Source organism: Hemibagrus wyckioides, linkage group LG09 (genome assembly GCF_019097595.1).
Source record: "Hemibagrus wyckioides isolate EC202008001 linkage group LG09, SWU_Hwy_1.0, whole genome shotgun sequence".
Classification (NCBI taxonomy): domain Eukaryota; kingdom Metazoa; phylum Chordata; class Actinopteri; order Siluriformes; family Bagridae; genus Hemibagrus; species Hemibagrus wyckioides.
In genome coordinates this window covers 24,732,385-24,804,473 of record NC_080718.1, presented here as the reverse complement: position 1 = coordinate 24,804,473, position 72,089 = coordinate 24,732,385, and the positions used below count along the sequence as shown (strand labels likewise).

The window sequence follows — 72,089 nt, the reverse complement described above, 5'->3', positions numbered from 1 at the left end:
AGCTGGGTATTAACCATATTATATATGGCATAATATTATATAAAAAAAAATTAAGGGAGATGACCTTAACAGAGAGATGACCATTCTTTCATGGAACGCAAAATGTCTGTTTGTGTCAGGAATAAAACATGACAGTGCATGCTGTTATAGTATTTCTATTATTCCGGATCGATCACACACTAACATTACTGGCTTTATGGATCTTGTGAATAGAATGTGTTCCTAAATAAATAAATAAATAAATAAATAAATAAATAAATAAATAAATAAATAAATAAATGGATACTAATACATTTATAAAGAGTTTTCATACAACCCAGAATTTGTTCTCTGCATGTTTTAGGTTCTTCCGATGTGTTATTTGGTATCATGAGTTGGTTCTATGCTGGTGTTACAGATTTCACTAATGGAGAGTATGTTATTTTCTTTACAGCTGTGGTTTAGAGCTGTGTGTTTTTCTATGCTGGAGCAGGTGCAAGGTGTAACCTGCATTTACAGGAAATCAAAATTGCAAGCAAGCATCTCAGAGGTTCATTGTCGCAGTGTGCAGGCTAACAACAACAGGTACTAGGACTAAAGGTTTTGTAACAAATTTTAGGCTTGAGATGAATTCTTGTTGTAATATAATAGGAGTTGTTAAGTGTAAAATGAAGCATGACATCATGCTGTAGGAAATCGCACACCATCACACACCATCATGTGTTTTATTCCTCTTACACAACATCACTTTGCAAATAATTGCAATCTTTATAACCATGAAACATCTTCTGGTTATCACTTCTGTTATCGCAGCTAAAATATCCAGTATCTCTATTTGTCACAGATAATTTCTCTGTCTTTTTTTGTTGTTGTTGTTGTTGTTATTAATACAGAAATGAGGACAGAGTGCATTAATATAAACCTGTGCATCAAATGACTGCCAGCACAATTCAATTCAATTCAATTTGGTTTTATGCGTGTAGTGATTTTAACAATAGGCATCGTCTCAAAGCAGCTTTACAGAAATATGAATAGGTAAAATAAAAATGGCAAAGTCTAAATTAATATTAATTCATATATACCCCTAATGAGCAAACCAGAGGCATTGTTGGCAAAGACAAAAAACTCCCTGAGACGATACAATACTGTCAGGGCTGCTGCTAGAGAAAATTCATTAACTCCAATAATATTTTAGAATTAAACATGAGCATGGTAGAGTTATATTTCAGTCTATGAATGTGTAAGTGCTGTTGCAATTACTTTAAACATAGTATACAAGCTATTTATGTATACTCTGTGTGTGTGTGTGTGTGTGTGTGTATACAATCAGCAGAACTGGAGCCTCATGTATAAAGCCTTTGCTTTAGTTCAACAATATAATGTAGTATACCCACACCAAGGTTGAGAAACAGGATGTAATTTCTGCCTCTCTTTTTACCAAAATGTACGCTGGGTGCAAAAGATAAAGCACATTTCACCAATCCATCAGCAGTCAGGTAGAAAAAGTTCACCTGGGCCTATTCTTTTCTTCTTAGCTGAGGGTTAGGGGTGGTTTAGGATGTTGCTTTTTCTTTTCTTTACAGCTGTGGTTTACAGTGTTTTTCCATGCTAGAGCATTACTACGTGTATCCTGTGCTTACAGGAAGTGAAAAGTGTATCTGTAAATGGCAAGTGAGAGTCATTAGAGGGAAACATGTCACGTGGAGGCTGACAACAACAAAATTCAAGATTCAAGAGGTTTATTGTCATATGCACAGTGAAAACACAACGGTTTAGAGCATACAATGAAATTCTTACTTTGCACATCTCCCAGCTATAGACAATAAAACATGGCAATTTTTTAATAATTTTTTATTTTAAATTATGAGAAACAGATGACAAATCATGTAAGGAAATGTATGTATATATTAACATCGTCCCATGGTCCAAGGTGTGATCCTGAGATCTTGGGTTCTGTGTGTTCTCACTGTGTCAGTGTGGATTTCCTCAAGGTTTTATTGGAACTGGATTTCCATCTTCCCCTCGATATTGCAGATAGTTTCCTGGTAGTAGATGGTGGTTGATAGATGAGTGAGTTTGGTGTGGAGGAACTTCACAAAGTCCTGACCTTAACCTGATAGAACACCTTTGGGATGAATTAGAGCGGAGACTGTGAGCCAGACCTTCTCGTCCAACATCAGTGACTGACCTCACGAATGTGCTTATAGGGGAATGGTCAAAAATTCCCATAAACACACTCCTAAACCTTGTGGAAAGCCTTCCCAGAAGAGTTGAAGCTGTTATAGCTGCAAAGGGCAGGACAACTCAGAAGTCCCAAAACTTTTGCCATTATAGTGTATATTGCACATCAGAGATTCCCAAAATAGGGCTTAAAAATCATGTGGAGTCACTTGATTTACAAAAGAAATGCACAATCGTCTCTTTCTGTTTTATTCATTTGTTTTATAGATTAATATTACAAATATCACTCTAACTATGTAGAGAGTTTTTGTTGGCTGGGATGGTTCTGGGAGTCACATTGAAACAAATCACATGTAAATGAAGACTCTTCATGCTATTTTGCTGTTTTTATAATTGTTTTATTGTTATTGTTGTTCTTACTAGCGTAGGAGTGATAGCGATAAAAATGGACAAATTTCTTTATCATATAAGTGACTCTGAGTCAGTGGAAAGAACTAAGAAGAAGAAATAAAACAGAAGAACAGATCAAGTAAACCAATCTTTACAGGTATAAATCTAAAATCTGGTAGTCAAAACCTGGGAATCCCAGAAAATTCATAATTCATTAATTTATTAACGTTTGGGGTCAAGTGCACAGAAAGTTTGAGAGCTCCGGGTGGACATCATCGACTTTTTCTTCTTCTTTAAGCACTTCTGATAACACAGAGTGAAAGATACAGTATAATACAAGAAAATTATTTTTTAAGAAAAGGGAAGAACAAAATTTTGTTTTTGAAAATTACATTTTCCATCACAAGTTGCAGTCTCGGCCGGATATTTATTTGGTTACATGAAGCAAAGTACATGCAGACTTTTGGTAGTGAAACAATACGAGAAAACCGTTTCATTTTCAGTTGTGTCATGTGATTTCAAGAAAGTTAGTTGTTTGTAGGAAAAGACAGCCCACGTCAAATACACTAGCAACGAGAGTATAGATATGGCTTTTTATGTACCTTAAAAGCTTATCAGGAAATTGTAAACCAGATCTTATAAACAAGACATTTAACCCAAGCCGATGTTCTTAGACATGACTACATTTGGAGCTGTTTCAGCTCAGATCTTGGAACTACTATATGAGTGTGATAGTAAATTAAACTATTACTCCCAACCTATTAAGTGTCAGTATGAACTACATGTAACACAAGTTATGATAATATCACTGTGGCCTCCTTTGGGTAAAGGATATATACTGTAGCATGTCCAAAGCTACTGTTTACTATACTTAAGGGTGTTTATTATGCTTCAGATGAACCAAATCCCCTGTTTCAAAGTTCTCTCATTTTTTATTTTGTAAGAAATTCAATATCACCCATTGTAATTGATTCTGTTAGCTCAGCGATCTACTTTAGTTGCTGGTATCCAGAATAAAATGGCTCACATTCCCAGTTTCTTCCTGTAAGTACGCACTATATTGAGGCCTCGAAAGAGCTGTTTCTGTTTCAAATATGAAATTGTAATCTATGTACAGTTGTGCTCAAAATTCTGCATACCCTGAAAGAATTGCCATTTATATGGAAAATATGACTGATAATGCAAAAGATTCTTTTTCTTATATAAGGATAGTTATCATGTGAAGACATTAATTATCACATAGTTGTTTGACTCCCTTTTAAAACCTAATGATAACTGAACTCACCCAAACAACCCTGATCAAAAGTTTACATTTCCTTGAATGTTTGGCCACGTTATAAACACACAGGTTGATACACAGAGGTTTCAATGGCTATTAAAGGGAAGTTTCCACACCTGTGACAATTGTAGTTAGTGACTTAGCTGGATACTGCACCATGGGGAAGACAAAAGAACTGCCAATGGACCCGTGTAATAAGTTTAACTTTATAAAGCAGGAAAAGGATACAAAAAGATATCTCAACACTTGATAATGCCAGTCAGTACTGTTCAAAATCGGATAAATAGGTGGAAAATAAGAGGTTCTGTTGATAGTAAGCCGTGGTCAGGTAGATCAAGAAAGATTTCACCCATTACTGCCAGAAGAATTGTTCGGGATGCAAAGAAAAACCCACAAACAACTTCGAGAGAAATGCAGGCTGCTCTGGAAAAAAGTGGTGTTGTTGCACAATAAGGAGGTACTTAAACACAAATGACCTGCATGGTCAAGTTGCCAGGAAAAAGCCATTACTGCACCCATGCGACAAAAAGGCCTGCTTCCAGTACACCAGACTGCAACTAGTCAAACCACAACCATAAGCTCTATGTCTGGAGAGCAGCCTACGGTGAAAAGTACACCATACTAGTCACACTGTAAAGCATGGTGGTGGATCTTTTATGTTTTGGGGCTGTGAGAGCTCCAGTGGCACAGGGAAGTTAGCCAAAATTGATGGCGAGATGAATACAGCACGTTAACAGAAAATACTAGCAGACAATTTGCATTCTACAGCATGAACGCTGCGCATGGGACGCTCTTAAATGATCCTAAAATGACAATGATCCACAGCACAAGGCCAAGTTGACCCTTCAATGGCTACAGCAAAAAAGAGGTGAAAGTTCTGGAGTGGATATCACAGCCTCCTGACCTCAATATCATTCACTCAATTCAAATAAACATGCAATTTGTGCAACTCAACCAAAAAATGTACAGGAACTGGAGGCAATTTGCCGAGAAGAATGGGCAGCTATACCACTTGAGAGAATCAAGGACCTCATGCACAATTATTACAGAAGACTGCATGCCATCATTGATGCTAAAAGGGGGCAATACATGATACTAAGAACTAAAGATAGGCAAATTGTTTGTTTGTTTGATGATTGTGCAATTCTGTTATGCCTTACATATGAACTTGAGTCATATAAGCAATAAAATAAATTTGTTTTGCCTTCTCACTCAGGTTTTCTTTAAAGAATGGTAATTCTCCCATGGTATGCAAACATTTGAGCACAAACATATGCGTGGAATATTATTAATCAATGGTCTATCAGTGATATAGGTCATCATATTTGTGTCAGCACACACAAGGAAGAGTATTTCTTTACCTTTCTTTCCGATTTCAAGATGAACAACCCATAGCAGTTATAACAGCACTCCTTTATTGTGTAGGTTTGCTTGAAATACAAAGGCGAATATGCGACAATACTGTACAGGAATGTCTTGTTTAACTAGAGAACTATTTGTCATGGTTGGATTGATTTTACAGTAGATGCTACCAAATCACTAGGTTTCTTATATTATCTTTACATCACTGTATGACATCTTATCTAGGTCTCTGGATATGAGGGTTACCAAACTTGTAACACATAGTATGTACGCTCAGTCTCGGAGAACCATCATCATTTATTAAACCAGCAGTAAACCATTTGAATTCATTTAGCACATGCAAAGTAACCTCCAGGTCTGATAACATGCAGTGCAGACATATTGGGATTTATTCAAGGGCTCAATCCTGGTACTTACAATTTCTACACTATGCAGAAAAAGGCAGATTTCTCAAGATCCCAGCAATGGAAATGAAAATCATCAGGTGCATTAAAATGTTTATGTTTGGTCTTAAACACTGTTGTTCATCATCACAGTATTTAATAAAGATACGTGGCCACAATTAAGTTCGTTTCAGTTAGTACAAACTGTTACAATTTGGTTGTATTCAATTAGTACTCGCTATTTATGTGGAATTGACGTGATATGCATCTAGGCTGTGAGATATGGGATTGTCTGCTCCAGCTCAGGAAAATACTGTTTCGGCTCTGTGTTTATGATAAAACAGACTAGTTTCATATCATTTTACACTAAAATCAGTTCTGGCTCTAACCTAAAAATGGAATATTCACAATTGCAAGCTCTTTCGGTGCTGCTCTACAGAGAAAAAAGGAAAAATTTAGCTTGCACCAATAACATTAATGGCTTTCAGGGCTGCAAACCAGTCCAATTTGGTCATTTTAACTCAGATCTATTACGCAGCTCTCAATTGTACTCCAATAATCTCCAATGTTTGGTAAGGGAGAAATGTGAAAAGCTGAACTTTAACCCACGCTCATGCATCATAAATACTTATAATTCATCCATCTATCGAAACCCTTCCTTGAAACTTTTGGAAGCCAAAGCACTGACAAAAATCAGTAAGATGATTTAGATTAGCAAACAGTAAAGGAAACTTCAAGGAATCAATTCAATCATATCTGTCTACTGTACTCATGGATCCTCGATAGTTTCAGTATAGTGCCCTGTATACTTGTCCTGAATCTTGTACTTGCTCTTCTTTCCCACGCCGAGGCAGCTGAGGCAGCCGATGCAGCGGTGGTAACAGCTGATGATCCGTGACTGACCCAGCTTGAAGGACATGCTCATGATGGCCATGCCGGTGATGATGAAGAGGAAGGTGAGCAGGAAGAACTTGGGGTGCTTGGGCACAATGTCACCAAAACCGATAGTTGTAAGCGTTATGAAGCAGAAGTAGAACGCATCAAACCAGTTTAAGTCCGTCTCCCAAAGTGGCAGGATCAGTGCCCAACTCAGTATATAAGCAAAGACAAGGAGCAGGATCAGCAAGAACGGCACATTCAAACTTTCCATCTCTTGACCTATGCTATTAAAATCCCACATCTTGAAGCCCAAAGGCACTGGTGGCATCTGATTGAGCTGGGGGCAAGAACGTGTGCGTGCCAGAGGTCCGTTCTGACCAAATTTCTCCCGTGCAATGATCCTCTCAAAGATTGCAACATTTTTGAGAAACTGGGTAGACTTTTGCTTAACACTTGACTGCCTGAACATCACTTCGCGAATGTCCATTGGTTTACTCATCACGGTGTCCTGACTGGGGGTGTAGATGCTGTTATGGATTGTGACACTTTCCTGGCCTCCGCAGAGGTTCCTCAGCTGAGAGAGAAGATGTATGCAGGAAGAGTGTAACCTCTGGTAAGAGTTGGTGACGAGCCTTGCCAGAATGTCACCAACATCTGAAATGACTAGAAGCATGAGTGGAATTCCCAGCATGGCATAGATGATACACGCTGCTCTTCCAGGACCAGTCACTGGGTAGATCTCTCCATAACCTGAGACAGATAGAGGATAGTAGTTATTTTATTAACATATATATTCAAAATAAAAATCCTACAATATGTTTATCCACAGATTTTACAAATACTCAAACGTCTTTTGAATGAAATGAAATGTTTCTGCGAAAATAAAATACTATAATGAGTAGTAAAGAGTAATAAACTAAACAAACTTTGATTTTTGAAACAATATTAGCAGTTTTAGGACATTTCAAGAAATTTGATCATACTGAACATCTGAGAGTTTTAATATTTCATGTAATATTTTATGTAATGTTTGGAAATCTAAAATATTTTTTGTACTGAATGAGTAGTGCAGAATTCATAACATAAACTATGACATCAACATTTGTACCAAAATTTGGGCAGCTAAGACTTATACGCAGTACTGTACATTACCTCAGGGGGTTTAGATCTGCCAATTTCTAAAAAAAACGGTTTAAATTGATTGATTGATTGATTGACTGATTGATTGATTGATTTTTAATTTTCCTGAGCTAGAAATGTTGGTAAATCAAGAAAAAGAAGCCATGGTTTTGCTACAGTTTTCCCATCCTTCCATCCAACCTGACTGTGTTCCGTTGTCATAAATTCAGATAGAGCTTATGTAAGACAAGGTACTTTGCAAAGGAAGTAGTCAAAGTGAAACTGTGACTTTATGAAATCTGGAACAGCTTTACAAAGAAAAGTTCATTTCCGAGAATTAAATAGTGCCAGTTATAGTCACATAAACATTACAGCACAGTGAAATTCTTTCTTTGCATATCCCAGGTTTGGAAGATGGGGTCAGAGTGCAGGGTCAGCCATGATACAGCATCTCTGGAGCAGAGAAGGTTTAGAGCCTTGCTCAGGGGCCCAGCAGTGGGTGCTGGGGTTTGAACCCTGATCTTCCAATCAACAACCCAGAACCTTAAAGCCACCAACAACACACACATTTATAATCAACTGTACGTCATTGCATTGCTGCTAACTATCTTTTGTATTTACATCCAGAGCATTTTACTATTGCACTTTATTCATTACAACACTGTGGCACTGCCCTGTCCCTTGTCCATTATTGTCTTGGATTGTCTAACACTTAATGTAGTACACATAGTTCTGTGTTGTCTCCAGTAGATCTGCCTTTTATGTAGCATCATGGTCCTGCACCATAAATATAGGGTTGAGATTTTTAACAGGACATGGTGATACTGTTAAAAAACCCATTACATTAAATCAAACTTAACACACTCTAACTGTACATCCGTTAAAGAAGGTTTTCTTCTCTATTGAATTTCGATAATAAGGAAACTGTTTGTGAGTTTGGTGTTAACCTCTGTGATTTTGTCGGTCCCAGACTGACCTAATGAATGCATAAAAGAAGGTTTCAGCGTATTAGCTGCACTCATCTCCTCCTTCTCCTTCTGCTGCTCGTAGGCGAAGCTGTTATGAACTCTTAGAGACAGCGTTCTTCAGCCATGGCTACAAGATCAGATAGCGGATTTGTAACAGACTGGGGGAAATGCGGTATGGTGTAATTCTCTCAGGACTGTGATGAGAGCATTCGCACTTCTAAAGTGTTTCCTTCAACAGCTAGAGCTTCAGGTAGACTCTGATTATCGTACAGTTTCACTGTTAGATGTTAAATGAGATGTTCAAGATGGTTGCTGGTTCATGGATTATGTATATGGAAGCATATAGTTCTTTTGAAATGTAATTTATGTAACAGGCTTTTAAGATTTTGAGACATACTGATACTGATATGCAGGCATTAATCAATTTACCGGAATTGTGTTCTTCTAGGGTTTACATTTACATTCACAGCATTTGTCAAACGCCTTTATACTGACAGCTACTAAGTCCCTGATCTATGTGGAGTCTATGTTCTCTGTGTACCCATTGGGTTTCCTCAATGTTCTCTGGTTTCCTCCTACCTCTCAAAACTTGCTGGCAGGTGAACCGGCTACACTAAGCCGTGTATGAGTGTGTGAAAGTGTGTGTGGTTTCCTTGCAACAGACTAGTGTGTGTTCTTAATTGCGACCGTGAACCAGAATACAAGATGAATAAATGGATGGATGAATGGATGGATGGATGATCTTTTAACTTACTCTTCTGTTACAAGATATTGTTTATATCTATTCGGCTGGCAGCTACCTGGAATCATGGAACATTTCCCAGAATCCTCCACTACAAGGCTGGTTTATTCAGGTGATGTCAGGAAATAGACCTACATCAACATCCAAACCTTTATCCATTCAGGACCAGATCAAACAGCAAGATAGGTGTGTATTACAGCATTACAGCATCAGTGATACCATCCAGGGTGTTTTCCTGCCTCACACACATTGCTCCTGGGATAGACTCCTGTGATTCCAGGACACTAAAACCGAGTGAGTGAGAGAATAATGGCTTTTCTGCTTCTCATCCTCCAATAATCACTTAAAGATTGTTATGATTGTTGACTAAACCTACCCTTAATGGACATCTGCAGCACATGGCTAATGGATGAGGACATAACATCCTGAGACTGAGCCAACTCAACCAGTACATTTACTCTGTCCTAAGATCCAAACCACAACAACTGCATTATGTGAGTTAGTCATATTGATGAAAAGTTTTAAAGAGAATTTCTTGTTTGATGCCATTAGTCTTGGATCATTTTCCTTAAAGTATCATAGAGTAAAATTGATTTAAACCATGGTGCCGCAAGTGTGTGTTACACTTGTTAGTGTGTGTGTTAAACCTCTCCTAATGTACAGTATATGCATCATGGAGAAGTGGCGGTCTATAAGGTCCACCTACTTCCTGTAATATTTAATAAATATCTGGTTATCGGCTGGAGCCCACCTGCGGCTTTAAACGGCTTGGTCAGTTCTATAGTGTAGTGTTTCTTTTCCACGGATGGATGTAGAAAAGTATCACATCTGCATCTAATGTTCAGATGGTGTTGATGATCTGGATCAGGTGTGTTAGATTATAAAGTGGAAATAGCACCATGGCTGAGTCTTTGTTGGCTGGAACCTTGAAGACATGCCTTTAAAATGATGCTCATCATGAGACACTGAAACAAACAGAGACCCAATGAGAGGCAAAGAAATGTAGACACACACACACACAGACACACACACACAGAGGAAAGCAGACAGAGTAAAAGCAGACAGATATGAATGATGATACTGCTGATGCCAGTGGAATGTACGAGGGTTTGACCTGGGCTAATGAGGACAAGCTCAAGAAAGTCTGGACATCTGAAAGGTTTTCACAGAACATAAAATGGTGACTGGATTGAACACCATTCCGTTGTAATTGTAAAATATAATAACATAAATGTTAAATCTCCTTTTATAAATAATTTTTATTTTTCTCTGGTCATTTGAACACTGAAGGTACTGGAGTGAAAAAAGAGAGCAAAAGGAGTTAATTTTACTGATCTGATCTGGCAACCTTGTCTCATGAGATTCTAGAGAACTAACTGCTTTGCACTGGCTCATTATGTTACAGGAAACAGCTGCATGTAAGTACATAAAAAAGGTATCTTGGGGTTCTGCACTTGGCCTATAGAATCTATTCCCCCCAAAAATGGTTATATGTAGAACCCTTGGAGAGTAATAAACCTTTTATATTGAAACAGTTCTACATTTCTGAGAATGGTGAGATTAGTGCCATTATTTTTGGAGTTCATGCTGTTGTGAAATGACACATTTATGAAAAAGATTATTTTATTAAAAAAAAGATCAAATTGTTAAATTAGTGAAATAATTTTAAATGAAACATCATCATTACTATACTTACTATAGTTTTTTCGCAATACAATGTTGTTGCATTTGTTGAAATAAATGTATAATAATAATAATAATAATAATAATAATAATAATAATAATAATAATAATAATAATAATAATAAAGACCTGCTAAATGATTCTAAAATGATCCATCAAACCTGGATTCAAAGAACTCCATTTAACATAAAGAACCACATTATGGATCTTAAGACTATAGACAGCCAGTCAGATTGCAGTCTTTAAGATTCTGAATCTTGATGCCAGAACAGCATAGGTAATATTTCAGACTCTGTTGTCCCTCTCCAGAGCTCTTGAGGCTGAGACACTGATTATCAGTTCCTCCACATTGACCTGGAGGATTTGGACTATCACGTTCCCCTTAGATGAGCCTCAATGAATAGCATACATTTACATGTCTGGCAACTTACATTTTATTTCATTTTTTATCAAGGGCACAGCAGAGGCAGCTTGTTGGACCTGGGATTCAAACAAACAACCAACCTTCTGATCAGTAGTCCAACACCTTAAGCACCAAGCTACCACATCCCCTTTTTAGGCTTTTACCCAGAGTGACTTACATTTTATCTCATTTTATAGAACTAAGCAATTGGGGGTTAAGGGTCTTGTTCAAGGGCCCAGCAGTGGCAGCTTGGTGGAGCTGGGATTCAAACCCATAACCTTCTAATCAGTAGTCCAACACCATAACCACTAAGCTACCACATCCCCCATAAAGTTATACAGTCATGTAAAAAAGAAATTCCATGTTACAAAAAAAAGGTCTTCATTTATCTGGGCCTAAATAACAATTGTATTGTCCTCACTAACTTCTGTAAATGAACATTAACCTCATGTAACAATAAAAACAAATGAAATAGATTTCAATATATAGTCATTTCTACCCAAAAGTAAAACTTTCAGGATCCGAGTAAGACAAAATAAGAAAAAAAAAACAGAATTCAAAGAGGCTGTCCTCCATAGGGTGGACAGTTTTTCCATTTTTTCCACCCAACCCCCTGACCATCATCATAGGGTGGAGAGTTTTTCCATTTTTCCACCATAGGGTGGACAGTTTTTCCATTTTTTCCACACAAACCCCTGACTGTCATCATAGGATGGAGAGTTTTTCCATTTTTTCCACCCAACCCCCTGACCATCATCATAGGGTGGATAGTTTTTCCATTTTTCCACCATAGGGTGGACAGTTTTTCCATTTTTTCCACCCAACCCCCTGACCATCATCATAGGGTGGATAGTTTTTCCATTTTTCCACCATAGGGTGGACAGTTTTTCCATTTTTTCCACACAAACCCCTGACCATCATCATAGGGTGGACAGTTTTTCCATTTTTTCCACCCAACCCCCTGACCATCATCATAGGGTGGACAGTTTTTCCATTTTTTCCACACAAACCCCTGACCATCATCATAGGGTGGACAGTTTTTCCATTTTTTCCACACAAACCCCTGACCATCATCATAGGGTGGACAGTTTTTCCATTTTTTCCACACAAACCCCTGACCGTCATCATAGGATGGAGAGTTTTTCCATTTTTCCATCAAAGGGTGGAGAGTTTTTCTATTTTTTCCATCATAGGATGGAGAGTTTTTCCATTTTTTCCACCATAGGGTGGAGAGTTTTTTTTCCATTTTTTCCACCCAAACCACTGACCATCAGCCCATTATCATGTGACATCATCAGAAATTGAAAACATTCCCACAAAACTTTTTCTCAAGTAACCATAGAAGCAATTTCCTGTTTAATTTTTAAATGATTTTTATCGGTGTGACTGAGTCAGTTTCACTTCTTTTTTTCTACTTTTTTTTTCCTCACAACACTTGTTACGCTTTCTGAAAGTAAATTTTACGAACTTGAGCAACTGATAAAGGAGCATCTCTTCTGCTTCTGCATGTTAGAAAAAAATGAATGCGTTGCCTTTCTGCTGTTCTTATGTGGTTGGCCTGGTTACAGCTTAGGCTCTGTGATGATAGCCGATTAGAAGCAAAGTACACAATATATTGTGCAAATAAATCTTACTGCTTGAGTAAGCGTGAGAGAGAGAGAGAGAGAGAGAGAGAGAGAGAGAGGGACGGAAGAATATAATGTAAAACTCAGAGCAGATATTTTCAGACCTTATGTTATGACTGTACAGTGAAAATTTCCCCAGCTCCATAACACATCACTTCTTTTCTCTCTTTTCTCCAAATGATGAATCTCTGCATTTTAGTCAAACCCCAGCAGCTTTTGCTCCACAATGAAACCTAATTACTGTCCAATTACAAAGCCCTCTATCAGATTTGGGGAATTGATGAGACACCAATCAGCGAGGATCGCTCAGGCTTCAATCAATCAAGCACAAACACAACAAAACACACTCTTTATATTTATATCTAAATGAAAGCAAGATGATTCTGATGATGGTTGCTTCCATGAGTGACAAGAGAATTAAGAGCCTTGTATAACAAATCTGCTGAATGTTTCCCATGCAGTATAGCAAAAGTGTTGTTATCAGTATGAGCAAACCTGAGTGGGATTTTATGCAAGGAATCAGGGACTGATTTAAAGTGCCATAATATTAGGGACACCACTTTTAATGAGGTACAAACACTGCACTGTTTTTCTTTTGTTTTGGTTTTTTTCTCATTTCCTTCTCAAATGCGTTGTTATGATGGATGCAGTGAACCAGTGCAAAGGTTGTACCACAGAAAGATATCTGACAGTTATCCTACAGAGTATAAGAATTGACATAAGAATGGCTTAATAAAACTACTTACAGAGCTTAAAAAGCATGTATTATGTGCATAGGTTAGGAGTTTGGCATAAAAAAAAAAACTGTCCCGATTTATTTCAGTCTATTTATTGCGTGCCAGTTTGCATGTAAAACAGTAAGTGATCAGGCTATGAAAGGGAAAAAAAGAAAGAGAAAGAAAATGGCAAATGGATATAGTGAGGCAGAGAGAATTGGAGTGTTCACTCACCCACAGTGGTGAAGACGGTGCAGCAGAAGAAGAGCGAGCCATAAAAGTTCCAGTTTTTATGACTCTGAGACCACACGGATTGGTATCCCCCTCTGATCTTCTGCTCTATGGCACCCACGAGAACCTCCTCAGACTCATCTGAACATCCCAGAAAAAACTCAGTGTCATTTCATAAACAATCTCAATTCGTCATTTTAATGTGGTAAAGATTACGGCACAGCAAAGCATGCAGAACTAAAAAGGCAATTCAGCTGGATGACTAGAAATGGGCTCAGTAATGCAACAGAAACAGCAACAGCAGGATAAACGTGTCCTTCGTTTGCTCTATAGAAATGACATTCAGTGTTCTTAGTAGACTATTATGAGGTTCAATCGGGAGGAAAAATACTATTATTATTATTATTATTATTATTATTGTTATTATTGTCATTATTATTATTATTATTATTATTATTATGACTAATGAATTACTTAAATAACTCCAAAACATCACAAACACAGACGTTCTGCAGTTAGTGACATAATTACCGCAAAACGGAAAGAAAGAAAGAAAGAAAGAAAGAAAGAAAGAAAGAATCAATAGTCATACCGGAGTGGTTGCGCATGGTCGCGACGACTTGGCGCACGAAATTTCGGTACTCGTCCGTGTCATTTCTCGGTCTTCCCTCGATCACCTGGAAGACCACGGCACCGAGCACGGCGTATCCGATGAGAGAGAGGATGAGCACGACGTGAGGGAAAAGCGCCCACATGCATTTCGCCGCTTTCCTCCTGACCGCCGGGCGCGCGCGCCTCTCTTTCACAGCCACGGACATCTTCTAGCGCTCTGCGTCGCCGTCTTCTGCATGTTATGCGTGTCAGCGTCCCGACGACTGACTTATGGCGGGTTGCCAGATTGCTCGAAGACGTTTAAGACCCTCCCGAGGGCATAAAAGCGTGTTCCCAAAGTCGTTGGCTCTCAGACAGACAGACAGAATGCGCTGCAAGTGGGCGTCTCAAGCGCGCGCCTCCTCTCGAGACAACTATTGTTCTGAATTAATAATCGGGCATTGAGAGATGTTCTTCATTTATTACGTAACGCGCATTGTGGGACTCTAAGTGCTATGTATCAATCCAAATGCATCAAAAAGTAATAGTCTTTTAGACAAAAATAAAACAAACACAAACAAACGTGCAAGCAAGCAAACAACAACAACAACAACAACATGGTGTTTTCTCAACTCAAGCATGGTGTGTCCTAAACCTCAGCTACCTCACTCCTGTTCAAAATTAGTCTCAGACAGACAAAGAAATATTTATTTATTTATTTATTTATTTATTTATTTATTTATTTATTTATTGTTTGGGCATGACCAATTTTCTGATAAATATATCTTGCAAAATGTTAACTAACTAGAAGCACAATTGAAATTTGTGGATATCTGATCAAGCACCCATGGGAGATTTGTAATCATCCCTTTCCAGAATTCATCCCTTGGCTGTTAAAATAACCTTCACTTTACTGGAAAGGCTTTCCAAACGCATATATATGCAGAACACTCGAGATCTTCCACACCATTTGGTCACGGAGCTTTGCTTTGTAGACAGGTGTATTGTCATGCTGGAACAGGTTTGGGCATGTTAGTTCCAAGTCAAATCAATTCAAGAAGCCTTTATTGTCATTTCAGCCATATATAGCTGATGCAGTACATAGTGAAATGAAACAACATTTTTCTAGAACCATGGTGCTATATAAAACAAACAGGGCTACATGAGACAGAACGGAGTTACAAAAAAAACAAAAACACAGAGCTAAGGACTAAAGGGTAAGTTGTCCTAGCCACATAAATGCATAGTGTGCAAACAGTGCAAGACAGAAAGTACAAACAAACAGTACAACACATAAAATCAGTGCTGACCAGAGTGAAGGGAAATCATAAATCTACAGCACACAAAGATCCTTTACAAGTGTGTGCTTCCAACTTTGTGGAGACAGTTTAGGGAGGAAACACATATGAGTGTGATGGTCAGGTGTCCACATACCTTTGGCCATATATAATGTACATTCCCTCTTCAATCATAGTGTCAATGAATATGTAATATCTGAGTGATGGTCCAGTGTTAGAACAACGATGACACTGTGGTGATACAAGACACAGCACTGCAGTGTTACTAGGATTTATAAGCACTGTGTATTTTACTGGCCTTGTTAAACAGCTATGCAGCTTGTAGGAGTGACACCGAGGTGATTAAACCACCAGTTGATAAATGTACCACCAATATACCCAATACCATGTGTCTTTGCTTTGCCAGGAAAAATCTATTACCCAAATAATATCTTGGCAGTAGTGTTTTTATAGTGGGCGCTTGCCATTTATGGATGCAGACGATGGAGCTTGTATACTGTTCAGAAAAAAACCGTAGACTAAAATCAGCAATTGTGTACCTGCAAAGTTCAGCTATATGCCAGGAGCTCCTGATAAAAATCAATACAAACATTTCTATGTCTCATGGACAATAAAATCAACCCCAAACCTCTCTACAGCTGAACCTCTCTACAGCTGAACAATTTCATTTCATGTGCCATGTGTACACACACAACTTCTTTATATATTTATAGCCTAGCTGCTGAATACAAGCTGCTGAGGCAACAACTGTTGCTCTGATAGTGAGTGATAGTGAGCAGGCTGGAGTGTACAACAAGTGTGGTTCTCCATCACTGAGTTGCATATTAGTTATTATAATCAAGTAGATCTAAAAAAATATGTTAAAAACAACAGCAAGAAAAAGCAAGATAAAAATGCATAAAAAACTGAACAGACTCTTAAGAATACAGAAATTTGCGAGGATCTTATGATACAAAAACCTTTGAAAAATACAGAAAAAAAAAGAAAGAGGGTGTGTACAACTGGAGAAAAGCGCTATCTGCCCTCTTCTGCATATATGAGGATGGCTATGATAGGCTAGTGTGTCACTGTGATTGATGAAAGAGAGAGAGAGAGAGACAGAGAGACAGAGAGAGAGAGAGAGAGAGAGAGAGAGAGAGAAAGAGAGAGAGCGAGAGAGAGAGACTTCCCACCCAGAGAGAACAGTACAAGAGAGTTAAGCCCTTATGGACTCCCATATGGCTGTGGCTTTGTCTAAGTTTGTGATCTCCAGACACTCTTCTGTTGCTCAAATCATGAGCCAGCAAAAGCATCCTTTGTACCTCGGACTATGGACTAGAGGCGCTATGGTCAAGTAGAGAGCTCATTCTAAACCTCAGCTAATGCAACGCAACACAGGTCATTAGCCGCACCCACTGTCCTTTCCGGCCATTACATATTTATGCAGATATCCATCAGTGATTATGTTTTTTAACTCAAGAGTTGTTCACAAGGTATACAAAACTGCTTTACTTATTGACAGTGCATATCCTTTCCCTTATATAACAATGTATACTTTTAATTTAATTTAATTTAATTTAATTTAATTTAATTTAATTTAATTTAATTTAATTTAATTTAATTTAATTTAATTTAATTTTAAACATAATATATTTATTTGATTTTACATTTTATTTATTTAGTTATTTATGTATTTATTTATGTGTTTGATTGTTTTTGTATTTACTATTTTAGCTGTTTTTACTATTTTATTCCATTCTACTTTTATTCAGTTTTACTCTAGTTTCCTAGACGGTCGTAAAAATCATTTTACACTGCATGTAATATTGCGTACGACTGTGCATGAGATGAAAAAAATGTATTTCATAAAAACCACCTCTCACACAAGCCAACCAAAAAGAATCCCAACTGTGTGTGATATTGCATGATCTGGAAACATTAGCAGGGTGTTGCTGCACACTGATTCATTAGATACCACTTTTGCCCATCATCAGTAGGTCTGTAAGTCACAGAGTCATATCCATGTGGGACCTGTGTGTTTTTAGTTTGTAGCTAAGTGATGGTACCACAAGAGAACAATGAACAGACGGGCTTTTAGAATAAACGTTAACCAGGTAGGGCTAAAACATGGTATTGTTTCAGAGTATGCATTATGAAGTTTTTGCACACCACATTTCAATACTGCCATCAACTGCTGTTATTATATAATACGTGTATATACGTTTACTACACTCTTTGTCTACAATTCTCGTATTTTTGCACAGTGTACTGTATAATATACAGAATGTAGACTGGTCGGCGCTATTTTGTGTATCTGTCCTGTAGTGCTTTGTATTGTTGGTTTGCACTAGGTTGCGCATGTATGTGGCTAGGACAACTTACTTTAAGTTTTTAGCTCTACGTTGTTTTATGTAGCACCATGGTCCCGGAGAAACGTTTTTTTTTCATTTCACTGTGTACTCTGTCAGGTAATAATGAAATAAACATTCACTGACTAGTGCTCAGATGTGTGTTTGGATAAACCATGGCTACATGCAGTCCAACAAACCCACATAATTTTGGTCAAAATCAAAGTGCTATCAGTTCCAAGACTACCAAAGAGCCACTGCTAGACTTAAGAAGAACCTTAATTCACTTTTGGTGGTACAAACACACTCAAAAGTTCAACCTTCTTTATCCAACGCCACAGTCTCCAGCAACTCCTGAGGCATCCTTAGATATTCCCAACTATGAAATTTAATCACTCTAGCAGGTCCTATGTCCGCTCCAGAGACATCATATATATATATATATATATATATATATATATATATATATATATATATATATATATATATATATATACATATACACTATATTGCCAAAAGTATTCGCTCACCCATCCAAATAATCAGAATCAGGTGTTCCAGTCACTTCCATGGCCACAGGTGTATAAAATCAAGCACCTAGGCATGCAGACTGTTTTTACAAACATTTGTGAAAGAATGGGTCGCTCTCAGGAGCTCAGTGAATTCCAGCGTGGAACTGTGATAGGATGCCACCTGTGCAACAAATCCAGTCGTGAAATTTCCTCGCTCCTAAATATTCCACAGTCAACTGTCAGCTGTATTATAAGAACGTGGAAGAGTTTGGGAACGACAGCAACTCAGCCACGAAGTGGTAGGCCACGTAAACTGACGGAGCGGGGTCAGCGGATGCTGAGGCGCATAGTGCGAAGAGGTCGCCAATTTTCTGCAGAGTCAATCGCTACAGACCTCCAAACTTCATGTGGCCTTCAGATGAGCTCAAGAACAGTGCGCAGAGAGCTTCATGGAATGGGTTTCCATGGCCGAGCAGCTGCATCCAAGCCATACATCACCAAGTGCAATGCAAAGTGTCGGATGCAGTGGTGTAAAGCACGCCGCCACTGGACTCTAGAGCAGTGGAGACGCGTTCTCTGGAGTGACGAATCGCGATTCTCCATCTGGCAATCTGATGGACGAGTCTGGGTTTGGCGGTTGCCAGGAGAACGGTACTTGTCTGACTGCATTGTGCCAAGTGTAAAGTTTGGTGGAGGGGGGATTATGGTGTGGGGTTGTTTTTCAGGAGCTGGGCTTGGCCCCTTAGTTCCAGTGAAAGGAACTCTGAATGCTTCAGCATACCAAGACATTTTGGACAATTCCATGCTCCCCTCTTCCAACATGACTGTGCACCAGTGCACAAAGCAAGGTCCATAAAGACATGGATGACAGTCTGGTGTGGATGAACTTGACTGGCCTGCACAGAGTCCTGACCTCAACCCGATAGAACACCTTTGGGATGAATTAGAGCGGAGACTGAGAGCCAGGCCTTCTCGTCCAACATCAGTGTGTGACCTCACAAATGCGCTTCTGGAAGAATGGTCAAAAATTCCCATAAACACACTCCTAAACCTTGTGGACAGCCTTCCCAGAAGAGTTGAAGCTGTTATAGCTGCAAAGGGCGGACCGACGTCATATTGAACCCTATGGATTAGGAATGGGATGTCACTTAAGTTCATATGCGAGTCAAGGCAGGTGAGCGAATACTTTTGGCAATATAGTGTATATATATATATTGCACCTAGTATAAAGAAATATATTTAATATTTCTAAACTGACAAGGTGCACTGTAGTGAGATAGTTTTAGTGTAAATTGTCTTATAGAGTAGCAGCTAAGGTCCTTAGTCCTTAACAGTTGTAGGGGGAAGCAGCAGTAGTAGTAAAGGAGAGGTTTAAGTGTAAATTGCTCTTAGTTGTAAAGGTCTACTGGGGGGTTGATGGCTACTGCTTTCTGAAAGAAGCTGCTCTTTAGACTGTTTGTGTGTGACTTGATGGCTCTGTACCTTTTCCCAGATGGTAAGGGAATAAACATTCTGTGTGGTGAGTGTGTGAAGTATTTGATTATGATGCTTGCCATCCGTTTGCAGCAGGCTAGCTGACACAGTGTCCAGGTTTGGGAGCTCAGTACCTACGATGCCTGACTTGCGGTTTTCCCAGGTGCAGCTAGCGTACCACACTGTGACACCATGTGTGAGTATGCTCTCAGTGGTGCTGTGATAGAAGTTGACTAGGAGCTATATGAGTAGTGTGGCCTGTTTGTGCCTTTGTTGTGCTTTCTTCACCAGATGAGAGGTGTTGATGGTTGAGCTTCTTTTGTCATGTAGACTCCAAGGAACCTGATGTCGTTCACACTCTCTACTAACTCTCTGTTTATATGCAGTGGGAGATGAGTGGTCCTCCTGGATCTCCTGAAGTCTACAATGATCTTTTTGTTTTGTTGTTCAGTACCAAGTTGTTGTTTGTGCACCACTGAATCAGATGCTAAACCTCCTCCCTGTAAGCCTTTTCCTCATTATCAGAGATGAGTCCAACAAAAGTGGTGTCATCAGCAAACTTTGCTATAGAGTTTGAGGAATGGATTGGGGTGCAGTCATGAGTAAAGAGGGTAAATAGGGCTGGGCTAAGCAGACAGCCCTATGGACTGCCTGTGTTCAGAACAATAGTGGAGGAGGTGTGATTTCTTATATGGATTTGTTGAAAGTCCATAAGCAGAGTGCTGCGTCTAGACCCAGGTTGCCTACTTTGCTTATGAGTTTGTGAGGAATGATGGTATTAAAAGTGGAACTAAATGAAATAGCATCCTAACATAGCTGTTTGGTTGCTCTAGATCAGGGGTGTCCAATCTTATCCACCAATGGTCGGTGTGGCTGCAGGTTTTTATACCAATCAAGCAGAAACTTGTTTAATCAGTTGATCTTGGCTAGACTCAAGTGTGGCTTCAGCTTGGATGAATGAACCCACACTGGCCCTTTCCGGATAAGATTAGACACCCCTGCTCTGTACGTGTTATGGCTGTGTGAAGTGCATTTGAGCTTGCATGGGTGGGATGTGGTAACTTAGTGGTTAAGGTGTTGGCTTACTGATGGGAAGGTTGTGAGTTTGAATCTTCAATTAGGGTGTCTGTAAAATGAATCGTTTGTAGATCTGTTTGCTCAGTAAGTGAATTGATTGTGAAGTGGACTGTCCTTGGGGGTGATGGTTTTAATGGGAGAAAGAATAAGTTTCTCAAAGCACTTCATAATAATTGGGGCGTAGGTGTTGAGGCAAAACACCAAAAATCTTTTGGGCAGAGAAACAATAATTGTGGTCATCTGATTTATAAGCTGCATCCTCTTCCTAAACCTGTTTAGCCATGGCTTCTGGTTGGGGAATGTTTTAATGGTTTTATTTGTTATAACAGACTCTGTGCAGAAATCCATATAGGCCAGTTGAACCACTTCATCTTCCTCCTTTTAATTCAGAGATGCAGCAGCTTCACTTTTGAGCTCCTCTCTCTACAACAGAGAATACGCTCCTCCACCTCCAAGTGAAGGAACCTCATTTCTGCTATTCTGTGAAGGTAGACATGTAAACTGTCCCAAAACAAAGCTCTTTCTTTACCATTTGTCACAGTTGTCAATCACACCTTTTTAAAAAATGTAATGTATTTCCAGTTCATACTGTATAATATATTCACTTTAATCTTACACATTTCATGTCTGTAAAATATAACTATGAATAAAAAGGATGTACCCACTGACATAAACATAGATACAGTATGTTTAAAAATCAAAACCGGTATGGAATAAAATATTCCAACATCACTACCTTATTGTAATGCTGTAATGTTGTTGACCATTACAGTTTCGAGACATCTTTGTTAAGAAGTAATTAGCTTTTGCAGCATTGTGCATCATTTCCCTTGTCTTGAATTCCCTAAGGTTGGCAGATGAGCTGAAATTCTACTTCACTGTGTCCTGGTACATTGCCCCATTAACATTTCCACGGATTAAGTGAAATTCAAGATTAGCATTTGCACAGACGCAATGATGCTCCCATCACCGTGCTTCAGTGTGGGTGTGGTTCTCTAGGGATCTTGTGTACAACAATTCTTTCTCCAAACATGACCAGCTGAATTATTATAAGTGTTTTTGTTCTCACATATTAGCTAGACAAAAAGAAACAAATCCTAGCCTAGCACCTTTTAAAAAACAGACATGGCTATGATCATCAAGCAGCAAGCAGGAACTGGAAGATTCCTCTAAATGCCTGGTGTATAGATGGAGGCATTTTGGTTTCCATGTTTTTATAATGTTTAATGTTTTACTACACTGAAAGATGGAAACTGCAGGCATATATTGAGCCAGTGCTTATTTCTGCCGCATCAAAATCTTTCAGATTGTGTCATTCTAGCATTTTGTGTATCGTCACCAGTATGAAGTTGATTATTTTCCCTTTGACACGACATCCGAAAGAGTGTTTCCCCTTCTGATGCTACGGCAATTTGCCCACAATTTTCATCTATTAATTAACAACACATAAAATCACTCTCTTCTTCCTGTTGCTCATATTTTCTTGGACAGAATATCAAAGCAGACTAGATGGAAAATCTATGTAAATGTTATTTGATAGTGCTATCTTCTTGGCTTCATACAGAGTGGACCTCTGACACTCACTTGAATGTTTCCCTGCAGTGTGAGTCAGCTGGAAAGGATTGCGATTAATATAACTTGGCTCTGATGGAGGAGTTTAGAAACCTTCAGCTCTTAAGTGATATTTAAAAAAAAAAAAAGGATTGAGATTGACTTGTTTTAGATCATATTACATGCCAAATGTATTAATATCATTAGCTGAAATACGTCTTCATAATGGTCTGCAGTAGAGGGACCTTACACTAAACACCAGGAGACTCCCTAAACACACAAAGCCCAAACTAGGAGAGGTGTTTTACGATGCTGAGGCTGCTGCTGCTGCTGCTTTGGCACTTTACAGACCTATTTCTAATCTTGGCTAATAGTACGCTCAGCTAGTCAAAGCTGATTTGTTGTTTCGAAGGGATCTTCGTCTGCTTAGTGTCCAGAGTGTAAATATTTATGTGAAAGCCCACGGAGGCATACACATCATGCCTTTTGGAACAAGGGTGATGTCATGACGTTCAGCTTGGGACAAATAAGGAAACCTTTTAAGCTAAAGAATCACAAAAGAATTATATTTTGTTTATACAAAGTTTCTGGTGTTTGGCTTGTGTAGAAGAGTCTATGTCGATTCCCAGCCCTGCTCATAGTAGTGTTTTCCCTTTACTAGGAAAGTACACCTGACTCACTTCTACACCACACTCCATATGGTACATGAAGATCATAAACCATAGCAGGCTGAGCGTATTGAGTTTAAATCTGAAACGAAGCGCATGCTGACACAAAGTGTGATCTGAAATGACATTTATTTATTTATGATGGATTAATATAGACCAGTGTTTAGAGGAGCCCCACTTACTGTAGCTGTAACAGCTGCATGCGGAGTAATATGTAATATATCACATGACATACAGAGCGTGCATATAGAGGATGCTAAAATCGAGTAGTAGAGCTTTCATTAAAATGTTTTTTTGTTCTGTTTTAGACACCAGGATCCATGTTGGATGATGCTTTAGAGCTTAAAATAAGAGATTAACAAAAGTGGTTTACAGAATAATAGGCATACTGTTTAAAGGCACGTTTATGAAAGGCTTTTGAAACTGAATGAAGTACAATGAGATAAAAAGAAAGCAAAATTATAAGACGGAATATATAAGAATAGCAAATGTAAGTTGATTCATCCGGAACAGCACATCCTAAGTTCTTTGATTCCTCTAATACCACAACATTCATTTTCTTATTTTTTAAAAAATCTTACTACATTTTAAAGAACATCAGTGAAACAATTATAACTATAATAACTTCTAGCTACCTTCATCAGCCTTTCTTTTCCTGTCTTGAAGTTTAACAAGACAAAAAAAATGCATTTTGTCAACCAACCCACCCAAAACTCTCCTGTGCGGCAGAACTTGAAGTTCCAGCTTTACGAGGAACCAGCCCTGAAGCCTCCTTGCAAAACCTCCAATGGAAACCGTATTATTAACTGAAGCATGTATGCAAAACAAAGCAAACTTCACCGTATTATTAACTATAACCCATGGATATCGCACAAAAAACAACCAAAATTAAGTACATTAAGAATCACCTTTTGACCAATCAGCCTCGAGAATTTTACATGCGAAAATCAAAGCGAATCAAATCTCAGATTCAATAAAAGACAGTTTGCTATAATAGAAATAGACCTACACGCAAGATTATACAAACATGCTTGGAGATTATTTGGTAAGAGATACAGCCCCGGGATTAAAAATCCAGTTTAGCCCCATGTAGTTTTGGATATAAAAGAGATGTAATTTCTCACAGAAGAATACTGTAGGAAATGTGTTGGAGAGCTGTTTCTGCACTTCCTTATAATGCTCTCTGAGTAACAGTTCGAGTGTAATTGGATTAATGCAGGATAACACACACTGAGTGATGTGAAAGATGGACTATATCATCTCTTTATAGAGTTTATGTTGTTTGAGCTGTACAGTGCAACCTCAGCATGCTCTCCCTTACGAAGTTTCACCATAAGAATTGAAATTTTGCATTGACATATGAAGCATATTTGGCATACGAACGAACCGAACCGACAGCTAAGTTGCACGTACGTCTGGGAGCCGTTCAAAACTCGTTTGCGTCAGTGGAAAGCCGAGCGAAGCCAACCAAAACAAGTTTACAAATTATAGCTAGGTGAAAAGCTAGGTGACTTTTGGGGTGTTTTTTGGTTGACAGATTAGTGGTGTGGGCGGTCTGTTCTATTTTTTGCCCAAGCTTGGTGGCACGACTTCCTGTGAGGAAGCTTGGCTTGGGTCAGTTCTTAGTAAGCAGCCGTTTACAAATGCTTCGTATTGGTCATATTGGTCATTTTCTTGGGTGGCTGGAACGGATTATCTGCATTTACATTATTAATTATGGGAAAATTTGTTTCACACATTTTCGCCTTAAGAACTCACCTCCAGAACCAATTAAATTTGTACGCCAAGGTTTCACTGTATTTGTGCTTAGCTACATTTCCGGATCATTCTTTTTCCCCGTGACATTTCCTTAACTGTAAGAGATCTAGTTTAGGCTACAATTAGTTTTTTGTAATAAAGCATATGCTATTACTGCCATCCTTTATTTTTAGAGTTAAAAGTTCCAAAATGCTACACATGGTTTTACATGTTAGCGCAATAGCTGATTGAAGCTGAAGTGTTTTTATTTTTCTTTGCCAGCGAGCCCTTTTCTGTTCATAGCTCTCTCTAGAGCACTCACAATGCTGTCTACGTTGTTGGAGACATTATAGCAGGTGAGGTCCACCAATTTCTGGAAGACATCCGCCTTGTATGTGAGGTTCGATGTGACATATGGAGAAGATCTAGTGCTCACGTCGACCTCTCCAGCCTTCAGCTCCTTGTTTCCCTGTCTCTTCACTCCTGCAGAGGAAACATCCACGTCAATATCAGCTCCTACTCTTTTCATCTGGATTTATTTCATTTATATTTTATACTTCATTATCCAAGTTCACCTCAGACTATCCTTGGGTCCTGGAATTTCCCAATGATTAGCGTATGAGAAAAATGAACCTTTATACACTTACACGTTCAATATCTGTGTTCATCCTGATGCTGTTATGTACAGGGTATTGTGTATTCATTAGTTTGTCCTGCAGGGGTCATTCTGTTGATGATATTTGTTTTATACATGTGTATACATGTCTAGATTTTTGATTTTGTTTTGTTTTTTGCTGATTTGATTTGCCCATATTGAGTCTTATGACCTTTGCAATGTTTTTTGGATGCTGGTTTTGCCTTAGGACTCGAATTTCTTTGCTTGTGTTTGTCATAAAACTCTCTCTGGGTTTTTGCATCCATTTTATCCTTTTCTGAGTTTGACGTCTTTACTGCACCCCAGTTCCTACTGGGAAATGCACTCTAAAGTTTGATAAAACCAAGATACAAGATGATACCAATGATCTCTATCTCTTTATTTCTGTAACCTAAATAATCTAAGTGAGTGAAGGGTACCTGGTGCTTTATAATCTTTGAATGTGATGTTGACCAGTGGGAAGTGGACCACTATGGGAGCATCGGGATTCTTCTCGTCCTCAAACACGTACACTTCTCTTGGCGGCTCTCCCTCAAACTTGCTGAAGTCTACATTTGGGAAAGGCAGCTGGCGGATGGCACAGTATTGCTGAGTTTTCTTAAGGATCTGTCGCATATGAAAGTGAACAAAAAATATGTATAGGAGACAGAGCACATGAAAAAATGAATATTTCACTCAGACTCAGTCAAAGATATAGGAAATAAACTAAAGGCACTAAGGCACAGCATCAAACTCTAAACTGTCCTTCAGTGACTTTACCCTGGCAAGTCAATCCCAGGAAACTCAGAGAACCACAAGGACTCATGAAAGCCTTATCTAAGGTTATCTTGTGTGAGGTCTCACACTGCTCATATTTCACCTGGGATTAATATTGAATCCTGTCTCTTCATAATCTGACGTTTCCCACTGTACATTCCTAAATCTAGGTGAATGTTCATTTGTTGCATATTTGTTGCATCAACCAGCATGATTGGATAAATACAGTGTTTGACCAGACCGCTATAAATAACGGTTTGTCTCGCAATTTCACATCAGTTATGAAAAACTGAGATGCCCAAAGGCAAGAAAACAATGAAATAAAAGACAAAAAATACCCTTAAACGTAAAGTAAACATTTTAACTCCTGGTACAACATTCAGGGGTTTCTGTGACTGTACAAACCATGTGATATGATAAGCTTAATCTGTCAGGCAGCAACTTCAGCCAGTGTATCACTAAAATAACTATTCATTGTGCAATATCTTATTATGTGCAATATGTTCTAGTTCCCTAGACCTTTTTTTGTACTTAGCTCACCACTGTTTCTTCCTTGGACCACTTTTCATAGATACTGACCACTGCAGACCGGGAACACCCCACATCTCCACCCCTGCAGTTTTGGAGATGCTCTGATCCAGTGGTCTAGCCATCACAATTTGGCCCTTCGTCAAATTCGCTCAAATCCTTACTCTTTTTCCTTCCATTTTTCCTGCTTCTAACACATCAACTTTGAGGACAAAATGTTGACTTGCTGCCTAATATATCCCACCCACTAACAGGTGCCATGATGAGGAGATCATCAGTCTTATTCACTTCACCTCTCACTACTCAGCATGTTATGCCTGATTGAATCATCATAATTAAAAGCTCATATATCAATATCTATAGTTATATCAATATCAATATCAATATCTATAGTGGTAAAATAGTTGAAAACTGTGAATAATAATAAACATTTGATCCAATCTTGTAACTACGGTCCACTGATTTCTGTTTCTTTATTCCATCGACCTTTATATAAATTGTAAATCATGAATAGTTTGGTCCGCTTCTGTCCAACCTCCTAGTATGTCCATTGGTATCACTGTAAACCAGTGACGAATGCTTTGCCCAGTAAAACCAATCCTGATTCTGGTATCCTGAGGAATCAGTGACGAAAAAATCGAAGCCTGGTTTAAATCTGATCTGGTGCATGTAAATAAAAGAAAGAAAGTGAAAGCTCAAATCCTGTAGGACTGAATACAATGAAGTTCTGCTCATTTTCCTCACCTTTAGATGATCCTCATCCCAGGAGTAGCTGAGAGACAGAACCACGTCGACGTGTCGGTGTGGCCTCAGCACAGGAGGGAAGGCTGAGTTGAATTCAAATCCAGCATCTACCAGGCCAAGGGTGCGGTCCATCGGGGTCAGCCTGTTCGGAAACGCGTCCAGATGTGTCTCTGGAAAGAGTACACCATCAGAACAGAAATGATATGATCATTATATTAATCATTACATCAACACACATATATACAGATATATGATGATGCTTTATCAGACAGGAATGCTCCTTGATGTCTGTTTCATACTAATCACAGACTGGTATTTGTCCATCATGTCCCACACACACACACACACAAATCATCTGTGCATTTGGCAGTGGAACAAAAATGGCATTAGGCTGATTGCGAGCCCATCATCGAAAGGGCAAATGTTTACACAACGGCAGTGTGAAGGCCACATTGGCACTAATTGTGCAGATGATTATGACAGCAGTGTTTCCCCGAGCTTTCTGCTTATTAGCTAAATATCAAAACCCTACACCAATTTATTCAGATGCGCTCATGGAAGAACACAGGAATTTACAGAACTTCGCTAAGTATTTTTACTTTCCTCTATTATAGTCAAGAATGTTACATAAGGTTAAACAGACCTGAACCTGACATTGTATGATATTAATAATAGTGTTATTTATAGCCATAAGGAAAAAAGGCTATGTGTGGACATAGCTGAAACCTGTCCACACAGTCATTTTAATGTTCTGGTTAATTCATTTAGTTTATATATTTAAAGTGTTAAATATGTAATTACTTTGCAAGGCAGTAATTAATTAAACCAAATGGTGTGATTCAAGCCATTGTGCCATTGACAAGATGATCACTGATGGTTATAAGCATTTCACGACAATTATACAACCTAAACTTTTAGCAATGTTTTATTAACGTTTATAATCTCTATTACCAGAGGCCTGATTTTTATGTTTCCATATTAGTGCTGAATTTCTTTGTCATGGCACACCCCACAGTGGTGATTAGTAGACACTCAGGGCTTTACTGTTTTATAGTTTTTCCATAAAGATTTCTGTTTTTTCCCCGGCGTACTAGGGGCAATATATTCACAGAAAAATTTCATTAAAAACATTTTATTTTTCCACACAAATCTTCAGACTAAACGTTGGAACTAATTTCTGCTCAAGTGCGTGTTCATAAGCAGCTAAAATCTTTTTTATTTCAACCACTAAAATTTTGTGTAAGTTTATTCAACAGAGGGAAAAATGAGTCCTGACTCATTTTATATCAGATTCATGGAAATAAAATCATTTATACTGATTGAAAATTTCCCATAAGTTCAGTTTCACTACACTGGCAGAATGAAACAACAGCATACTGGTAAAAAAAGGTAAAAAGGTACTAGTAAAAATTACTCTGAATGTTGCTTTTTTAAAAAAAATCAACATTATCAAGCCATTAAATTTCCTTAGTCTGTCATAAATAAGAAAACTCATGTAACAAAATTCCCCCCAAATTTCTGATTAATTCAGCATCTTCATCCCCAATAAAACAGTGATATTTTGACAATAATAATGTGCTGAAATTCACAATGTTGAATAACTGTGTGGAAAAATCCAGCAATGCAAATCTAACGATGGAATAGATAAGATGTCTCGACTTTTTAGTCTCCTGTCTTTAGTGGAAGCGTCAGAGTGAAGCAGGAAGGTCAGACTGCTCTGTGTACAGACGTGGGAGGACTAATGCTGTTAAGTCGGGCACGTTCACAATTATCAACCCTCATCATCAATTTCCTGTGTTGGGAAATGGTTTATCAGGCAATACTCAATCCGTGGAACAAGTAACGGGATGTTTGAAGAAATCAGGGGAAAAGAAAACAAGGAAAGAAAGTACCACAGGGAGAGGCATGGTATAAATGTGAATAAATCAATCATGAATATTCTGACCTTTCAAGGTGTTGAAGGTGGAGCTTTCGCGGTACTTGTTGTGCAGTACGAATCCTCGCAGGAAGTTGAACACTTTGCAGATCATGGGACGCCCGTGCATGAAGTTGCTCAATGTCGAAGCGTTCGAAGCGAGCACCAAGGTATCCAGGGTTGAGTCATCATCATCTGTCTCTACACGCCATGAACACACATCACTGAGGATTAGTTACTCTGATTTCAGAAATCACTTGTATTTAAAAACACTTGATGCAAGATAAACTGTCCTAATGGACTGAAGTATGGGGTCATATTCAACTTCTGTATAAATACATTTATTCTCTCAGAGCATCTGTACATTTGATCAACCTGCAAATGACTGATTATCTTCTCTTCTATGCAGTTTTGCACAGGAAGTTGCACAGACTAGGGGCGAGACATGAGCTCAGTAATACCGCTGCTTACCAATGCTAGACACATCCTCCCCCAGCCATGAGGTCCAGGACGGCATTGCTCCAGTGACATGTTTCCAGAGCAGCATCAGGTTCGCAGAGAAGACACTGCTCCACAAGCCTGCTTGGTTAGATTAGTATTAATTAGACACCATAATGAGTTAATGAGAATTCAGAGAATGAGGAGTAGTGATGTGACAGTGACCGACCCAAAAGGAAGGAGACTCGAATCTCCGGGAGCTTCTTAATCAGATGACCAAGGAAGTACTCGCTTCCGAAATGTTCTGCAGGCACAAAGCCTCCGTATTTGGGGAATCCCACCTCATATGGAGTAAACTCACACCACTCTGTTAAACAAAGGAGTTAAAACTATCTAGTTAAACTTTATGTATATGGCTATGGGGGCAAAACTTTACTCTACTGCAATGTGCCTTCTTGAAGGAAACAGAAATACCATCATGTAACTGAAAGACCTAAAATAAAATATTGTATGGTATGGATTTTGCTTCAAATAAACTACAGAAACAGCTCCAAAGATCGACGATAATAAACACACATATTTAAACAAATCCAAAACAAATAGGAAAAAAATGGAATATTAATGTTGGTTAGTGGAAAGTCACAAAGTTTAACGTATAGGAAAGCACATGAAAAGATTCCCCATGGATATTTCCATAGATATCTCCATTTACAGAACCCTGTTGCGGAAACATGTCATTTAGAACAGAGAAGAACACAAGTCTCAGGTTTAATGTGCGTTCTTCACCAGCCATCATGGAACCTCCAGCATCCCTCTTCATGTTGACAGCTGTGTAGATTGGCAGAGGGTTCTGGCCCTCGGAGACTGCCTCCTGCTGGTCAGACAGTGTAGCTTCGTTGTTCTGCAGCAAGAACAGAAAATATTGTGTGAAACATTACTATTTACATTATTATTATTATTATTTACATTATTATTTAAATAAACACCATTAACACCAGTTTAACATTCACTAATACCTGAATGAATATTTTCTTAAATATAAACGAATTATAAACTAATGAAGAGTTATCCTTCACTATCTTATAGGTGGAGTCTTATAAATTCATCCGTGGATAATGAGCACCTTAATGACATGTTTGCTAGTTAATGTATTGGATTGCAGATATTTTGGATTTGTAGTGCATTTGCATCTATCTATCTATCTATCTATCTATCTATCTATCTATCTATCTATCTATCTATCTATCTATCTATCTATCTATCTATCTATCTATCTATCTATCTATCTATCTATCTATCTATCTCTCTAGTCATGTTAACTAGACTGAATTCAAACCTAACAACACCTATAGAACTCATAACTATACAGCAAAATGGATTACAAATTTGTTCATCAGGGAACCAGACCTTTCCATAAATAGCATTTTCTATAATGAGCCCCCACATGTCGATCGGAGAGAAAGGATGACCATCCTTCTGTTTCTGACGCAGCTCGGAGTAGTAATACCGCAGCCGGCTCGGTCCAAACAGAGTTTTGGTTCCCTTTGAGAGTTCCTTCTTCACCAAATTAATTGCCACATCCAGGTCTTTCTCTGACCAGTGTGGGTCATTGTACAGATAAGCATTAGTCCTGATGCAGAAAAAGAGATTTTAGTTTCATATGCTTGCAAATTTGAAAGTAGGCCCAAATAGAAAACACCAGAAAAAGTAAAACAAACTATCATAAATGATTAAAAAATGATTTTGCTGGCTCTTTGGAAATTTGCTTCATTTTGCATCAATCTCCCTGGTCTTTACGATTATATGAGCAAGTCTCTCATGCAGATCTGACGCAAATATACTGTATACCTGTATGTTTCTGAGAGCAAACATATTAAACACCACAGTAAATCTAAATTGTGGACTCTGTCCGAGTGACTGTGATATATTTAGTACCCACCAGGTGGAGCCAGACAATGAGGTAATGTAGCTGATGACATCCAGAAAGCCAAGACTCTGCAGTCCTTTCAGAGAGCCGAACATGCCTGTCATGGCCCTCGCGCCACCTCCTGTACACACCACAGCCATGGTTGGCACCTAAACACACACAATCCCACATACACCCAATCACAGTCAATAAACAACCTTGTACACAAAAGTACCTCTAATGTTCTGTTCACTACTTTGACATGTTTGTCCCATTGATCCAGGTCATATTATTTCATTTACAGAAGCACACTTTCTGCCTCACAGCTCCAGGGTCTCACGTTCAGTCCTGAGCTTGGGTTACTGGCTGTGTTTCACATATGTTTACCTCTGGGTTCTCTGGTTTCCTCCCAACTCCCAAAAACATTGTAGGTAGGTAAACTGACTATGTTAAATTATTCAAGGGACAGACTGGTGTCCAGGTTTTATTTCCATCAAGGATCCTTGGATTCTCTTATTGCCCACCAACACATTTTTCAGTAGTAGTCTGTGACCTGCTTTCTATCTTTAGTATTAATATCTTTAGTATTAATTTCAAGCAGGCTATCAAGAGAATGACTGACTGTGCTGCATATTGGATTATAATTCGACAACCATGTAGTTAACCGTTAGTGTTGGCAAACTGTAAAGGAATGAGAGTAATAAAACACTTTGGGATGTTCTGCCATTGAAAAATAATGAACACATTGTTCACATTACACTACTTTTTCCAGATTATTAAACAATGGCTATGATTTTTATACTTCAAGGCTTTCCTGCTCTTTCCTGCACTTGTCCCCATGCCTATAAAAAAATGTCTATTTCATACCATTTCTTAAAATTCATTTATTGATAAAAAATATTTTTGTTACATACAAATCGGCACACATTTTCTGCCTTAATTTTAATCATTTAAAAGGAAAAATGTCATCGAAAAATTATTTTATGGAAAGATTTTCAACATGTTTGGTATTACACTAAAAGTATTTCAAAACAAAAAACGTTTTTAGAAGATTTTAAGATTATTCTAAAATTATTCTAAGCAATTTTAATATCCCTCCTTTATTGAAACCTTATGTTATTTGTATTTAGCTTGGAGGCTGTTTTAACTTTTAAAGCTGATAATATCCGACTTTTGGCGAAGCATGAACGCATTTTTTTACTCTGCTCCCGGTTTAACTACTCATTTTATCAGCATGTTAAAAGTAATATCTTGATGCTATGCTCCGTTTGGGTTTTTTAATGCTAAGCACAGGTGCTAGCAAAGTTTTAGTGCTAAGATACTGTATAAGCGAGCATCAAACTTCAAATAGTTGCAATAAAAGAACAGATAAGGCTGAAATTAGGTCAGTATAATCATTGACAATTGTGTTGTGGGTGAATCATAAAACAACTTCCCTCATTACTATAGCATGTTAGTGGATATCGCTATTCCAACTGGTATAAATTTAGCAAAATTAGCCTATATTATTGATTCGGTGATATGATATAATGATTAAATATCTATTTAATTCGTGATCAAATCGAATCCTTGAGTCGATTCTTTAAGGCTTGCTCTTGTAATTGAACACTAACACCCGATTCACATATATGAGCATTTATGGTAAATGTACGCAATTACAGCAGCATTTAAATAGAAAGCTTCTAAGGAAACCTATTTTTAACATCTAAGCTGTTCTTCAGAAGTGTGTTTGGCTCTCAATTCTCTGTATAAGGCATAAATACGAACAGAATCCTCTAATTACACTGACGCATGTGAAAAATGGCCTTACTTGGTGAGCTGAGGGCCAAATGATATGACTATATAATATTCATGGAGAGTCAAATTTTACAGTTTGTTCTGCAGGCAGACTATCATTCAGGTGAGAAAAGAACTGACCACAAATTACGTTTATAGCGATGATCTCTTTTACATTGGTTAAGTCGGCTGTATATTACACTCTACAGAGAGGGCAGTATTTTTTCCAGTAGAGAAATTCTATGTACACATATGTAAATTCTGCTCAAATAGGAACATTTGTAAATGTACAGCTTTTTAGATTACATTTTAGCTGTTAGTTTTTCATTGCTTGTGCTTATTTAATAACACGCTTCGATCTATTTGTGTTCAGTGTAGTGTATTACCTTACTGGGTTCGAGGGGAGATTTGAGTTTGAGTATTTTCTGCAGTGCGTGAGACACCACCTCTCTCCTCTTCACCAGAAACGCCTTCTCCTCCGCAGGTATATCGAAATCCAGACGCACCTTCATGTCCTCCTCAGAGCTACACGCATTGACATGTTCTTATATGTGACAGTTTATTAATTTAGAAACCAATAACTGTTAACGTATAAAAAAAAGGTTTTAACAAGACGTACCTCTCTACTGTGTTCACCTGCAAACTGACTGTATCCTGTAGAGTAAAGCAAAAGTGTTTTTGGGGGGCCTAAAATGATATATAGCATAAGATAAGTATGATATTATTTTGGTAGCAAAGCTGCTAGAATATTTTTCGATTGATTTGTGCTTCATCAGAACAGTATAGAAATACCTTCTTATTTTAACTCTTCTTGATGTTTTTAAAATGTGACATTTTAAAATAATATTAATTGCACATTATTTAAGCTTTTTTAAGCAAAATCGTCTGTCATTTTGGTCAATCTAAAAATAACATGTACGAAGAAACACACAATAATGCAGCAAATCCTTATCTATTTATTAAGGCCAATCTCTTTGTCATGTCACGCTTCACTTAACTGGCAATTAATATGAAGCACATATAAAAGTAGATACTCGGGGTTTTAAGGATTTGTAATTCGGTTTTAATTTAGCCTAGCTAACCTATTGGCCATATTCATGTGATTGGCTACAGCACGCGTCAGTCTGACAGACGGCAAATACGCTACCGCCTGTGCATGTATATCAGGATGCAAATTCTGAAACCTCACCTAAATAAAGCCAGGTGATTCAGAAAAAAAGAATTACTCCTCATTGTAATAAGGAAATTCACTCGAAAGCATTGATAACGGATGCCGTTGCTACGGTATGTTACTGTCAGTCGTCACCTTTACTGCAGGAAAAGAGAAGGTGACCTCTGATGTGGATGCAGAGGACAGCGGGGACGGCGGGGGCGAAGCGGTCATTGCTTCCCTCCCATCCTAATCCGAAGCAAATGACACATGTGATTATATGATAAAGACTAAAATAAATTACGTTTTATATATCTGCAGCTCTTTTAACAGTACAAAGCAGAAATCCAGTCAGGTTTATTAGATGCATGAGCAGAAAGCCTGAGGTGATAGTGGCAAGGAAAAACTCCCTGAGACCTCATGAAGAGGAAACGTTCACTGGAACCAGACTCAAAAGTGACTTATAATCCAATCGAATATTTACATGTAGAAGAACAGCACTACTTCTAGAATGGTCTAAAATGGTCATCTACCGCCTGGAGTTCAATCATGGGCTCCACGTCTTTGCTGATGAAGTAGCGAAGAGTCTGCATGAGGTTGCTTTTCTGGGAAGTCGAGACGACTTGATCTTCATTATACGCCCCTCGCAGCGTCAACAGCATGTTCTTCCCGACTAAAATCCACACATTAAAGACGTGACTGCATCGGTGCCACACGCCTTCTACAACCGTGAGTATTTTCATTTAATCAAACTGTAAGGTCGGTGATGATGAGGAACAGACAGTTGGACAGACAGTTTTAATCCTCTTACCCTCAGGTGGTAGTTTATCAATCGTCACCTCCACGATGGACAGCGGTGCCGCCTACAATCACAGCAAGGAAATTCTGATGCATAGAAAAATTTTAGAAATGGTTTCCCCCTGAATCCATAAAAATACAGGTAGAGTTATGTCCATCATGAACTATCTATCTATCTATCTATCTATCTATCTATCTATCTATCTATCTATCTATCTATCTATATGTGGAGAAGCAAAAACATCTCTGCTGTACGTAATGTTTGACATGAATCTGCATGTTTAACAATATAAAAGACAGAAGGTTTAAGGGTTAAAAGTGCTTCCTATTGGATGGGACGCATGATGATGGTTGTCACATCTTTACATGCTGCGTCACAGGGCAGAAAAAAAATGCTCTTATGCATATAAGATGCCCCATGATTGGCTGTTTAAACACTCCATGTTCACAAGAGACCCTGACGGTATGTTCATAGATGCAAATGAACTGCGTAATTGTGTGATCAGACTGATAAGCCTGTAGTATGTGTTGCAGTAAGGATTAGATGTTCACCCTGTCCTCTACCTTTCATTTGTGTGGTTGTACATTGAGTCATTCATTCATTCATACCCACTTTATTCCTAATTAGGGTCACGGGGGTCTGCTGGAGCCTATCCCAGCGCAAATTGGGTGAAAGGCAGGGGTACACCCTGGACAGGTTGCCTGTCCACCACAGGAAGTGGTGTGCAATGTGTTGTGTTATGATTTGTGGTATTGTACAATAAGCGCTTACCACGAGAACTCCATTAGAGAGATATTCTCGAGAAGCTTCAGGGCTGCAATCCAAGAATAAAATAAAAAAAGTCACTGGTATTGCAGAGGAAATCATCACCATCTGGCAGCTCCACAGTCTCCAGATTGAGCTTGGTTACAGTCTGTGGAGTTTCTGTGCATGCGTGACTCGGGTTTCCTTCCACCTCATGAAAAATGTACCAGCAAGGCATTTTGTATTTTGCTGAATTGCCCGTAGGTGTGAATGTGAATGTGAACAAGTGTGTGTTCCTGCAAACTAAAACACTCAAGATGATGAAAGAAAAGTTCACCTGCTGCTTTAAAAACATGAGGCAACTCGGTATGAAGATACGCTTCGTTTTTGAGCTCACAAGCCAATGGATTACTTTAGGTTTTATCGTTCAAAACTTATTAACTTGACTTCAGTATCCTCGTGACAAGTAGAGTTAAAGTGAAGAAATAAGGTGATGTAACTTAATCAGTAACACACAATAATCCAGGCTTCAGATCCTCCCTCCTGCTATCCTGGCCAGAATAAAACGGAAATTGAATGAATAAATGAAGGCACTGCTGACCTAAAGCAACAATTCTTGTGTCTCTGGTATTTCTTTAATGAAATATAAATTCCGACTCACTTCTAACGCTTGATTTGAATTATTTCACTTGCCAATGATGTTTTTCATGCTGCTAATGAATCAATACTAATTAAGCGAAAGCATATAATTAAGCTGAAATAAATTCCACTCCATTATGTGAAATGAATATGTGGAATTCAGCCTCAGTTCTGCTTCCTGACCTCAAGATAAGGCTCTTAATTATATTCCACCAGGCAATTAACATTCTCTTAATGTGTTCAGTGCAGTTATTGTGAGTGCAGTATTACTAATTAAGTCCACGTTGGCACCTACAGGACATTTTGTTTTATGGATTTTATTTTCTTACCAGTTAAAGTCTCCCAGTTGTGGTTGATGTGGATAATTAAGTAGTCTGTTTTCTTCTCCCTCTGACTTTTGACACCATGACAGAGTTCAGGAAAATGTGAGATTTATTCATTTTTTTTGGTCTCTTTACTGTCTAATGTGGAACATCAGGTGTGTGGTTGAATACATTAATCTCTTTACAAATCAGAACAGTGAAAAGTCTACTCTGAAGCTTGGAATAGAAATCCAACCGAAAAAATTGTAAGGAAAATGTATAACATTTATTAAAGCTTTAAAAATAATCTCAGCACTTCATGCTATATTATTTCAAAGCCCGAGTAACAAAGGCGTTATTTACATCTTTCTGTTTAGTGAAGAACTCGGCAGTACAGTGGAACCTCGGCATGCGAATGCCCTCCCTTATGCATTTTCGAAGCTAGTTTACTAGCTAGTTTAATTTTTACGAATCTTTTTTCAACCCCCGATACCAACGTTGCCTTCAGCATGCGTTCAAAAGCTAGGTGATTTTTCGGGTGTTTTTTTGTTGACAGATTGGTGGTGTGGGTGATCTGTTTTATTTTTAGCCCTTAGCTTGGTGGCACGACTTCCTGTGAGGAGCCTTGACATGGAACGCTTGGCTTGGGTCAGGTCTTTGTAAGCAGCCGTACAGTTTCCATACGCTTCGTAATGGGAATATTGGTAATATTTTTGGGTGGCTGGAACGGATTATCTGCAGTTACATTATTTCTTATGGGAAAATTTGTTTCACAATACACATTTTCGCCTTAAGAATGAATTAAATTCGTATGCAGAGGCTCCACTGTACTTGGAGTGATTTATCCTTCACTTACCACTCTGTGATCTCGAAATCCACCCACAGCTCATCCTTTTTCTGCAAACACAATCAGCAGCTTGTTAACAGCTGAACATGACAAAACATCCATACTGAGCACAATGGAGGATATTTCACCAAAATATATACACATTTAAAATATCAATACATTGAAACGCCCTTAGTTGTGATTATACACTCCCTTTTATTATACATTTATAGGGTTATGTTAAGCTGCAGTTTGGGCAGAACAGAAGAATTATCGTTTCATGCAACATGTACATTTTTTATCATGTACCACAATTTTAATAGAACTCTAAATACTGCAACATAAAACAAATTTAGAAAGTCACTTATTAATAACATGGTTGCTTGTTCCAACTTACAAATAATTTCTGCACTGCAAAAGACAGGTTTATATAATGCACTTGCTCAGAAATAAAGACTTATATAATTAAAGATGTTCTGTTCTCGAAAATCTTATGGACAACAGGGTGTATTTTCTCAAAAATGTAATAAGCTGCATTTCTAAAGAAATAAAGACTGGTGAGGGAATATACAGTAATATGTTTCAAAAACATTAAACAATTCTAAATGGTTAAAAAGTGAATGTTTGAGAAGGCAAATATATTTTTGGATTTTTAAATTTTATTCTGAATTGTTATATTCCTTTAAAGCGTCTTTGTGAAAATGTACTTTAATTGAATTTTATTTGTATAGAGCTTTTAACAATAAATATTGTCGCAAAACAGCTTTAAAAAAATATAGAGAAAATTCAGAATAAAATTATAATTGTAATAAATTGTTATAAATAATTAGTTACAATTTTTTTGTCATTCTTTAATAAGTGAAAAAGGACACTGTTGGCTAATCGATGTCATATAAGAGGAACAAAGCGCAGTGACAAAATAACAGCAGTCTATTGTCGTACATACTGACCTTTTCATCAGTGATGAAGACTTTGGTCTCCTTCTTGTCCAGTATGAGGGTGCTGATGTCGAAGAAGAGCCTAATGCACAGGTCATCTCGCCTGAGATCCTCATCATAGACATTTAGCTCCAGAATATTCTAGAGGGAGAGACATTTTATCATTTAAGGAATGATATTAAAGTCTGTGTTTTACAAATGTAGTTAGGTATATGATTAGGTCCAAGATACTTTTGAGAACCACTTTTGTGATTTCTAGATACAGAGAAGTGTACAACTTTGTGAAGAACATCAAGGATCTCATTTTGTTGCTCTTAACGAATGACTTTTTAATCATCAGCCTAATTACCAAATTGCCCAATTAAGCAATTTAAGTCAATTAAAAGCAACCAGTAAACTCTGCTTGTTAGGAGTTTGGAAAAGCCTGTGATTGGGGTTGGTGTGTGTGTGCGTGTGTGTGTGTCCTGAACATGAGAACATCATGATAACACACTTGATCAGCTGATCAGGAATATTAAAATATTGCTGTTAGTTTTATTCGACGAGATCAGATCAACCCCTCTCCCAGGCAGCTCACCTTGACGTGGCTGTTCACACGGAAGTGGAAGGTCTCGTTCCATTCGGGTGAATTGCAGTTTGGAATGCTTTTGGTTTTCATAGTTTGGATCGAGGCTGTGGGCATGCTCAAGGTCACGTAGAGGTCAGACTGAGAAACTGCAGTGAGTAGAAAAACAATGTGTAAGCTCATCAACGTCAACAACGTCAACGATACACATGGTATTCTAGGAGGTTAAGTTTAACTGGACAGATTTAAAGGACGTGAGTGAGGATGTTAAAGGACTGAAGGAGACACGTACAGTAGTCACGTGAAGCGCTGAACTTCGCTCGCAGCACTGTGACCGAGAGATCCCAACATGGTGCCACATATCTCTGGGGAAAAAGGAGAAAATGAGAAGAAATAAACTACACAAAACTTTAAGCATTTCAATAAAACATATTGAACATCTCTGTCTGTCCATCTGTCTGTGAATCTAAGGCTGCTAACAGACTGGCTGACAGTCATGGTAGATTAGCTCTCTCTTTCTCTTTCTCTCTCTCTCTCTCTCTCTCTCTCTCTCTATATATATATATATATGGCTACTGAAGCTACATACATTATACAGACAAGATAGAGAAGACTGTCTGTCTGTCTCTTTCATTCTCTCTCTTGCTTTCTCTCTGTCTATCTATGGCTACTAAAGCTATGTACAGACATGATGGAGAAGACTGTCTGTCTGTCTGTCTGTCTGTCTGTCTCTCTCTCTCTCGCTCTCTCTCTCTCTCTCTCTCTCTTTATCTATCTATCTATCTATGGCTACTGAAGCTACATCCACACATGCTAAAGAAGACTGTCTGTCTGTCTCTCTCTTTCTCTCTCTCTCTCTAGAGACACACAGACAACAAGGACCAATGAGGTGGACAAGATGTCAGTCTGTCTGTCTATGGCTGCTTATTATACAAATATGCCGAACATGCCAAAACATGAATATCTGGGAATTTACCTGGACCTTTACAGATCATAACTGTGCTCTGCTTTCACATTGCTTTGCTGTTTAAATCACCAAGAACCCACTAAACACTGCACATCAATTCCATAATTGATCAAAAAATATCGATATATTGTTTCTACTATTACTTTTTATATCTTCCTAAATTTCTCACTTGATAATGATACAATTTCACCTGTTTCTTGTGTACACAAGACTCTCAACATCTATGATTGTCCATCTGTCCATATATTTATAGTACAACAGCATTCCCATTTCTCACCAAAGACTAGATAAGAAATAGAAATTACTACCTGCATTGTTGACAGTGGAATTTTCCTTGGCCAAAGAGAAAGAAAAAGCAGCTTGTGTAGCTGATGAGGACCAGAAATTCAGAGAGATCTGTCTCTGGAGCTATGCGAGGTATTATTTATATATGTATAGATCAGAAAGACACGTCAGGGCAGGTAGTGATTAAGAAACGCCCATTTCTGTATGCCAAAGACAAAGTGCTGTCTGGAAGACGATATTTTGGGGGGAAAAAAATGTGTATTAACACAGGCTGCACGTCTCCCTTTACACCGCCAGAGGGAGACATCTCTTGAGTTCTCTGCATTACCAAGCTGTTGTATCGTTCACGTGTTTTCTTTCTGTGGTTTCTGAACTGTGCCTGTTTACTCCCTCTGCTTCTGCATTATATATTGGATTACATGCTTGTCTTTACAGCTCCAAAACATAATCCCATTTCTTTCTCCCAGTTCTCTTTGAAGTCACATTTTTATGATTTTTATGCATTTCCGACATTTACTCTATTCATTATTTTTAAGCTAGGTCAATGCACAATAATTAAAATATACACCATTATATTACATACAACATACACTTTTAATATGATGTCCCTGAGCAAAGAAAAAAAAAATATCGAATTGTATATCGAAAGATTGAGGAGTGTGACATGCATGGAGAAAAAATACAAAGCAATATCAAAACTTAGAGCACAAAGAAAAAACAAAACTAATGTATTAAATACCAAACACACTGAAAAATACATCCCATAATCCATGAAATACATTTATGGGGTTTTTGTTTGATTTGTTTGTTTTTAAGCAAGTGAATAGTTTTCAAATATCTTAAACCAGTGTGATGTTTACTTCAGTCTTGTGAAGCACAAAAATACATATGAAGGGATGGATGGATGGATGGATGGATGGGAGAGGATAGATGGATGGAATGGAGGGGCAGGTAGGATGAATAGATGGATTGATAAATGGATGAATGGGACAGACAGGCAGGCTGAATGGATGGATGGATGGATGGATGGGAGAGGATAGATGGATAAAATGGAGGGGCAGGCAGGATGGAGGGGTGGATTAATGGATGGGATAGGCAGGATTCAAGATTCAAAGAACTTTATTAATCCCAGGTGGAAATTCCTTTGCCATGTTACAGTTGCTCTAATGAAAAATAAAAATATAAAAGAAAAAGAAAGAAATATATACACTGTTTATGAACTGTAAAAAAATAAATAAATACAAATACTGTACAAATACTAGTGTAGAGCTGTAATATTGCACACAATCATTGTAATTTGGTGATAATTGTACATGATAGGAAAAAATGGTGAAATTGTAATGTGCAGAAATGAAAAGGCCTATAATTACTAAAGAACTATTGCTCATGAAATTGCACATGAAAAAGAAAACGTCCCAACACTTAAAGGGAGGAATTGTGCAGTTTTATTGCCACAGAGATGAAAGATTTCCTAAAGCGCTCAGTGCTACACTTGGCAGTGATCAGTCTCTGGCAGACTGGATGGATGGATAGATGAAAGTTTAGATGGATGGATGGATGGATGGATAGATGGATAGATGGATTGATAAATGAATGAATGGGATAGGCAGGATTGATGGATGGATGGATGGATGGATGGATGGATGGATGGATAGAAGGAAGGAATAGGGAGGATGGATGGATGGATGGATGGAAGGAATAGGGAGGATGGATGGTTGAATTGGATGGATGGATGGATGGAATAGGGAGGATGGATGGTTGAATTGGATGGATGGATGGATGGAATAGGGAGGATGGATGGTTGAATTGGATGGATGGATGGATGGATGGATGGAATAGGGAGGATGGATGGTTGAATTGGATGGATGGATGGATGGTTGAATTGGATGGATGGATGGATGGAATAGGCAGGAGGGATGGATGGATGGAGGGATGGATGGATGGATGGATGGAATAGGCAGTATGGATGGATGGATGGATGGATGGATGGATTGAATGGATGGACAGAGGATGGAAGGATGAATGGATGGGTGGATGGATGGAATAGGCAGTATGGATGGATGAATTGAATGGATGGAATAGGCAGGATGGATGGATGGATGGATGGATGGATGGACAGAGGATGGAAGGATGAATGGATGGGTGGATGGATGGAATAGGCAGGATGGATGGATGGATGGATGGATGGATGCACGGATGGATGGATGATTGAATAGACAGATTACTGTATGCCAGAGGTGGGTAGTAACGCGCTACACTTATTTAGCTTTTTGGAAAAACGTGCTTTTAAGAGTAGTTTTAGCTGGCCTTACTTATACTCTTACTCATACATTTACTTTTAAAAATGTTTTTAAATATTTTAAATATTTTATTTCATTAAAACAATTTTATTTCAGCTCAAGTCAACAAGCGATTCAGTGATAGCGGGGTAAAAGCCGGGTCTACTGGGTGCTTCAAACTGGTGACCAAAAAGCCTCTTCTAGCTACAACACCTTCAGCATTCAGAACATCAAGACGTTTCAGCCATCTGCTTTACTCATCCTCATGTCTAGACCAGATATAATTAGAGTCCCACTGAAAGACATTTATTTCAGTGTGTTGTGAAGTCCTTGCTTCCACACATTTAGTAATTCTTGGTGAATTATGAAGCAGAATCCACACTATTGGTGAACCTTTGACCACGTTTGACCCACTGTGTTGAAACCTTCCCATCATGGTTAAAGTGGTGACTGTGTAATTATATAATGAAATATTTACAATTATTAAATGATTTTTCTTTAATGAATTAAATATATTATAAAGTGTTTAGTCTTAATTCTGACCCCATACATTAGAGCGTCTCACATAATTATATTTTACTCCTCAAAATATTTTAAATGCAGTCATTATATATTAATTAAAATATAATTAAGTGGGGTTTACTCTCAGGCCTGTCTTTTCACCTCGGTGTATTTTGGGTTTCTTTTAATCTTGATGAAGATCCAAACAAATATAAAATACAGCTCCAAGTAACCTGACTTATACACTCTTCCAAAGCTCCAGTATAGAACCATATTTCTATAGAAATTTACACAAGAATCATGCTTTTATTTATATTTATATCAACGTAACAAAAAATGCTAAGTTGTATAAATAGTACATACATTTTATTTCATTTCTCATTATTGCTAAATGTCTTACCAGAAAATTCTACAGACTATTATAATAAAAATCACCCAGTTTTGACTGCGTCTGATAACGTGTCCAGCAAATGTTTCTTAACTTTCTGGAATGTAAAAAATCTAAAAACTAAACTAAAATATTATTAGTTGACTTAAATTAAAACATAACTGGTGGTTAGTAAATCTGGTTATTGTTCGTTTTATTTCTGAGATTGCAAACAGCCTGATGAGTGAGTTATTAAACCATTTTATCACACATCTGTTGCTGCAGGACATCGCTAGTTTCTCACACTGCTATGTCGTGATCCTGGTCCACATCGCTAGTTTCTCACACTGCTATGTCGTGATCCTGGTCCACATCGCTAGTTTCTCACACTGCTATGTCGTGATCCTGGTCCACATCGCTAGTTTCTCACACTGCTATGTCGTGATCCTGGTCCACATCGCTAGTTTCTCACACTGCTATGTCGTGATCCTGGTCCACATCGCTAGTTTCTCACACTGCTATGTCGTGATCCTGGTCCACATCGCTAGTTTCTCACACTGCTATGTCGTGATCCTGGTCCACATCACTAGTTTCTCACACTGCTATGTCGTGATCCTGGTCCACATCGCTAGTTTCTCACACTGCTATGTCGTGATCCTGGTCCACATCACTAGTTTCTCACACTGCTATGTCGTGATCCTGGTCCACATCGCTAGTTTCTCACACTGCTATGTCGTGATCCTGGTCCACATCACTAGTTTCTCACACTGCTATGTCGTGATCCTGGTCCACATCGCTAGTTTCTCACACTGCTATGTCGTGATCCTGGTCCACATCACTAGTTTCTCACACTGCTATGTCGTGATCCTGGTCCACATCACTAGTTTCTCACACTGGTCCAACGTGATCCTGGTCCACATCGCTAGTTTCTCACACTGCTATGTCGTGATCCTGGTCCACATCGCTAGTTTCTCACACTGCTATGTCGTGATCCTGGTCCACATCGCTAGTTTCTCACACTGCTATGTCGTGATCCTGGTCCACATCGCTAGTTTCTCACACTGCTATGTCGTGATCCTGGTCCACATCGCTAGTTTCTCACACTGCTATGTCGTGATCCTGGTCCACATCGCTAGTTTCTCACACTGGTCCAACGTGATCCTGGTCCACATCGCTAGTTTCTCACACTGCTATGTCGTGATCCTGGTCCACATCGCTAGTTTCTCACACTGGTCCAACGTGATCCTGGTCCACATCGCTAGTTTCTCACACTGGTCCAACGTGATCCTGGTCCACATCGCTAGTTTCTCACACTGCTATGTTGTGATCCTGGTCCACATCGCTAGTTTCTCACACTGGTCCAACGTGATCCTGGTCCACATCGCTAGTTTCTCACACTGCTATGTCGTGATCCTGGTCCACATCGCTAGTTTCTCACACTGCTATGTCGTGATCCTGGTCCACATCGCTAGTTTCTCACACTGCTATGTCGTGATCCTGGTCCACATCGCTAGTTTCTCACACTGCTATGTCGTGATCCTGGTCCACATCGCTAGTTTCTCACACTGGTCCAACGTGATCCTGGTCCACATCGCTAGTTTCTCACACTGCTATGTCGTGATCCTGGTCCACATCGCTAGTTTCTCACACTGCTATGTCGTGATCCTGGTCCACATCGCTAGTTTCTCACACTGGTCCAACGTGATCCTGGTCCACATCGCTAGTTTCTCACACTGCTATGTCGTGATCCTGGTCCACATCGCTAGTTTCTCACACTGCTATGTCGTGATCCTGGTCCACATCGCTAGTTTCTCACACTGGTCCAACGTGATCCTGGTCCACATCGCTAGTTTCTCACACTGCTATGTCGTGATCCTGGTCCACATCGCTAGTTTCTCACACTGCTATGTCGTGATCCTGGTCCACATCGCTAGTTTCTCACACTGCTATGTCGTGATCCTGGTCCACATCACTAGTTTCTCACACTGCTATGTCGTGATCCTGGTCCACATCGCTAGTTTCTCACACTGGTCCAACGTGATCCTGGTCCACATCGCTAGTTTCTCACACTGCTATGTCGTGATCCTGGTCCACATCGCTAGTTTCTCACACTGGTCCAACGTGATCCTGGTCCACATCGCTAGTTTCTCACACTGCTATGTCGTGATCCTGGTCCACATCGCTAGTTTCTCACACTGCTATGTCGTGATCCTGGTCCACATCGCTAGTTTCTCACACTGCTATGTCGTGATCCTGGTCCACATCGCTAGTTTCTCACACTGCTATGTCGTGATCCTGGTCCACATCGCTAGTTTCTCACACTGCTATGTCGTGATCCTGGTCCACATCGCTAGTTTCTCACACTGCTATGTCGTGATCCTGGTCCACATCGCTAGTTTCTCACACTGCTATGTCGTGATCCTGGTCCACATCGCTAGTTTCTCACACTGCTATGTCGTGATCCTGGTCCACATCGCTAGTTTCTCACACTGCTATGTCGTGATCCTGGTCCACATCGCTAGTTTCTCACACTGCTATGTCGTGATCCTGGTCCACATCGCTAGTTTCTCACACTGCTATGTCGTGATCCTGGTCCACATCGCTAGTTTCTCACACTGCTATGTCGTGATCCTGGTCCACATCGCTAGTTTCTCACACTGCTATGTCGTGATCCTGGTCCACATCGCTAGTTTCTCACACTGCTATGTCGTGATCCTGGTCCACATCGCTAGTTTCTCACACTGCTATGTCGTGATCCTGGTCCACATCGCTAGTTTCTCACACTGCTATGTCGTGATCCTGGTCCACATCGCTAGTTTCTCACACTGCTATGTCGTGATCCTGGTCCACATCGCTAGTTTCTCACACTGCTATGTCGTGATCCTGGTCCACATCGCTAGTTTCTCACACTGCTATGTCGTGATCCTGGTCCACATCGCTAGTTTCTCACACTGCTATGTCGTGATCCTGGTCCACATCGCTAGTTTCTCACACTGCTATGTCGTGATCCTGGTCCACATCGCTAGTTTCTCACACTGCTATGTCGTGATCCTGGTCCACATCGCTAGTTTCTCACACTGCTATGTCGTGATCCTGGTCCACATCGCTAGTTTCTCACACTGCTATGTCGTGATCCTGGTCCACATCGCTAGTTTCTCACACTGCTATGTCGTGATCCTGGTCCACATCGCTAGTTTCTCACACTGCTATGTCGTGATCCTGGTCCACATCGCTAGTTTCTCACACTGCTATGTCGTGATCCTGGTCCACATCGCTAGTTTCTCACACTGCTATGTCGTGATCCTGGTCCACATCGCTAGTTTCTCACACTGCTATGTCGTGATCCTGGTCCACATCGCTAGTTTCTCACACTGCTATGTCGTGATCCTGGTCCACATCGCTAGTTTCTCACACTGCTATGTCGTGATCCTGGTCCACATCGCTAGTTTCTCACACTGCTATGTCGTGATCCTGGTCCACATCGCTAGTTTCTCACACTGCTATGTCGTGATCCTGGTCCACATCGCTAGTTTCTCACACTGCTATGTCGTGATCCTGGTCCACATCGCTAGTTTCTCACACTGCTATGTCGTGATCCTGGTCCACATCGCTAGTTTCTCACACTGCTATGTCGTGATCCTGGTCCACATCGCTAGTTTCTCACACTGCTATGTCGTGATCCTGGTCCACATCGCTAGTTTCTCACACTGCTATGTCGTGATCCTGGTCCACATCGCTAGTTTCTCACACTGCTATGTCGTGATCCTGGTCCACATCGCTAGTTTCTCACACTGCTATGTCGTGATCCTGGTCCACATCACTAGTTTCTCACACTGCTATGTCGTGATCCTGGTCCACATCGCTAGTTTCTCACACTGCTATGTCGTGATCCTGGTCCACATCACTAGTTTCTCACACTGCTATGTCGTGATCCTGGTCCACATCGCTAGTTTCTCACACTGCTATGTCGTGATCCTGGTCCACATCGCTAGTTTCTCACACTGCTATGTCGTGATCCTGGTCCACATCGCTAGTTTCTCACACTGCTATGTCGTGATCCTGGTCCACATCGCTAGTTTCTCACACTGCTATGTCGTGATCCTGGTCCACATCGCTAGTTTCTCACACTGCTATGTCGTGATCCTGGTCCACATCGCTAGTTTCTCACACTGCTATGTCGTGATCCTGGTCCACATCGCTAGTTTCTCACACTGCTATGTCGTGATCCTGGTCCACATCGCTAGTTTCTCACACTGCTATGTCGTGATCCTGGTCCACATCGCTAGTTTCTCACACTGCTATGTTGTGATCCTGGTCCACATCGCTAGTTTCTCACACTGCTATGTTGTGATCCTGGTCCACATCGCTAGTTTCTCACACTGCTATGTCGTGATCCTGGTCCACATCGCTAGTTTCTCACACTGCTATGTCGTGATCCTGGTCCACATCGCTAGTTTCTCACACTGCTATGTCGTGATCCTGGTCCACATCGCTAGTTTCTCACACTGCTATGTCGTGATCCTGGTCCACATCGCTAGTTTCTCACACTGCTATGTCGTGATCCTGGTCCACATCGCTAGTTTCTCACACTGCTATGTCGTGATCCTGGTCCACATCGCTAGTTTCTCACACTGGTCCAACGTGATCCTGGTCCACATCGCTAGTTTCTCACACTGCTATGTTGTGATCCTGGTCCACATCGCTAGTTTCTCACACTGGTCCAACGTGATCCTGGTCCACATCGCTAGTTTCTCACACTGCTATGTCGTGATCCTGGTCCACATCGCTAGTTTCTCACACTGCTATGTCGTGATCCTGGTCCACATCGCTAGTTTCTCACACTACTATGTCGTGATCCTGGTCCACATCACTAGTTTCTCACACTGCTATGTCGTGATCCTGGTCCACATCGCTAGTTTCTCACACTGCTATGTCGTGATCCTGGTCCACATCGCTAGTTTCTCACACTGCTATGTCGTGATCCTGGTCCACATCGCTAGTTTCTCACACTGCTATGTCGTGATCCTGGTCCACATCGCTAGTTTCTCACACTGGTCCAACGTGATCCTGGTCCACATCGCTAGTTTCTCACACTGCTATGTCGTGATCCTGGTCCACATCGCTAGTTTCTCACACTGCTATGTCGTGATCCTGGTCCACATCGCTAGTTTCTCACACTGCTATGTCGTGATCCTGGTCCACATCGCTAGTTTCTCACACTGCTATGTTGTGATCCTGGTCCACATCGCTAGTTTCTCACAATGCTATGTCGTGATCCTGGTCCACATCGCTAGTTTCTCACACTGCTATGTCGTGATCCTGGTCCACATCGCTAGTTTCTCACACTGCTATGTCGTGATCCTGGTCCACATCGCTAGTTTCTTGCTATGATTTTTCAGAGATTTTTAGTTTCTATACAGACGTGAAGTAGAACATTAAGCAAACTTTTCTCTCAGTCTCAGTTCAACCATAACACGATACAAATCATTCTGACTGGCAGTCTAGTTTTCAGTCGTCCTGCCTGTCTTTATAATAAGTATCAATAAAGCATTTTACAGATTTACTTAGTAAACACACAGCTGAGATGTTATGTCTATCATTCTGCTAAAAATATCCTTAAACATATAAATTAAACTTTGTCCTTCCATGCTGAATTGTGTGTAAATCAGGAGCTCCATTTCACTTGAGTAAAAATGTCAGATTTGTAGAAAAATAAAAGGGCTTTAATTTTGGTTAAAATTATATAAAATAAACATTGGTTTGTTGTCTGCCTCTAACCACACTAACAATTTAGTTATTGATGCTAATTAACTAACAATTAACCAATTAAATGAATTCAGCAGAAAAAACACTGAAAGTCCCTGGAATTTGGAAAGCCCAGAAAGCACATAAGTCTTTATGTGGAGAAAATGGTGAAATGATAGACTTGATCTCGCTTAACATGATTCTACAGGAGCAGAGATGACCTCAGGATTTAAAGTTAAGGTCACTGATAAGAGCGAAGGGTGACGTACATGATAAAATATATAACCAGGAGCCTGGTGAGTGGCGGTGGCTTTGGGTTGTTGATAGAAAGGTTGATTGGCACTGCCAAACTGCCACTGTTGGGCCCTTGAGCAAGGCCCTTAACCCTCTCTGCTCTCGTGGTTCTGTATCATAGCTGCCCCTGTGCTCTGACCCCAACTTTGTAAGCTGGGGTATGTAAAGAAACAAATTCTGCTGTGCTGTAATGGATGTGTGGCACTAATAAAGGCTTCTATTTCTTCTTCTTTCAGTGATGGAAGTAAGGCTTTGTAAAGTCCTACTAATAAGAAAACATTAATATTTTGTCTGTAATTGGTTCTATTTGCTCAAAAAATGGCTGCCAGTATGTCTTGCCTTTACAGAATTTGACAGACGCCCTCATCCACAGCAACTTACATTTATCTAATTTTTTATACAACTAAGGGTTAAGGGCCTTGATCAGGAGCCCAGCAGTACTATCTTGGTTTACCTGGGATTTAAACTCACAACCTTCCAAGCATTAGCCCAACCCCTTAACCACTGAGCTACCACTTTCCAGTGGTCAGTGTTATTCCCAGGTTATTTGGATGGACTGTTTGGACTCATTGTACCGTAGTTCTTGCAGTGAATGGACACTCTATAGGGATGAAGCTGCTCATGAGAAGGTTTTTAAAATTGCATTTCGTTTTCATCAAGAATATCCCTATAGAGTGTACAAGCTGGGTGAAGATGAAGATCTTAGAATTGTGGTGGTGAATTTACTTTGATGGAAATCTGAAGAAGATATCTAATATGCTGTTGGTTCTGTAAGTAAGTCCATCCATCCATTTTCTGTAGCTCTTATACTACACAGGGTTACAGGGAGCCTGGAGCCAGAGACTGGGGGCACAAGGGGCCAGACACCCTGAATGGGGTGCTAGCATTTAAAGCATTTGACAGACACCCTTATCCAGAGCAACTTACAATTCTATCTCATTTATTCAACTGAGTAATTAAGGGTCTTGCTCAGGGGTCTACCAAGGGCAGTTTGGTAGACCAGGGATTCAAACTCACAACCTTCTGATCAGTAGTCTAACACCTTAAGCCACTGAGCTACCACATGCTCAAACACCATACTAACCTATTGCTGGGCACAGCCTGCATGTCTTTAGACTTGGAAGGAAACCTGAGTACCGGGAGGAAACCCCTGAAGTGAGGACAAACTCTTTTTGGTATTATGTCAAACGAGTCCTAGTCTGTGATGCGCTTTTACACCACCAGGTGGAGCCATACACTAAAGTAATGTACTGTAGGTGACGGTATCGAGCGGAACATGTGGATGTGGATGAATGAGAACCTACACACACGTTTGTTTGCACAATATCTGTCCATTGTGTTCAAATGCAAAACCTAGTCCTGTGAAGTAAAGCGAAAACTATATGGTTCTTAAACTACATGATGCTGCAATCACATTACACATGCCGTGTAAGAAGAAGTACAATACTGAAACTCCATTGAATATTACATTCTAGTAAATTAACTCTTTTTATCAGAAGTAACATAGTGTCTATGATCATCATTGAATGTCTTTGTCATGTCCCAGTCCACAGTGGTGCTTAATATGAAGCTCATATGAAAGTAGACACTCAGGAGTAAGTATTTCTGTTTTCCCCTAGCCGAATAAATATATATAAAATATTCATAAAAAAAGTTTCCAAAAGGCAAAAACGGTTATATTTTTCACTCAAATGTGAAATCTGAGATGCAAGTACTTGTTCATAAGCAGCTGAAATTGATCTTCAACCACTTAAATTCTGTGTAAGGTTATCCAACAGAGGGAAAAACACACGTCTCACGCTGAAAGCCTGACTCATTTTATATCAGACTCACGGAAATAAAATCATTCATTTATTTATACTGACTGAAAATATCACATAGGTTCCTCTGGTGCAGTGGATCATCACTTTACTGATAAAAAGAGTTCAATCATCTCATCACCTCTACCACAGGAAGAAGAGAGAGAGTATAAATTTAAAAGATTCTCACTGAACAAGATGGCAGAAAAAACCTTTACAGTTGGACAGGACAGTCTTTGTTTACTTATTTCTTCCATTTCTGGATCCAGGGCTTCTCTGTATGCTGATTGGTTGGTAGAGCTCTCTCAGAGTCACACTATAAAGGGTCATACAGTATGATACAGGGCTGTGTTGATTGATGACGTGTCCAGGATGTGATCATGAGACACATTGTTATATACAAACAAGGTTGAGCACAAAAATTTCTTTATTAAAAGAAACAAGAAATTCTTTATTAAAAGCTGTGAGTAAAAATTTGTCATAAAGATCGAGCAATATGACAATACTGATATTGTTGATTTTTTTTTTTTAAATAAAATTGGAAGCAGCCAATCTGATGTTAAAAATGTAAAACATTTCATTTTTATTTTAACATTTTTATTTATTTATTTATTTATTTATTTATTTATTTATTTATTGTCAATTGTCAAACAATTTTTGTCAAGTGTTTTTAAATATAAAAAAAATATTTTGTTTTTATATTAACCTTTATTAAAATCATTATTTCTTTAAAAACATTATTAAGACAGTATTTTTCTGTATTGTCTGTGATATAGTATTTTTAAATAAGATTTACTTTTTTTGCAGGATTGCAGGATTTAGAACAAAGTTAGAACAATGTATAGTTGAGGTAAGGAGTAGTTTATTTCATAATGGCCTTACAGACACTCATTAACCATTTCCAACTCTTAAATAAATGAAATGTTTTATATGTATCATATACAGTCTCTCTCTCTCTCTCTCTCTCTCTCTCTCGCTCTCTCTCTCCCTCTCTCTCTCTCTCTCTCTCTCTCTTCCTATCATGCTATTCAGTCTATTTCAACATAAATGTACCTTTCAGCTGGAGTGAAGATGATTAATATGATTTTTATCAAACAGTTGATTTTTCTCCATCATATTTACATATAAGCCGATTTAAATAAAACACACAACACAATGACTGTAGACGGAGTTCCTTCATCTTCATATCTTGTAACACTGGTTACGTTATTACGCAGGAGCTTGCAGTTTCCTCTGAGGGCAGGTTCAGAGCAACCCCTTTCTTGATCAGAGCTTTCTTCAGTGCGTTTCTGATGCTGTCTCTGTTGTTCACGATGTTGTAGGAGGTGACATCCACCAGTTTTTGGAAGTCCTCGGTGTCAAACGTGATGTGTTGGGTAGCGTATGGAGAGGCGCTGGAGCTCACATCAATATTTCCTTCCTGTATCTCCTTCTTTCCTCTTCTTCTTACTCCTGAATTGTGAGTGTACACACACACACACACACACACAGTTTAGTGTCAAAGTTTTCATTCCATTCTTAACATTTGCACCAGATCTTTTATTCTAGAGTTTATTATTATAGAGTTTGATTCATCATCAATACTATTTCAATATGATTGGCTTTTAATTTCCCAAATATGCAAATGATCAGAGTGTTTTCACCTGGCGCTTTATACTCTTTAAATGAGATGTTGACCAGTGGAAAGTGGATCACGATGGGAGCGTCGGGATTCTTCTCGTCTTCAAACACATACACTTCTCTTTTTGGCTGAGATTTGTACTTGCTGAAATCGATATTTGGGAATGGCAACTTGTGTTCAGAGCAGTACTGCTGCGTGTCCTTTATGTTCTATTATACACACACACACACACACATTTAGGAACTTGCTGGTATTTTGTGTTTTGAAACATGCAGCATCAGCTGAGTATAAGATTTAAAATGGTTAACGTTAAAATACTACATTCATCCCTTATTATAAAAGGAACGGTGAACGATTACATTCATAAAATAAAAAATACTAAATGCACCTTGGTTTTAATTACGTTTCATTTCTCTGGGTTCAAATAAACCACCAGAAGAAGCCTTTATTTTAAAATTCTTCTATTCATACATCCCAGAAAATAAATAAATAAATAAATAAATAAATAAATAAATAAATAAATAAATATCTCAAGATGCGTATAGTTCATATCTTGCGGCTGAGATATTTATTTATTTATTGGTTTATTTATTTATTCATTTAATTACTTATTTTGAGTAGAAGCGTCCAAGATATGGCCTTTAAAATGGGATAGAAAATACAGACTACAGAAATGAGTGTCTTTGTTTTAGGATGTAATAAAATAAAAGCATGAGGCAATTTAAAAATAAAAATGCAAAGATATAAATGAGAAGATGACAATTGTAGAATCTAAATCTAATATAATATGTTATGTGTTGCTGCATGAATAGTCCTAGTTGTAAAAAATCAGATTATTCACCGCAAATAGTTTTCTTTCTCATCATTTTTTCCAGCTTATAAATTGCACTTGATCCAGCACCGCCTATTAGTTTTTGTTTGTTTTTTTTAATTTTATTTCTCAGTAATTATGTTAATAGCATCTGATACAAAATGATAAATGCACTTACAGCTTGCTTTTAATTAAGATTTCATTTTTCTGGATTCAAAACCTCATTGATAATGGCATTATCTTTTTCTCTCACCTTTAATGGATCGTCAACCCAGCTGTAGTCGAGGCACAGGATGACGTCGGCGCGTCTGTGGGTCCGTAGCACAGGAGTGAACGCTGTGTTGATGGCGAACCCAGAATCCACCAAGTTCAGAGTGGAGTCCACTGGGGTCAGCTTGTTCGGATACGCGTCCGGGTGTTTGTCTAAAGCAGGACAAATCTTATAAACCAGGATTCATTCGGGAAAAAAAGGATTAAACGACATATTTCTTTAGTCCACCCTGGATGGATTCAGATTTGTACACCACCTAGGCGTTATAATAAAACCGTAATTAAATGCAGTTAAATGAGTTCTAACCATTACAGGTGTTGAATCCTGGGTTGTCTCTGTATGAGTTGTGCAGAGAGAATCCTCTCAGGAAGTTAAAGACACTGCTGATGAAGGGGCAGTCATTCACGAAGCTGTTCAGGCTTGAAGCTTCTGGTCTGATGCGCAGAGTGTCCAAGGTCGAGGATTTATTATGTGTCTCTGAAAACCAGAGAAAACATCCGACATGATTTTTAGGGCTGTGCTCAAATTGAAAAGGTCAGTATTTATGTGCACATGTGTGTATAAACATGTGCTACACATGCTTAAGCTAAAAAAAATTAATAAATAAAATAGTTCACATTTTGCGATTTTCGTTTGTTTTTAAGTACCAAAGATAAATGTTTTCAACAGCGTCTAGACCACCACATTTAAACAAAATGTCCTCATTGTCCAATGTCAATGTCCAAATCCGGGATAGAAAATACGGACTAAAGAAGTCTTTGTTTTTAGATGTTATACAATAAAAGTCTAAAAATAAAAATGCAGTTATATGAGCGAGATCATAATCTAATATAATGTCTAACGTGCATGAATAGTCCTAGTTGTAATAATCAGATCAATCACAGCCAATATAGCTTTATATAGCAATATGGACTTCACTATCATTATTATTAGCCAGCTTATAAAATAGCGCTCGATCCATCACAGACAATTGTTTGTCAGAATGCTCTTTGTCTGCTGAATCGTCTTTAACATTCCTGTTAAAGATGAAGACGGCTGATTCTAAGGTGTACTGACCGATCTTGTCGACCTTATCTCCGAGTCGGGAAGCCCAGGCTGGGATCATTCCTGTACAAGCGTTCCAGAGCTGCAAGAGGTTAGTGGAGAAAAAGCTGCTCCACACGCCTACACACACACACACAGTTAGTTTAATTATTATTAGTTAGACAGTGTAACACATGCATATTGTGAAGCAAAGACACAAACGTCTCTCTGACCCAGGAGGAAGGGGATGCGTGTTTCCGGTAGCTTCTTCACCACATGACCCAGGTAGAACTCGCTCCCGAAATGTTCTACAGGGACAAACGCTCCGTATTTAGAGAATCCCACTTCATATGGGGTAAACTCGCACCACTCTGAAATCGACAGAATGAACAGAAAGTGTAAGAAATGATCAGAACACGTTGAAGTACAAGTCCAGGGATTTAACCCTTGTGGGGTTTTTACCAGGCACTGAGCAGCCACAGGCGTCTTTCTTCATGTTGACTGCTGTGTAGATCGGGAGTGGGTTCTGGCCCTCAGAGACTGCCTTCTTCTGGTCAGACAGCGTATCTGTGTGTTTCTGAGCCACAAATCATATGTAATAACGCAACAAGTACAAATACACATGCTTTTGTATATGTGTAGTTTATAGTCCCTCTGAATTCCCTATTACTCTAGAAAGATTTGGCTTTCAGCACTACTGTGGTATCAACTGTAAGAGCAATCTCACTGGATTACTGTCCCAGCTGAGAAGCAGACCTTTCCAAAGATGAGGTGTTCAATGATGAGCCCCCAGGTATCGATAATGGAGACGGAGTGGCCTTCTTTCTCTCTGTCGTGCAGCTCGGAGCGATAATAATACAGCTGCTTAGGAGAGAAGAGACTGGCTTTGCTCTTCGAAAGCTCCTTCTGCGAAGACGCTATCACTTTATCCAGGCCTTCCTTTGACCAAGATGGGTCAGAGTAGAGACTAGCAGTGGTCCTTATGTAGAAAAATGAGGAAAAAAAAGAAAGAAAGAACGAATCTCTTTAATGTTTTTTATTCTTAGAGAACAGTGTGACCGTGTGTCTGTGGTGCTGTTTTACACACACCAGGTGGCGCCAGACACGGCGGTGATGTAGGTGACGGCGTCGAGCAGATCGAGGCTCTGGAGTCCTTTCAGAAAGCCGTACATTCCCGTCATGGCTCTGGAGCTGCCTCCTGAACACACAAGAGCCACCGTCGGCACCTAATCACACACACACACACACACACACGCTTCTATAGTTAAAACACAATGTTAGCAGACATTGTATTCATGACGTCTCTTTTTAGGATTAACTTTGCCTATATGGATGTCAGTTAGGTGTAATAATAACTCTGTAGACATTGTAATGGAAAAATATAAATGTTGTATAACTGATGAAGTGAGAAACTAGAATGTGGACTTGTGCCATGGTCAGAACAGAGGGTGCATCTTAGCTGATAGGATGGGGCAGTGGTCGCTCAAGTGGTTTAGGCTCTGGGTCATTGACTGGAAATTTGGGGTTCAAGCCCCAGCACCACCAAGCTGCCACCGTTGGGCCTTTGAGCAAGGCTCCCAAGCTACCCTGCTCCAGGGGTACTACACCCTGTGCTCTGACCCCAACCCCCAGGGAGGATTTATGCAAAGAAAGAATTTCACTGAGCAGAAATGTATATGTGACAACTTAAGAAAGAAAAAATACAAGTATGTTTAGCTGAGAGAAACAGAAGTAAAAAGCCAATGAATGTTTTTTTTACCGTATAATGAGTTGGATCATTTTTCCTCAATCTCTGGTTTAGAAAGATGTCTTAAAAAATACCTAAGGGTAACAGAAGGATCAAGGCTCTTCCTCTCAGATTTTGTGAAGAGCATTAGGTCCTGTTGCACAGCAGTACAATAAAACTGTAACCGTTTTTCCTCTTGCCCTTGCCTATTAGTGTGCTATTTTCTCTAGATTTCCACTACAAATGTTTGGCAGCATGTGTGTAATGAGGGTAAACCTAATAATTTTACATTTGTGCCTCACATCGTGGAAAAAAACAAATCCTGCAGGAATTTCCAGTTATACAAAGCTACCCCGGCGTTTCCTCTGATGAACTGTTTATGAGTGATATACACAGTCGAAGAAAAGGAGTTCTTCAAAATGTTCAAGGATGGAACATTCTCGAAGCTTTAATGGCTCAGTTATATAAGCTGCATAACCCGGTCATCTGTCGTAACGTAATAATAAATCCAGGAGTGTCTGATGAATTAATAACTCAGCAAATGAATTACTTAGACAGTGGTGTGTGTGTGTGTGTGTGTTGTTAAATATGTCTCATACCTGGGTGGGAGCCAAAGGTGTTTCAAGGTTAAAAAACTTCTGCAGTGTGCGAGACACCACCTCTCTCCTCGTCACCAGAAACGCCTTCTCTTCTGCAGGTATGTCAAAATCCAGACGCACCTTCATGTCCACCTCAGAGCTACACACACACACACACACACACAAGGTTATAATCACAATCATACTTACTTACTAGACAGTAAAAAGGAACTAGATCGCTAAATTGACACATCGTCATAACAAAGTTTGGATTGAAAAAGAAAGAAAGTAATATTTTTTGAATATTTCTTGACATATAGATATATTCCCAGATATATTCCCAGAGCTTTCGTCAGTTCCAGAAAATGGTGGGACAATCACTGTTATTTAGTTCATCACTATCTATTTCGATTTTCTCCACCATTCTGTTGACCATGATGACCCCAGCATTCGGATATGGATCGACGTTAAAAATAACTCCGGCTCTTTAAACACATCAGTATGATGGTCAAAGCCTCACAGCTGTAGGTATAATATGAGTAATAATGTTAAGATGAGATAGAGCGTTTAGCCCGTACCTGTCCACTGTGTTCAAATGTAAATTTACTTTTTCCTGTGGAGCATAAAACAAACACTTTTAGCAAACAATCCTGCATCAGATAGAAATTTCTTAGAATGCATCATGACAATAATACGAGATCACGTTAGCATTAAAGATCAGCTAAGATAAGAACTTTATTAATCCTTTTGCCAGAGACTGTTTCAGAGTACAAGAGAAATAAATAGAAAATGAAATATATATATAAATAATTTATAAAATAATTATATATATTATAATATAATAATTTATATTATAATATAATTTATAATATATGTATATAAATTATTTATTTAAATTATTTTTTAAGAGACATTTCAATTAAAATTCACAAGAACTACAACTCTACATACAACTGATCTGTATGTAACTGGAATAGTTTTATTATTTCTTTTACTGTATTACAAAGCAGAAAAGGCCTATGGAATAAAAGCAACAAGAAATGAAAAGAACACTTTTCCGGTTGTTTTTCTTCAGAAAGCTATTTTGAAGAATCTTGTGTATTGTCAGATTTTATCACGAGTACTTAAAAGCAAAAACACTGGTTTGGGTCAGTGGTAGTTGTGGTAGCTTGGTGTTTAAGGCGTTGGATTACTGATTGTAAGGTTAAAAATTCAAGAAAGTTCAAACCCCAGGCCACCAGGTTGCCCCTGCTGGGCCCCTGAGCAAGGCCCTTAGCCTTCAAATGCTCAGTTGTATAAATGTGCTAAATGTAAGTGACTCTGGAGGAAAGGGTCTGCTAAATGCTGTAAATGTAAAATGAACAGAAGAAAATTGAGCAATATCAGTGGTTGTCTAGAGTTTATTGGCTTTTTACCAGCAAACCACCAGCAGAACAAAATCAGAAATGGACATATGGGACATTTTTAATCAGTATAAACAAATGATTTTCTGGCTGTGAGTCTGATATAAAATGAGTCAGGACTCTGTTGGCTTTCAGTGTGTTTTAGACGTGTGTTTTTCCCTCTGTTGGAGAACCTAACACAGAATTTTTAGTGGTTGAAGATAAACACCTGTAAATTTTAGCCGCTTATGAACAAGCACTTGGAACATCTCAGAGAGAGCAGAAATATAAACACAAATACTGATGAAACTCTACAAATTCTTAAAGTCCTGAGTGTCTACTTTCATATGAGCTTCATATTAAGCACCACTGTGGACTGGGACATGACAAAGACATTCAATGCTGAACATGGACACAACCTAACTGGAGCAAATTCCATTTTTTGGCCTCTGGGGAATAAAGAGTTAATTTAATTTCTAAATTCAGATTAAATTTATATAGATTCATCTAGAGCATTGTGATTAGATGATTAGGAACAATGTGGTTTTTGGTTTGATGCTGGGTCCAAAAGTGTAAAAGGTTTTTCCTACAAGGTTTTTGAGCTTAAATTGCTAGAATTAATGTCCAATGTAAAATGAGAACATTGCTGAAAATTAAAGCTTATCAGTTAAAAATCTTCTCACCTCTGCAACAGGAATAGTGAGTGTACATTCAGGTTTGGGTCCAAATGGGGCTACAGAAGCTACTGTTGGGGTTTCATGTTCCTTTTCACCATCCGAAACAGATAAAAACAACAATCAGATATTAAGCTAAATCCGTCTATTACACAAAGACATAAACATGCTGTCGATTTTTAGCACCAGTTCCTGCTCTGTTCGTCACTGATTATAAAGCCATTATGTCTTCTTTAAATACCCTCTATTACCTATGTGTCATAATAAATCTGTATAAACATTTAACGTGATGACGTAACACAACAGCCATCGTACCGTCTGGAGTTCGATCGAGGTCTCCAGGTTTTTGTTGATGATGTAGCTAAGGGTCTTCATGAAGCTGCTGTTCTCCGACACTGAGATCACTTGCTTTTCGTTGTACGCCCCTTGTAATTTTAGCAACATATCTTTTTGAGCTAAAACAATCACACATACGATACACAGGTAAAACATACAGCCGTGCAATGTTCGATACGACACTCAATGTTTAAGCTGTGAAGGTTCCACCAGACGTGCTTTATTTTCTTACATTTTATGGGCAGTTTGTCCAACTTCACCTCCAGTGTGGACAATGGGGCGGCCTGAAAACACAAAAGAATGTGTGAGAAGAATAAAAATACAGTATACACCTATAGGGCTCTTCCACGTCTACGTTCAGGAGAACCAGTAAAGGATTCATTTAACTATTAAGAACGGAAAATGACTTTTTCAACCAGTATAAAGAAATAAATGAATTTATTGGTGCAAGTTTAGTATAAAATGAGTCAGGAGTCAGTGTGAGATGTTGTTTTTCCGTCTGTTGGATAACCTTACACAGAATTTTTTGTGGTTGAAGATCACATTTTAGACGATTATGAACAAGCACTTGAGGCATCTCAGAGAGCAGAAATGGGTTTGAGTTCAACATTTACTTTGTAAAAGTAAATAACCATTTTGTGGGGTTTTTTTGGAACTTTTCTATGAATATATTGCCTCTAGTATTCTAGGAAAAACTGAAATACTTATAAAAGAATTACAAATTCTTAAAGCTCAGAGATACTCTCATATGAGCTTCATATTAAGCACCACTGTGGAGTGAGACAAAAACATTCAGTGCTGAACATGGGCACAATACAACGGGAGCAAATTCCATTCTTTTTGTTCATTTAAAACCCTAAAACCATTTCAACCTCTTTAAAAAGCCAGAGCTGTTAACAGTACAAAGCTTTACACATGCTGCTGATTGACGAATACAAACTGCACTGTTTTGCTAGACCCTGTGAAGTACGTTCAGTTATTCCACAGTGCTGCTGAATTCTTGATTCTGATTGGTCAAAAGGTGTTGATTCAATTTTTATAACAAATCCGACAGCAGTTCAGGTGTCAAGGTTTATATTAATGTGTTCAATCGAGTATTTTAAGAGACACTAAAAACCGGTAGACATCATTAAATGTAACTTTACTTGGATGAAAAGTACTCCATCATGTCACATTACACGTCCCTGCTGTAGATTGTTTTCCTATAACAGCACACCTCAACATGTTTCACTGCTTTCTTAGTCTGCTGGATTGAAGAACTTGTTGAATGAATGTACAAAGTTGCATTAAAGCAAGTGATATCATCATCATCATCATCATCACATGATCATTGTAATTAGTACGGAGGTTTCAAATTGAACATATCTTACCAACAGGACTCCGTTAGAGAGGTACTGACCGGGCTTTTCAGAACTGTGACACAAACACAGGGGCATAAGGATCAGAAAACTTTATCTTAAACTTCATTCTAACCCCAAGCTTATAAATTGACTAAATTACATGAAAACATAAGAAAACAAAAAGTTCTAGAAATTTGATTAATGTATAAATCTATATAATAGAATATATAATAATAAGCTATAGAAATATATAGCATAAATATCTGGCATCTTTGTAATTTCTAAATAAATCCAGTGGTCTGTATTTATTTACTTGACTTAACTTACCTTATATATATATATATATATATAAAATCTATCTATCTATCTATCTAATCTGACCATTGTATATAATAATCTCTTTTAACTGGATGAATATAATGAATATAAGACCATACAGGATAAATCTTTCTTTTTTCCTTTTTTCTTTTTGCATCTTTTCAAAGAGCACTATTTATACTCTTTCACATACAGAGTGAGTGAGTGTGTGTGTGTGTGTGTGTGTGTGTGTGTGTTTGAGTGAGAGAGAGAGAGAGAGAGTGAGAAACAGAGACAGAGTGAGTGAGTGAGTGAGAGAGAGAGAGAGAGAGAGAGAGAGAGAGAGAGAGAGAGAGAGAAACAGAGACAGAGTGAGTGAGTGAGTGAGAGAGAGAGAGAGAAACAGAGACAGAGTGAGTGAGTGAGAGAGAGAGAGAGAGGGAGAGAGAAACAGAGACAGAGTGAGTGAGTGAGTGAGTGAGTGAGCGAGAGAGAGAGAGAGAGAGTGAGTGAGAGAGAGAGAGAGAGAGAGAGAGTGAGAGAGAAACAGAGACAGAGTGAGTGAGTGAGTGAGAGAGAGAGAGAGAGAGAGAGAGAGAGTGAGTGAGAGAGAGAGAGAGAGAGAGAGAGGGCGGGGCATTTGTGCCAGTTATGGATGGTTGTGATATCACCAGAAACTTGTGCTTGATGATGGGTGAAAACTTTTCTGTTGCACCAATGAGGATTTCATTGTTGTTTGAGTTAGCTGAATTAAATGTGTTTTAAAAACTGAGTATTTTGAGCCTCCATACTTATGAATCTGTAGTAAAGTGTAAGTCTTGTGTCATTTTCATGCATGTGCCTGTTACCTCTCTGTCATCTCAAATTCCACCCACAGCTTGTCCTTCTTCTGGAAACAGAGCCAACAATCATTCATTAGTGTCATCTTCATGCTGTTATCTCTACTTTATCCAGGTTTGGGAAAAACCTGTACAGCACACACACTCAACTGCCTCTTAATGATATAACACATCTAAAAACAGCACAGCTGATGTAAGCACTTCTCAATTAGAAAAAGAGTAACAGGATGAGTCCCATTAGTACGCTTACACACATTAACCACATTATAAACACCAATTTTTATTGAGAAATGTTTGGCTTAAAAATCTCTAAGCAAATATAAAGGGGAGATTATTCCATAACTTTGGAGCAAATACAGAAAATGTCTGATCAAACCTTTGACACTGATTTTTAAACCACATGATTAAGCAGAAAAAGGTATTTAAATGCATCATGGAATTATTTTTGCATGGTTATGTGATAATGTTATCCAGAATGATTTAATCATTTAAGACCAAGTGTTTTTGCCCTTGCGTTTATCTTTTTGTGCACACAATAATATTAGCATTATTTCTGGTAAGCATTTTTAATGCTCCGGAAAGATTTACAGCATAAAAATAAATAAGACAATTAACATTGCCCATATTCACACTAAATGTTTTTTTTTCCTAGTCCACAGATTTCCTGGGTCTTGCTGCAAGACAATGTAGACCAAGAGCTCAAACTTCATTCATTAGAGAATCAAATTCAACTCACTATTGGTGAAAAAGGCTGATTTTGCCTTCTAATGACCAGGCCTGGTTAAAGAAGTGTCTCTGAGACTTTTTCTCCTATCTCTTGTCATAAAGGTCTGGGGGGCAGTGGGGGCAGTGGTGGTTCAAGTGTTTAAGGCTCTGGATTCAGGATCAAGGTTCAAGCCACAGCACCCTCAAGCTCCACTATTGGCCAAATGAGCAAGGCCCTTAACCCTCCTTACTCCAGGGGCACTGTATCATAGCTGCCCCTGTGCTCCGACCCCAACTTCCTTAGCTGGGATATACGAAGAAAAGTGTGCTGTAATGTATGTGTGGTGATTATAAAGGCTTTGTGCCCTGAATTCTTCTTCTTCTGTGAGCTTCTGGGGTCGGTTTTGTTTGTTTCTCATAGTTTGCAGATTTACAGGGTGGACAGGTATGAAATTCTTTGTGCTTATTTCTCCAGAATCTTATCTTGGATCTGTTTAGTTTGGCTGTCAAGGTGTAACAGCTGCTTAGGGCTGCTAACTGACTCGAGGCACTCCCTCGCTTTAAACATGCATACTTTAATCATACCACACCAACTGATTTAGAAATGTCCCGTTTACTTTTCCCGCTTGGAAACTGCCGTGATAAATGGTTATGTTAAATATATCGTGGTTTGAAGCTTTATCACAATAAAATGGGGAAGAAAAAATTCCAGGTGTTTGTAGGCGGCTGTGTACAGTATAATATACGGCTATTGCTGATTAAATGCTCTGTAGCATTATCCGTACACAATGAGCGTAAGAGTTTAACAGTATAATTGGAGTATAATGTAGCTCAAGTTCATTCTGTATCTCTGGTGCTTAATGTACTGACTGCACAGGTTTTTTTAGTCTCCAGGTTTCTGTAAAACTTTTGGTTGTAGGAAAAATTGAGGGCTTGTCTCGGATCCACCCAAATCTTTTCAGTGATGGCCTCATACCTACGTCAGGGAGGGATCTGATGTATGCCATGATAAACACACAGAAAAAAACTGTGACTGCTGTAATCAGATCTGTTTTTCTTTCATGCATTGCACATTTGGATCAGTGTTATTTTTTTCCTCTTGATGATAAGAGGCCTTTGTTTTATTATCGTGGAATACTTTTCTTTGCATATCCCAGCTGAGGAAATTGGGGTCAGAGCACAGGGGCAGCTAAGATGCAGCACCCGAGGAGCAGAGTAGGGTGAAGGGCCTTGCTTAATTGCCCAACAGTGGCAGCTGGGCAGTGCTGGGGCTTGAACCCCAACCTTCTGATCAACAACCAAAAGCTTTAACCACTTGAGCAACCACTGCCAATATTACCTGCTTAAAGCTTAACTCATTTCTGAGCTTGTGAACATCCTGCTCTTACCTCCTCATCCGTGATGAGAACCTTGGTCTCCTTCTGACCCACTTTGAGGGTGCTGATGTCGAACAAAAAGCTAGCACATTGATCATCCACTACTGTGTCACCGTCATACAGATTTAACTCCAGAACATTCTAGGGAAGAAAATAAAAGTCTTCTTAGTTACACTGTATTGTTTGACATGTATGTATTTCATTATGCACACACAAAGATTCCAAAGAAGTAACACTAACAAAACAGGTTTGTGTACGTCATCGGTACAAGAAATGCAATGTTACATGCTGTTGCCTGCTCTAATGTGTTACACCTCACAAATGACTTTAATAAACCATTCATAGGCTGGAGTTTGGGTGTTTTCTATTAAAGACAGTAAACTCTAAACCCTGGGCCGGGACTGAAAAACCGCAGGCTTGGGATTGAGGTGTGTTCATGAAGGATATTTCAGGAAAATAAGACAGTGTGCTGTTGTAGGAAGATTCTTAGAAATGGGATGGTTTTACTACTAAGAAGTTGATTCTTTTCCTATAACAACACACATTGCTGTGACGAAAAAGGAGTTTCCTCCTCTTTCGTCACAGCAATTAGCCAGTGACTGAAATTTCTATGAATTAAAACTTATTTTTTAGCATATTTAATGATGTGGAAACATCTGTAAAAATAAATCAGTACCTTTTATACTTAAGTTACAGCAGCCGGAAACTGAATTTATATCTCCAGCCTCTCTGAGAAGTTGATAATTGAAGTTAAAAGGAAACAAATGCAGCTTATCTAAAGTGAAGATGCTCCTGTGACAGAAAGCTTTGTCTTCTGACAGAAAACATTACCATATAAATGATAATCAAATCAGTTTATGTGGCATGTTTGTGTATCTTAATATAAATCCGGCAGCCAGAACTACTAGAGAAAATTCAGATGAGATTTGCGAATTCAGTAGCAATGCGATGGAAGATGGTTGGTATAAGGATTTAGATCAGTCTTGCAGCGAAATTCAACAGGCTAGAAAATCTCCAGGAATAAACTGACTCACCTTGACATGGCTGTAGGCGCGGAAGTGGAAGGTCTCGTTCCACTCGGGTGTCTTGTTGTTATTGATCATCCTGGTTCTCCGAGTACAAGCCGAGGCTGTGGGCAGGCGTAGGGTCACGTAGAGGTCAGGCTCTGAGACTGAGAAGTGGGTATAATGCAGTACAGGTTAATCAGGCAACATGATTATGAGCATCAGTCTTACAGATGATCCTACCTGACTAAAGAATCAAGGCATTTCATGTGACTTTTCATGTGCACTTCCTGTATTAGGAGAATTATTGGCCATTGTGATGACCTTTGACAAGCTTATTAGAAAACATTGCAAGAATTTTTGCTCATTTGTCCTCACAGACTGGGCTCAGACATGCTTTTTCACTTCACTCTGTAAATGTTGTACGAGTTTTTTATTATTTGATGACTGTTTTGCCAGAAAAACTTTGTCACATAGAAGTCTGTGAAACTGTGCTGCTTTATTATTTCAAGATAATCATTCATCTCCAGGAAAACACCCTCACAACATCATCCTGCTCTAATTACTTTGCCAAACGAAATGTACGGGAGTCCGTAAAGTGTGGATCTGTGAGGAACTGAGAAATACCTTTATCCCAGTGTATGTGACGCTTGGCCTGTTTTCCAGCCTGTAGACATGCAGGTACATGCTTTATGTTCTACACGCTGGTCTATCTGCAGAAATCTAGCCAGTGTGCTGCTTGGAGTTTTTACATATGAACTAAAAGCAGAAGCCAACAGATACAGTGTGCTTTACATGTTTCAGTCATAGCAGCTGATTGATCTTACTGTTATTTTATTTTATTTTATTTTATTTTATTTTATTTTATTTTATTTTATTTTATTTTATTTTATTTTATTTTTATTCAATTATTTTATTTTATTTTCTAACTGCTATTTAATTCTGTCCTAACTGTTCTGTTCTATTCTATTCTATTCTATTTTGTCTCTTTTGTTTTAATTCTATTCTGTATCCATTGTTTGAATTCTGTTCTGTTTTTTGCTGTTCTATTCTATTTTGTTCTATTCTGTTCTGTTCTATTCTATTATTGTATTATATTTTCTGTTCTGCTCTGTTCTCTTCTCTTCTACTCTATTCTATTATTTAATTTTAGTTCCTGTCCTGTCCTGTTCTATTCTATTCTATTCTATTCTATTCTATTCTATTCTATTCTATTCTATTCTATTCATTATTGTATTATATTTTCTGTTCTGTTCAGTTCAGTTCTATTCAGTTCTATTCTATTCTATTCTATTATTTTATTTTATTTTATTTTAGTCCCTGTTCTATTCTATTGTAATCTATTCTAATATTGTATTATATTTTCTATGCTGTTCTACTCTATTCTGTTATTTTATTTTAGTTCCTATTCTATTCTATTCTATTCTATTCTATTCTATTCTATTCTATTCTATTCTATTCTATTCTGTTCTATTCTATTCTATTCTATTCTATTCTGTTCTGCTCTATTTTCTGTTCTGTTCTTTTATTTTATTTTCTATTTCTGTGTGTGTGTGTGTGTGTGTGCGTAATGAATAAAGTAGTGTGTAATGTGTAACGAATAAAGTGTAATGAATAAAGTGTAATGAATAAAGTACATACAGTAATCATATGAATGCTGGAAATTTCCTCGCAGCACTGTGACGGAGAGGTCCCACTGTGGCGCCAGTTCCTTCTGTAACAAACAGGTGACAGACAGAAACAGGCGGGTAACTGAGACCGATGAGAGAGATGAGTGAGAGAGACTGAAAAAAAACCTGAGAAATAACGCCCCTCAGCTCACTGACTTAATTGTGCAAATTCTGAACTGATTCCTTGCTTCTCTGGTTTTATTATATGATGCAATACATCTGAAAAAAATCTGAAAAGCCCTTACTCTTATTGCTTGAATAATCCTAAATGATCAAGTTATCTCTGACACACTCAGTGGTCTTTTAGGTTTTAAGCTCTTAACTGTTTTAATCATAATTATATCAACACTAGACCTCATTTTATCTGTGTTAGAAAGGGTGTTTTTTGGGATAAAGGTGCACACTTGGTCTGCAACGCAAAAAAAAGGTGCAGGAACAGGATACGAAGCTCACAGGAAAAAGAAAGAGCAGATTTGTTAACATGGGAGAGTACTAGAGGATACAGGGTGCTGTGTGATGTGTTTATTACAGGATCACAGTGAATAAATTACTCCTATTATTCTTACATTTTGGGAAATAAGACCAACTAAAGCACAAACAAAACTAATAGGTTTAGGAGTATTCTGGGTTGGTGGGAATTTGTTCATTCATCCTACTGGAATGCTCACATTCTCAGGGAGGTTCAGTACAGGACCTGGGACCTGGGATGATCATCCTGATAGCGTATGTGATCATATGAATCATTACTTTGAAATATTTCAATTTGACATGCAAAATAACTTGAAACTGGTTTCAGCTTCCAGTTCCTCTCCCCTGCTGCCATCCAGAGTGGGTTTTTTTTTTTGCTTTATGCGCCTTGTTCCTGGAAAAGGCTCTAGATCCACCATGACTCTAACCAGGATAAAGTGCTAACTGATAGTTGGTCAGGGATTTGAATGCTACAACCCTTTGGCATAAACTACAAACAAAAGGAATGAAAAAGATCACAATCGTTTTATTACTCTTTAAGTGCCACCTTAGATGCTGCTGGGTATTTTATTAACTGGATACTGTCTAGGGATTACTCCTTCATAACTTCATAAACTTTTTCTGCAATGATAAACGTGAAAACAAACAAACAAATAAATAAATTAATTAATTAATAAGGAGCTGTAAATTTCAGTGCTATTTTTTGTCTTTATTTTTTTTTGTTTCAAATTTGTTGATCCATCAAAGTCTAGTCCACTCAAGCAGGTGACTTTTCCCAAGCGAGATAACAAAATTACAGAAGAAAAATGAAATGAATAAAGAAAATGCTGTGCTTGCAATTTGGCCAATTTAAACAGTTTTGCAGACAAAAAAACTCACAAAAATTGTGAAAAATTCTGCAGAAAAATCAAGGACATTTTGGCTGCAACAATCACAAAAAACTTTCTAAATCCTGTAGGGACTGATTATAAGTATATCTATATATTAATAATTTAAATATTGTCAGTAATTGAGAGTGTGGGAAAGAGGTAAAGAAGCGAGTGCAGACAGGTTGGAATGGGTGGAGAAAGGTGTCAGGAGTTCTGTGTGACAGAAAAATATCAAGGGGAAGGCGGTGGTGAGACCGGCCATGCTGTATGGTTTAGAGGCGGTGTCACTGAAGAAGAGACAGGAGTCAGAGCTGGAGGTAACAGAGCTGAAGATGTTGAGGTTCACTTTGGGAGTGAGACGGTTGGACAGGATTAGGAACGAGTACATCAGAGGGACGGCTCATGTTGGACGTTTGGGGGACAGAGTTAGGGAGGACAGATTAAGATGGTCTGGACATGTTCAGAGGAGGGAGAGTGAGTATATTGGTAGGAGAATGTTGGACATGGAGCTGCCAGGCAGGAGGCAAAGAGGAAGGCCAAAGAGGAGGTATATGGATGGAATAAATGAGGATATGAAGCTAGTGGGTGCAAGTGTTGAGGATGCAGAAGATAGGGATAGGTGGAGAGAAATGATTCGCTGTGGAGACCCCTGAAGGGAAAAGCTGAAAGAAGAAGAAGAAGAAGAAGAAGAAGAAGAAGAAGAAGTCAAGGTGTAAACCATGATCCAAAAAAATGATCCTTAAAGCATTGATTCACTATTTGACCATAACACTGAATGATTCGAATTAGTAGTGTCTGATCCAAAAGTGACCAAATCTGTGACCAAAGTGACCAAACCCTACATCAGAATCTGGCGTAGGGCTACAGTTAAAGACATGATGACATAGAGAAAGATATTTTATTATATATTTTATATATTAGTGTTTAAAAAGTTTTTAAAGAGTTAAAAATCACTTTCTTGTTTCTATGCTGTTTTTATAAGAATCGACTTACAATTAATTGCAATCCATATTAACCAAATTATTATCAATTCTATAATAATTCTATAATAATTGATTTATGGTTGTTGCCCCAGTTGATTTCAATCAACCGATGCATTAAACCAAATCAAGAACAGTAACAAAATATGACTCCACTATTTCCCAGCCCTGATCACAGACTTGTCAAAACAATAGCTATCTGTATGTCCTTCATGTAAACACATGTTCACTGTTGTAGCTTTTCTTTCTCATTTTATTTCCTCATACCACCCGTATTCTCACAATGTTGTACTGGAACTCGTAATCTTAAAACAATAATAATAATAAAAAAAAACACTCAGCTGTGCAGTTTGGCATGTGTGAAGAAATTTTCCAACAGCCAACAGAGTTTTCCTGACACCAATGCCCAAGCATTTAAATCTCAGCTGTCAATCATCTCTGACTACACCCACCCAATGTTTGTATATTTTTTAAAAATAAAAGTATATATTAAATTCATTATATTTCTGATATTTACATTGATAATAGATAGTATTTATAGATGTTAGAGCAGTCTTAGTAGTCTTCACTTCACCTGGAATTTAAAAATGGAAGATATGGCAACCTTCAATCTCTTCTCAGGCTCTTAGAGATTTGCGTTTGTTTACTGTTTCTTTGGTACTCACCTGTTCCTTCAGGACACAGTACTTACTGCAGAAACTGAGCTTTCAATCTACACATACACATACACATGCACGTACATGCCTGTTTTACCTTCTTCAAGACTTACATTACTTATGGCAGGAAACTTTACCTTGAGTTCCTCATGCTAAATAAAGAGAAGACATGAACCGTACCGTCATTTGTACCCTTTGCAGAAAATCCCCTTGCTGAAGAGAAGAGTGTAGTCTAAATCGTCTACCGAGAAAAACCCTGAATAAGTAGAGTGTAACTTCAACTCAGTGTCACAGAGATCTGTGGGAAGTGTTTGCTTTATATGTTACTGATATGACTCACGGCAGCATGCAGTGAAACCACGCCTCAAACTGAAACACTTCGAGAATTCCAGGAGAGAAAGAAAAAAATTCTGTCCATGCAGGTGGTTCTGCCAGAAATTATTCATATTCTGTTTCTTTTATTCCATTTCTGTATATTCACACTCTGAAATTTATGAACATAAGTTAAGTTGTCTTTATAAATTTATTAGCATATGGTATTATATCATATCATATCATATCATATCATATCATATCATATCATATCATATCATATCATATCATATCACATCATATATCATATCATATCATATCATATCATATCATATCATATCATATCATATCATATCATGTCATATATCATATCATATCATATCATATCATATCATATCATATCACATCATATCATATCATATCATATCATATCATATCATATCACATCATATATCATATCACATCATATCATATCATATCATATCATATCATATCATATCATATCATATCATATCATATCATGTCATATATCATATCATATCATATCATATCATATCATATCATATCATATCATATCATGTCATATATCATATCATATCATATCATATCATATCATATCATATCATATCATATCATATCATATCATATCATGTCATATATCATATCATATCATATCACATCATATCATATCATATCACATCATATCATATCATATCATATCATATCATGTCATATCACATCATATCATATCATATCACATCATATCATATCATATCATATCACATCATATCATATCATATCATATCATATCATATCATATCATATCATATCACGTCACGTCACGTCACGTCACGTCACGTCACGTCACGTCATATATCATATCATATCACATCATATCATATCACATCACATCACATCACATCACATCATGTCATGTCATGTCATGTCATGTCATGTCATATATCATATCATATCATATCATATCATATCATATCATATCATATATCATATCATGCCATATAGTATGGAATAGTATTATATAGTATGGTAAGGTTTAGA

At 38.5% G+C, this 72,089-nt stretch overlaps 3 protein-coding genes across 3 annotated transcripts; all 3 read right to left on the bottom strand.

The window, feature by feature from the left end:
- Positions 1 to 3,361: 3,361 nt before the first annotated feature.
- On the bottom strand, positions 3,362 to 14,905 carry kcnk18 (potassium channel, subfamily K, member 18). Its single transcript, XM_058399950.1, has 3 exons — positions 14,533 to 14,905; positions 13,944 to 14,081; positions 3,362 to 7,203 (listed from the first exon to the last, which is right to left on the bottom strand). The coding sequence occupies exons 1-3, from the start codon at positions 14,756 to 14,758 to the stop codon at positions 6,344 to 6,346; spliced, it is 1,224 nt and encodes a 407-aa protein (XP_058255933.1). The 5' UTR covers positions 14,759 to 14,905; the 3' UTR covers positions 3,362 to 6,343.
- Positions 14,906 to 23,600: 8,695 nt separating this feature from the next.
- On the bottom strand, positions 23,601 to 40,353 carry LOC131359909 (cytosolic phospholipase A2 zeta-like). Its single transcript, XM_058400056.1, has 20 exons — positions 40,348 to 40,353; positions 40,148 to 40,220; positions 39,868 to 40,004; positions 39,303 to 39,431; positions 38,383 to 38,423; positions 36,613 to 36,655; positions 35,854 to 35,905; positions 35,576 to 35,715; positions 35,199 to 35,291; positions 34,512 to 34,546; positions 34,279 to 34,417; positions 32,150 to 32,286; positions 31,618 to 31,840; positions 30,997 to 31,111; positions 30,440 to 30,577; positions 30,244 to 30,351; positions 29,803 to 29,973; positions 27,858 to 28,027; positions 26,249 to 26,435; positions 23,601 to 25,657 (listed from the first exon to the last, which is right to left on the bottom strand). Exons 1-20 carry the CDS (start codon positions 40,351 to 40,353, stop codon positions 25,440 to 25,442), a joined length of 2,355 nt encoding a protein of 784 aa, XP_058256039.1. The 3' UTR covers positions 23,601 to 25,439.
- Positions 40,354 to 52,836: 12,483 nt separating this feature from the next.
- LOC131359737 (cytosolic phospholipase A2 zeta-like) lies at positions 52,837 to 71,048 on the bottom strand. The gene is made up of 20 exons (XM_058399813.1): positions 70,899 to 71,048; positions 67,717 to 67,789; positions 66,106 to 66,242; positions 65,084 to 65,212; positions 63,000 to 63,040; positions 61,885 to 61,927; positions 60,747 to 60,798; positions 60,494 to 60,633; positions 60,188 to 60,268; positions 58,701 to 58,735; positions 58,144 to 58,282; positions 56,908 to 57,044; positions 56,575 to 56,797; positions 56,281 to 56,395; positions 56,052 to 56,189; positions 55,852 to 55,959; positions 55,102 to 55,272; positions 54,778 to 54,947; positions 53,736 to 53,922; positions 52,837 to 53,544 (listed from the first exon to the last, which is right to left on the bottom strand). Exons 1-20 carry the CDS (start codon positions 70,902 to 70,904, stop codon positions 53,294 to 53,296), a joined length of 2,376 nt encoding a protein of 791 aa, XP_058255796.1. The 5' UTR covers positions 70,905 to 71,048; the 3' UTR covers positions 52,837 to 53,293.
- Positions 71,049 to 72,089: the final 1,041 nt, after the last annotated feature.

Bases quoted from the DNA above. Each gene is read 5' to 3' on its own strand.
- kcnk18 (XM_058399950.1), bottom strand. From the start codon at position 14,758: ATGTCCGTGGCTGTGAAAGAGAGGCGCGCGCGCCCGGCGGTCAGGAGG. The intron at 14,082-14,532 runs GTATGACTATTG...TGGGATGTTCAG, and splicing joins GACCATGCGCAACCACTCCG to ATGAGTCTGAGGAGGTTCTC. The intron at 7,204-13,943 runs GTGAGTGAACAC...TATCTGTCTCAG, and splicing joins CACCGTCTTCACCACTGTGG to GTTATGGAGAGATCTACCCA.
- LOC131359909 (XM_058400056.1), bottom strand. The intron at 36,656-38,382 runs GTAAGTGAAGGA...CTTGGATTGCAG, and splicing joins GATTTCGAGATCACAGAGTG to CCCTGAAGCTTCTCGAGAAT. The intron at 35,906-36,612 runs GTAAGCGCTTAT...CTGTGATTGTAG, and splicing joins TCTCTAATGGAGTTCTCGTG to GCGGCACCGCTGTCCATCGT.
- LOC131359737 (XM_058399813.1), bottom strand. The intron at 66,243-67,716 runs GTATGTACTTTA...CCCACTTCTCAG, and splicing joins CCAGCATTCATATGATTACT to TCTCAGAGCCTGACCTCTAC. The intron at 58,283-58,700 runs GTACGGGCTAAA...GTGTGTGTGTAG, and splicing joins CATTTGAACACAGTGGACAG to CTCTGAGGTGGACATGAAGG.